This window comes from Caloenas nicobarica, chromosome 4, assembly GCF_036013445.1.
Source record: "Caloenas nicobarica isolate bCalNic1 chromosome 4, bCalNic1.hap1, whole genome shotgun sequence".
Taxonomy (NCBI): domain Eukaryota; kingdom Metazoa; phylum Chordata; class Aves; order Columbiformes; family Columbidae; genus Caloenas; species Caloenas nicobarica.
In genome coordinates, this window is record NC_088248.1 from 51,430,246 (window position 1) to 51,502,334 (window position 72,089).

The 72,089-nt window shown below is 38.6% G+C and overlaps 2 protein-coding genes across 7 annotated transcripts in view; both read right to left on the reverse strand.

Moving 5' to 3' along the window:
- Positions 1-1,092: 1,092 nt before the first annotated feature.
- On the reverse strand, positions 1,093-39,839 carry DCUN1D4 (defective in cullin neddylation 1 domain containing 4). 6 transcript variants are annotated; one of them, XM_065633771.1, is made up of 12 exons: positions 39,762-39,839; positions 30,018-30,088; positions 29,054-29,093; positions 23,128-23,157; positions 21,720-21,834; positions 11,803-11,894; positions 9,344-9,414; positions 7,685-7,776; positions 6,722-6,830; positions 2,722-2,826; positions 2,162-2,264; positions 1,093-2,051 (listed from the first exon to the last, which is right to left on the reverse strand). In XM_065633771.1, the coding sequence occupies exons 1-12, from the start codon at positions 39,784-39,786 to the stop codon at positions 1,996-1,998; spliced, it is 909 nt and encodes a 302-aa protein (XP_065489843.1). In that variant the 5' UTR covers positions 39,787-39,839; the 3' UTR covers positions 1,093-1,995. The 6 variants fall into 6 exon arrangements, with proteins under 6 accessions (XP_065489843.1, XP_065489841.1, XP_065489846.1 ...); XM_065633769.1 differs by having other exon boundaries at positions 2,162-2,267; XM_065633774.1 differs by lacking the exon at positions 39,762-39,839 and adding an exon at positions 39,567-39,745 and having other exon boundaries at positions 2,162-2,267.
- Positions 39,840-47,427: 7,588 nt separating this feature from the next.
- CWH43 (cell wall biogenesis 43 C-terminal homolog) overlaps positions 47,428-72,089 on the reverse strand; it is a 27,630-nt gene continuing 2,968 nt past the window's right edge. The window contains exons 3-16 of the mRNA XM_065634416.1: positions 70,536-70,656; positions 70,231-70,385; positions 68,697-68,898; positions 67,123-67,211; positions 65,022-65,276; positions 61,172-61,297; positions 58,626-58,705; positions 57,258-57,363; positions 54,806-54,941; positions 53,454-53,603; positions 51,022-51,166; positions 50,298-50,359; positions 49,093-49,248; positions 47,428-47,555 (exon numbers count right to left, since the gene is read on the reverse strand). Coding sequence (XP_065490488.1) covers positions 47,468-47,555; positions 49,093-49,248; positions 50,298-50,359; positions 51,022-51,166; positions 53,454-53,603; positions 54,806-54,941; positions 57,258-57,363; positions 58,626-58,705; positions 61,172-61,297; positions 65,022-65,276; positions 67,123-67,211; positions 68,697-68,898; positions 70,231-70,385; positions 70,536-70,656 — 1,871 coding nt within the window. The 3' untranslated portion in view covers positions 47,428-47,467. The remainder of the gene's footprint in view (positions 47,556-49,092; positions 49,249-50,297; positions 50,360-51,021; positions 51,167-53,453; positions 53,604-54,805; positions 54,942-57,257; positions 57,364-58,625; positions 58,706-61,171; positions 61,298-65,021; positions 65,277-67,122; positions 67,212-68,696; positions 68,899-70,230; positions 70,386-70,535; positions 70,657-72,089) is intronic.

The following is a 72,089-nucleotide window of genomic DNA, read 5'->3' on the forward strand; positions in this document are numbered from 1 at the left end:
ATTAATTTCTTGTGCAAACTGGCATCAAACATGGAATTAAGGTTATGCGTATTAGTACATGAAAAAGCAATGACTATGTATGCTTTACCACTGTTAACTTTAAAGAGCACTGTTTAGTGTCATGGAAATCCAAACATGACTGTTTCATGGGGAAAAAGGTAGTATTTTCTTCCTAGGTTTTGTATATGCATACATATTGTATATTTATGTATATACAAATATACACAAACACACATAATTTTTGTCTTTGGCAGCTGAGTTTGACAAACATAAACCACCAACAACAAACCAAATTTGAACACAAATTGAGCACTTGTAGCAACACAATTCCAGTTTCCCAGTCCAGGGCAGCAAACCACTGTGCTTTTGCTAAACTAGGCTTAATTGTGAAAGCAGTCAAGTTAATAACAGTTGTTCCTGACTTCAGTGATGGCAGAATATAGGACCTTCAATACAGCTGAAAATTTCACATTCAACCTAAAACGCTTCCTCCCTCCGCTTCCCCTGGATTGCATTCTAGAAAAATATCAAAACTGCCAATACCTCGTAAAATATTTCTACAGAAAAGTGATGTTATTCTTCATTCCAAAACAACCACTGGCCCTTTTTTGTTAAATGCTCCATGAATCAATATGGAACATTTTAACAAACCCTTAGGGATCAAAGTTTAATAGCACCGGATACTTCAAGGACCTAATTTATAAAAAAACAACACTAACATTACTTAATAAAGAAGGGTAAGGCAAAGACAACGTGACAAAATTACAGAACTTAAACATCATTCCATTCACTCATCTTCCCCAAAATAACCGCTAGAACTGTCCTATACAGATAAAGAAATGAGTGAAACAGGCAGTGGTCCCTACTAAAAAGTACCGTCATTTAATGCTGGTGTTTAACGTGCCCATTGCCTGCAATGGACATTCTGCGAGGAAATTCCAATCCCCAGCATGAACGAAAAAGTTATATTTTGACTATTCAACATAATATTTTTAATTACTTAGAAACACACCGTTAGAGACCTTGGGAAAGACTAACATTACAAACACACACCCCCCCCCCCCCCCCCCAATCTATATTGTCTGTGTGCTAGGAGTGAGCAGACTATTCCCCAAACCACTAAATTTAGCTACAAGTTTCAATTTCACTAGATCGCAGCATAGACCAAACACCCTTAGTTCACCAAAATGAAAAGGAGTATGCCAAAGGCAATTTACAGAAGTCTAAAACCCATTTTTTAAAGGGACTTTAATTTGTTCATTTTTACCTGTAATTACTACTGCAGTTTTAACATTAAAAAGTCAGTACTTTTTTCTTCAAATGGAAATCATCTGTGGCATGTACAAGTAATACAGTGTTTTAATATTTATATGTGTACTTTTTTTTTCTTAAGACATGAATGTTTTGCTCCTATTAAACAATAGGTCAGATTTGGCGAATTCCTGTGAAAAAAGTTACAGCATGTCTTCTCCCCTCATAAATTGGCATCTCAAACAGTAACATTAAAATTGACAATAGTTCTTCACATAACTATGTCCAAGCAGTCTGTTGATTTCATTTTGTGAAATGCTACATTTGAGACCAAAAGGAAAACAAAATAACTAGAGTTTCAAACAAACATGTAAGTGATGACTAGAAATATGCCACAAAATTATTTTTACAATACAGTTCTGCAGAAATAATCCCTAGGTGAAGCTTCTTTTTTTATACACATATACAAAATTTAGACAGCAATATACACATAATCACAGTGAAGACGCTGGCAAGTTCACCAATTCGTAGTGTAAATACAAAATGCAAAGCAGCCTTCAAAGAGAACAATGCTACACAGCAAGCATAGCTAGCTTGTTAAATAGCAAACATCAAAAGTCCCCTGCAAAAGGGATGCAGTGCAAGAAAAGCAGCATGCACTTTGATACAAATAGCAGTTTATGGCTAATGGTTGACATAACTGTGGTAACAGTGACTCTTGATTGGCTGTGCATAGTTAAACTCCTATGTCATCTGTTTTCCTTTATACCATTCCACAAACTCATCCAACAACACTGGCCCTGTAGAGAGATCAAATAACTGTATTTTACAAAATTTTGTAAAAGGACACTGAATGATTAAGCTCAAAGAAATAAATTATTATAGAACACCAACGTATGGTAGTACTTACAGGCTCCATCTTCATCATAATTACTGAGGTCAAGGTTAATTGTTCTGCTGAATTCCAGAACATTACACCATTGGTCCTTATTGATAACTTTGTATTTTGATTGCTGCTTAAGGCAAGAAACAGAAGTTAATAAAATACATTTTCGACTCCCTCACATTCAGATTTTCTTACAGAAGATTTAAACTTTGTGATGAATTACTATTTTAATCTGTGTGCCATCTAAAACTAAACAGGATTAAAGAAACCACTAAGTAGTCGAAATAATGCTGAAAAACTCAAGTTCCTGATTAAGACATATTTTACTGAACAAACGTACAGCAATAAAATGGAAGTCCAAAAGCAAATCAAAGATATTCTGTACTTTGTCCTGCATTAACTAAACCTTAACAGCATAGGGATTTGGGGAAAAGGAAGAAAGGAAAGATAACTAGTTACAGGTGCTGCTTTGGTGGTCAGTATGTTCTAAATCAGAATAAAAAATTCTTAGCTGTTCATTCTACCTCCAGTTAAAGTACCACAGAATACAGTTTAAAAAAATGTAACTCTTTCAAACTTCATACCTCTAGAAACTGGTGAAATACTGGAAAAAGGGACCATGTTTTTCCTAAAAGAAGGCCCAACATACACTTGGCAGTATTGATATCTAGGCTGCGCTGGTCCTTTTCCTGCATAAAAAAGAAAAGGTCAACAAGGAAAAAAAAGAGCATGATTTCAGGATTTTTCACTTCCCCCATTGCCTGTACTTACAGCTCATCCATACATACAATAAATTAACAAATAAATAACAAATAGCAGTAGCTAAGAGTGGTTTTTACTAACACACAACTTTCTAGTAAAATTTCCTTCCTTACAGCTAACGGCTCACTATACAGAGATGCTGCTTCCTACAGACTTCCTCAAAAAAATTGTCACCGCTATTGCAGACGAGGCATATGCTCCTGTTCGGGACTCCAGGCCTTCCTAAGGAAGCAATGGCCATTAGACCCACACCCATGTTTGCACGTATGCCTCTGCACAGCCGTACTTCTCTTTGAACAGTATCGCTGCACGTATTTACTGTGGTATTATTACAAGTACGTGACTGTCAGCTAAATAGCTACCAAGTAACACTGACTCTTCAAGAGTGAGCCAAGGAAGTTCTTAGTTCTGATATTGTACTGATTACATGAAATTCAGATGAAACGAATTATCAAATGAGCAGAGGGAACATAATACAGTAGCACATGGAGACCCCTCTCAGAACTGTCCCAGTTTTAGTTCAATGTAGCAGCAGTATATTGATGCTCTGGGGTGGATTTTTTGTTCCTGCTAAGCAGCAGCATCTGTACGTAGCAGATTCATTACATCTAATCGGTGGAAAAGTTAATATATTTGACAGCACAACTTCTGCACATCTCAAAAGTAACGCATATGTGTAAGATTCCACTCTGTTATTTTAAGTAGTTTATCCATCTACATTTTTGTCTTGAAATTAAACAAATTTTGGTGAGAGATGGCACATAAAATAGCACCTTTTTATGCCTTGGTTATAGCATAAAGCTACAAACTCAGAAATTAATTAAGTCACAAAAAATAAAGTTCCGTATTGGCTACTGTAGACCTGATCTCTCTATATGTACTCATGACTGCCGACCACAAAGTCTAAATGAAGAAAAACCAAGGATACAGGGGTATCCAGGATACAGGGAGTACCTACCGGAACAGCACAAGACAGCTACCCAAGACAAAGCGCATTAAGCCCTATGCCTCACTTGTGCAAGTGCAGTTGTATGTATTACGGAATGCACGTCGTTATTAAAAACAAAAAAAAAAGCTCAAAACATAACTGAATTGTCTTCTATTATCTAGGAAGAATGTGGCAGAGCAAGATCCCAGCTCCCAGACAACAACTGAATGCTTTAGCCACAAGGTTATCCTCTCTTCTTGAAACCCATTTCATACAAAATACACCTCACTTCTAAAATTGTGTAGACAGAATTAAATGCAGATTTGTTTTGGAAGGAAAGTGAGGAGACCAGCAACTCTGAAAACATCACCAGCTGTTCTACATTTTGGTCACTAAACACAAGAGGCACCTCAATCTGATCTAGAAGAAAAAAGTAAAGGCAGGATGAACAAAGTTTTTCAGTGAGTAATAAAGCTGAAAAACAAACCTGCAAAGGCATTATTCTATTAATATAATACAACTGTCTCACTTATTTCCAACATCAAATAGTTTTAACAACTAATCCTTTTTCCAAAGCCCATTCACACCTCTGGCACAAACACTTTTAAGCAGAAATCATACCACTGTGAAAATACATTTTATTTTCCGTGCTGTTTATCTTCTCAATTCTTCCCACACACTCGAGTGTTACTGAAATCAGGCTCTGTTGCCTTTACTCTGGCCATGTTGTTTTTACATTCCTTACATTGCTAAGTTGCTACATTCTCCCTCTCCAACTACTGTTCAGAACAAATTGTTCAGATAAGCCCTTTATAACCACCTCCAACTTCCCTAATGGCATATCTGCCATGGCAGATGCTCCAACTTCACTCTTAACATACATTCCAGACGCTTAATATATTCTTTCTTGGATACAATGGAAGGAAAATATTGACAAACTCTGATAAATTCCAGTATTTTCTTTACATTGATGACAGATAGCCTGAGATTTTTTTTCCAATATTTCAGATAAAAGACCTATTTAAAGCCATGAAATACATGCATCTGTATGTTCTCAGACTTGGCAGTGACAATGGCAAACAGGGAGTGAGGAATGTATTTGTGCTTAATACCAACATATGGCATTTTAAATTATTTCCTCAAACCCATGCCGACTTACATTGTGCATATCATATAAAACCTTGATGATACTTATTTTTATTGACAAATTAACTCTAAATATCAAATCACAACAGATGCTTTCAAAAAATCTCTTAAAACTTCAGAAGTTTAGACAAGTGTTTTTTGCCAAGGAGCACTTCCCTGAAATTACTACCCTTAGGATGAAAATTATACAATCTTCTGAATTAAAAATGAAAACTGCTCCCAACAGCTTTTTTCTATCAATCGCTTCAATTATTCTGATAAAAATTATGTACAGATTGATCTGCTGCACCTAGATAAATATACTGGCCTTCATCAGCATTCATTTCTATTCTTACTGAATGCCATTCTCCTATAGACTTCCCCTCGCTCCACGGTATTAGAAGTCCAATAATTTTATTAATCTAATATTGTTTTGACAATTCCCCTGTTGATATGCAGTTCTACAATCTTGGGGGTTTTGTCATAAATGATGTCACAATATCTGTGCTAAAATTATTTTAATTCTTTTTCAAGACCACTGTTCGTCACATCGCTTTGGTACCTCTTGAAAATACTTCACCCACTATCCTCTTTTTAACTTTTGACAGGCCATCGGCTGGCACAGATTTGCTACTGGTAAAACACTTTTAATCCATTCCAAATTCTTCATCACTATCTTGAACTTTGTTGGCAAAGTTAGTTATTTCTAGCCTTTGCATTTTACATTGAGCAAAGCTGGCAGAATAAATCTTCACAGAGCAAAGGAGGAATTAAGATGTCGATTTGGCTTTTTTTTCCTCTCATACTAATACCATGCATTCTGTCATATTCAGCTGTAGGTTTCCTTGGTTAAAGTGAACTACTGCGAATCTCTGCACACTGACATGCAGAAAGCATCGACGTAACACAAATCTGAGTTCCTTATAACAGACTTAACTACCAGAATTGCTATCAGTTCAATTTATTCTTACTATTTTTCTCATGTTACTTGTTTTTTCTTTTTTTTCTGCAAATTGTCTTGGTGCTTTTGGTTCTCTGGCACTGAGATCTGAGCTTCAGTTTTGCCTGTGATCATCTTTATGTCAAATCTTCTGTACATTCCATCACGTTAGCAAGATGGAAGTCCGAATTCTATGTCAAAATGTTAATTCAGAACACCAAAGTTCTTTTCTTGCTCCCTTTAAGTAGGAATAGTCTTATGCATATAATGGGTTCCGATAGCAAGTACAATTTTATCAATGTCTTTTATAGTAGGAAGACTAATATCAGGATGTTGTTTAATAAATGCTGAGGACATTATTAATGACCTTCCAACAGTCATCTGAATCAGTATTTATATCATATTCAGCTTTCATCATGTCAGTTATTTTTACCACCTGCAGAAGTGCCTGAAGTGCTTTCCTGTTTTAAAGATGTTTATTCTCACAAAACTCAAACTGTAAGAAGGAAAACCAGGGTAGCTATAAACCCAGTAGAAGTGCAAAGCTCCAATACAAAACAGAATAGGGTCTAAATTATTTCCTTGAAGCAAAGAGGTAACAAAACACATCGAAACACTAAACTACTGGACATCAAGCATCTTATACACTTTTCTTTTTCAGTTCTGGCGTTCTGTATATACTTTTTTAGAACAAGAATAGTTCCATTTGTTAGAAGCAATCTTGAGTGGTATCTCAAGAGAAACATACTTAGAAGCATGCAGCCTCTTTCAATTATTACTTATGAAAGCGAAGTTTTAATTTCAGATGGTAGTCTTCAACAGTACTTACCCGTGCAAAGTCAAATGCGTATCTATAAATAAGTTTAAAATTGGTAGGCTCATTTAACAAAGATCTCAAGTAATCCAGGGAATTTCTCAATTTTTCTGTAGTATCACATCTACAAGAAAAGCACAAAGTGAATTTAGAGTCTGCATTCTCATACAGATGTCTGATGTTTTAGAAAAGAATCTAACACATAACCCCATCACTCTGTTCAAAATACATCACTCCACACAAAGGCACATTTACGAGTATGTCTGCATAAGGCGCCTCAATTAAACCCACAATGTGAAACGGCTTTAAATAAAATAGCAAAGTCTTACACTGGTACTCTTATTAAAAATAGTTTGGCTTTGTAGAAAGTGCACTCTCCAACAGATGAAACTAAGAGCTTGTCTACACATGGCAAACAACCAGCAAACCACAGCAGTGAAACAATATTTCTCTAGTTTTGCTGAAACTATAGAACATCCTACACAATTTTAGTGATTCTATTCTGCAAGATAAGTCAAAACATGGTTCTTTCTATTAACAATACAACTCTCTATGACACATGTGATTATTCAACTACATTTATGTTAACTATGCCATGAAGATAAGCTCTCAAGTGTTAGAATACGACAACGCAGAGTCACAGAAAGAATTTGTATAATGTAGCATTTTGAACTAAATGTGCTCTAACAACATACCAATATCTCAGATTGGATAGAAACAATGTCCAATCTTATGACATTTTTTGTTTTCTTGAGACTGCAGACGTTTTAATCCAACTGCATTTAAATATGCACCTGTCAGGTTTCAAGTTGTCTCTAAGTGACTGTACCACCATAAACAGGACCAGAAATGTATGACTTCTCCTCCACAGTAGAGCTCTCTGCTTTAGGTGTTAAGAGTCAAAACATCAAAGTGCATTTTTTTCTAAAAAAATGGGTCTACGATAAGAAACTTAAGAGGTTTTTTCGAAGCACTTACTGTAGTGACGTCATTCCTTTTAACCATTCTTGTAATGTAAAGTAGCCCATATTTTGTGCATCCAACTTCCATGCTAGTACAAGCATAACTACCTGTTTTAAAGAGGAAAAAAAAAAAGACTGAAAAGAACAAAAATATCCACGCATTTTTTAAATAACTACTGTTTAGTAGGCTATGAATACTTTACACATATAAATGGGATGTTCAGATCTTTGCTACGCTATTTTGTAAGTTAAAAAATCTGAAAGTGACAAATCTGTACCAAACAAAGAGAAGATAACAGTGGAGAAATACAAAGTAAATATCCACTCAAGTTACCAGCAGCCACAGTACCTCAAGGGAGCACACACACTCATCTAGCCAGCACTGCAATGAGGAAGATGAGTTGGTGCAAAAGCTATGGAAACGTTTTCCCAAAACAACTACAAAATTTAAGTACTAATCTGACAACAAGTTATGTTTGACATTCGTTAAACTCTCATCTAGATGAAAATCAGTTGCAATCCATAAGCTTTGTGAAATCCAATTACTCTAATGCTAATAATGATCCCACCTGAATCCAGCTCCCCCAGGGTACCATCAGCCTACCTCATTTTGCAGCTCTGAACATTCAAGTAAATGTTCATGTAGCTTTACTTCGCATCAACACACATCAAAACAGAGGCTGATACATAAATACTTCAGTTTTGCCCAAAAGGCAACAGAATCCTTTTCACATCTCACACAGAAGACTGAAGCAATTCAGAATTTAGATGAAGTGATACCATAAGATGACTATCTTATTCAGGAACTTGAGAAAACACTTTCAAGATATACATGGAAAAACCCGCAGGACAACTGACCCTGCAGACTAGAAGAAGCAGCCGTTAAGAAGCTAATGTTAGTACAGCTCTAAACAGTTTTTAATGCAAAATCAGAATACCTATTTACATACGCTAATGTCTGCATCGATCTCCAGGGTTTATTATACTACTAAACTCTAAAATTAGCAAATTACATCTTATATTTCTAGTAAATCTTTCAAAACCGCAAATCTTATTTTACTTCGTCAGAGATGATGCTTTACAAATCTTTGCAAAAGATGGGACTTGCACATACATTTAAAGAGCATGAAATTAGGCGCTAGGAAAAAGCCTCTAAAAGGCAGAATTATTCCTTTTAAAATTTTGTTTACTTATATACATACAAAATATGTATGTAAATTATATATATTCCTTACTTGTGTTTTGAAATGGCATAATGGGAGTGCTAATATTGCTCACAATAATTGAAATCCCTTTCTCTCCTAGAAATCCCAAAGAAAACATTACTTTGTAGCTGCTACATATTAAACCTCCAGTGTTGTCACATTCTTTCAGAAAAGACAACCATAAGCTCCTTTTTTATTTTTTTTTTAATCTCTTTTTTTGGGCAGGTGGGATACTGAAAGAGAATGGATGGCAGCAAAAACACATTGAGGTTTTTCAAGTTAACAGTTTGAGGTTTAAAATAAAGGCAAGTTGTTTCCAAACGTGTATATAAACCTCCCTGGTTTATATTTCTTTAATTTAAAAAAAAAATCCAATAATTTTTTAATTGTTGATGGAACACTACGAGATATAAGACTGGCTCACATACATCATAATGGATTAGAGATTTTTGAATGGACCTTTAACTTACATTTTCTGGTTCAACTCCAATGTCTTCACAAAATTTCTCCATACCTTCTGGCCCTACAATGTCATCGGTCCCTGCAAACAAAATGCATTTTACTTATCTCTGAAAATTAAATCAGTCTGACCTTTACAGCACAAGAGAAATGCAATCATGCAGTACAACCTGAAATTCCATACAGGGGTTTTTTGTTTGTTTTGACATGCAATAAATATTTCCACACTTACTATCAGACCTGGATATGCTTAAATCTCTATCTCACATTTGGAAACAGAAAAACTGTAAAACAACTTTGCATTCCTGACAATATCCTTTATTCTACCCATTTACTGAGATAATCTCGGTAGAGTAAATGAATAAGATCTTTAGGAATGCATTTAAGAGTAGCAGAACATCCAAGTAATACTACCATGGTTAAATCAGTGGACGATGCTTAATGAAACTAATTTCTTGGCTTGAATCTCTACTGTTATCACAAGAACATTTCACATAAAAATGTGACACATAGCTATACAGGATGCAAGACATTACCATTCCCAGAATCTCATTCCTTATTGTCCCGTATACTATCTTTATATAACGTTATCTACAAAAAAATAGCCTAAAGTAAAAATCTTGTGCTTCTGTTTATTCATATTGTTATACTATAGCCACACATTATCTGAATTTTAGTAACTGCAGACAGAAGGAAGACATGAATTACAGCTATTTCTTTGCCAACTTAAAAGGAAAATAAGATTCCAAACGGATGCTATTAGAATGCACTATTATTGAAACATGCTGTTAAATCACGATATTTGTAAGTTTTAAAATACTCTATTGAAAAAACTATATAGGCATTACGAACTGTAGTGTGCAATTATATTTTTAAGTATATTTTAGGTATTTGGACTATTTTATTAGCATTATTTTACTCATGTTTGAAAGGGCTCATTTGGGAAAAAACCTTAGAGGTTGAAATGCCCACTTTCATCCAATATAAAGATTACATACAAGAAAGCGGTTTTATAAAGGGAAGACCAATCTATGATTATTAGTTGACCTACTATTCTAGAAATAACAAGGTTTAATTATATCTTTTCCCATCTCTCATGACATCCTCTCACAGCTGAGTGTACACAACAGTCTTTAAAAAGACTCACTCTGTAACGTAAAGACACCCTAGGGAAAACAAAACAAAACACAAACAAAAAACCCAACAACAAAAAAACACACAACAGTGTCAACTGTCTGCATATATAAAGGAGAAGGCTTATGAAGCAAGAACAAAAACGAGATTATTCTTTGAAAATTCATTTTTTAGGATGTTAATACTGTAAACAGTTATAGACTCTGCTTTTGTTTTATCTTGGTGTATGCATCCAATAGAAACCTGAAAGTTCTTTGAGATACAGCCTTCCTTTCATTCTCTCTTTCGCTTAAAGTCTTGACAAAAATGAGTTATTGCTGTTGCTAGAGTAAAAAAATAAATCAAGCTGGTCAGAAAGACAGAGAATCTAACAGGTTAGATTTGGCTTGAATTCGTCTGAATCTCCTCTCATAGACTGCCACAGACAAGCAAGATCTCAAAGTATTTAATTTAGTTGATATAATTTCATTAGAAGAAAAAAATATATTTTATTACATCAAATTAAGTCACTCTTCATTATGTGTAAGTAGACAAGACAGAACAAGCTGTGAGCAACGTTATCCAAGGCATCAGAAAACTGCAAGGTGACCTTATTTTCTCTGTCAATCACCTATTTCATTTCCTTTTGGTCTTTACAGTCATTAGATCATTTTTCTCCACACTTCAAGTTCTCCCATTCAGAAAAACACATGTAAAAAAGTGAACATAATGACCAACTTCACTATTAATGAATCATTTCTTGTGACTGCAGATCATAATTAACTATCCTAGAAGTAATGCCTGAAGAAAATTTTCATACGCAAGGGCAAGAATAAATGATACAGTCTATCTTCCCTATACCTTGTGATGGAAAACTATATAAAAGACAAGACTAGTATGGGATACTTGAATTTATTCACATCTTTTGAGACCATAAGCACCAGATTCATCAGGAACAAAACTAATATTACTACCCCCCCACCTTCTCTCTCTATTTCTTTTGTTTAATTAAAGACACAGTTCTCTTCTGTACTATTCAGGACTAACATGGCAGATGACAGAACTTCTAAAGCCAAAGAGGTTACAACATTCAGGACAGAAGGACAGCTTTGACTATAAATAGATTTGAATAGTAAAGTATACGTGTTCCAAAATAAGTTACACACCTTCTGTATTCTTTTTATAAAATAGAGACAAAGACAAAATTGCCCCTTGAACTCTTCAACTTCATGCTACACAGAACATAAGCAAAGCTTAAGACTTTTACGAAAAAGCCCCTATATTCAGTCTTGGAAAAGCTCAGTATTCCAGTGTAGGTTAAACTGTTATTAGGAGGAAATTTGCATTTCATCCTTACCTGCATATTCATAGAACCACTCTAAGCATCTCTTACTTGAAAAGACTTCTTCCTCTGCTTTTATTCTAGTCGAATCATATTTTCTATACATACTTAAAAAAAGAAAGAGAAACAAGTAATTAATTCATCGTTTTTTTAAAAGCAATCTTTTAGTCAACAGCCACTGTAAGCAGCAACATTTTTCCTTTCATGAACCAGTTAACCCATCATTTTGCCCACATATCCAGCCATTTGGGACACTGCTTAACAGCGTAAGAATCACTGAACCTAAATATTGTGTGTGCTCAGTCTGTCATACTTCAACTGATGTGTAGTTGTTATCCATGTACATGAACCTTCCTTAAAACAAATATAGACTAGTTCAAATTCAACCCCAAGCTGCTTTGTGTAAGTTCAGTTAAGACTTGTGCACACCATTAATTACCACAATCAACCAATGGGCTGCAACTTGGTCGTGGGTCTAAACCCAGAGCAATTCCACGTCACAGTCAACACAAGTCCTACCTGCAGGCACACAAATACTTCATACACTTTGAATTATTACCTAAGGAGATCTGCACATACTCTTTTTGCCTCCTTAAAAAAATCCTATAAAATGCATAAACACCAAAATAAACGTGACCCACACTTGAATTATTCTATAGCCAGTAAGCTGGTAACACAAAAGAAGCACAGAGAACAGGCTACAGGTCCTCACTCACAATAACTCAAGGAGCCTCATTCATCATGGGGTAAACAGTAATCTGAAAAGCTCAGTCGATAACACCTCTTCCCCCCAGAGATGACCAGCAAGGTAATGCTCTCCTTTGACAAGAAGTGTAAAGAATTTTAACTACAGTCAGGAAACAACACTTTAGTACCGCTCTCCTGAATTTGGTATCTGAAACATGTAAAGCACGGAAGGCACAGCAGAAGTTCACGAGTTACTCCACCCTGCCTAGACTTTTCTGAAACAGAGACTATCCCATTTGTGCCTGTTAGAGGAAAGACACTCGGCAGTCCAAGTAGCTGCTCACTGCTGCATTTGCATTCTCTGAGCCATTGGCACCACTGCAGCAGCTTGGGCTCACAGGCTGAGCAGAGCTGAGCAACACATGGCTGTGACTAAAGGAGGCAGCCAAGAATGGCTCCGTCAGCATTCCAAACACACAGTCCTTCCGATTGCAGGGTCAAAGCCTGCTGGGGGAGGACAACACAGTGGCTACTTGATTCAAGGAGAATGCTGAAACAACTTGACGAAATTAATTTCGAGTTGATTTCATCACCATTTTGTCTTTCTAGAAAGACATGTAGTAAAAGATGCCTGGACTTCGGAGCTTGGAGTGCACTGATCCCACTGTCCTCCACCTAGCCCAGCTATCAGTTATGAGGAGCTACAGAAGTTAACAGCACACAGATCATTCTGACAGTATTTCAGAGAACTACTTCATGTTTATTGTCATAGTCCCTTTAAAGCAGGGGTGTCAAACTCATTTTCATCAGGGCCACATCAACCTCGCGGTTGCCTTCAAAGGGCCAGATATAAATTTAAGACTGTATAAATGTAACTACTCCTACATTTATACAGTCCTATAATTACATCCGGCCCTTTGAAGGCAATCGTGAGGCTGATGTGGGCCCCAGTGAAAATGAGTTTGACACCCTTGCTTTAAAGTAACAAACCATTAGAAAAGTAATACCAGTGAGAGCCAAAAGATAAATTGCTAATTGGAAGACAAATACAAATGAGGGTCTTAAGAAATGTCAAGATGGAAAGGAATATTAACACTGTAATGAAACACACTGATCTGCAACAAACTGAAATACTGCACAAGAATGCCAGCCACACATCTCAGAAACATGGATAGTCATATACCTATAATGTGTAGGGTTGGTGTTTTCATTTTGAAAACGCTTTTTTCTATTTGAATTACCTACTTTGTATAAGCTTTACTGCAGTTGCAAAGGAACAGGCTGACAGCACTGCCCAGTAAGTAAACAACTAAGACAGAAGGTATAAGCCAGTTGGATCAATTTTATTAAAAAAAAAAAAAAAACGAAGTCTGATAACTTAACATTCTTATACTTGTAGAATTAACTGTGATTATGAAAGACCTATCCGATATTTTTTAGGCTATTCTGAATTCAGAGGAATCAAAACAATTTCTTGATACAAAGAAAGAAGGCATTCTGCCACTTTGGCAAAATTCTAATTATTCACTATCCTCTTTTTTGTAGCAAACAAATGTGACAAACACCAACTGGAATAACAAGTTGAAAACTGACTGTAGCAGAAGCTAGTCAACATCTCTTTCTATTCGTCTGTAAGAGCATTGCTGGGACCTAGGGCATGCAAAGCTAATGTGGTTCCCAAAGACAGACATTCATCACATGACTCAATGTTTTTTCTTACGAAGGGATGATTACCAAGTGCCCTACCCTGCTTGTGCAGGTAACTCATCAGCACATCAGCTGTCAGTATGTGAACAATGGATTTAGGAAGGAACCCTCAAGAAACAAGTTTCTTGACAGAGCTCTAAGTCATCCAGGTATATCAGAAAAAGGATTTCTGCATCTACAAGTTGCAGAGCTAAATTCCGTAGCCTGAACTAAGACACCAATGATAAGAGTATGTGTCAGAGGAAAGGGGAACAAGAACAGAAAAAAAACAGTCCTTTTTATACATTCACCTCATCTACTCATACCAAGTTTTCACAGAACTGATGCAGGACTGAAAGTCATTTGCTGTGCTTAAGGCTAAGGTAACTGTTTAGAAACCGCAGGAAACAAAATCATTAGCAAGTCCATGTGCCCAGCATATGGCCAAGTAACTCCAAGCAAAACTCTCTGGCCTCAAACTTACCCTTGTTCAAAAAGCTCAATATCTGACCACTAGAGTTCGATTTTTGAGAAACCAGAACTGATTACAGATCTTCCAACCTGTGATGCTAAGATAAATTACTTCGCAAATTCAGAAAATAAAATCAGAAAGGATATACTCTTGAGCTATCCCAGTCCCTGCTACAAGCTAATTAGCCAGACTTAGTGAAAGTGCAAGTGATATCATATCACATTTGTAATGAAAACAGACTACACACGGCCAGAAGTATAAAACCATTCAACAAAAATGGCTGGATGAATCTCGAGATGCCTTTTTCTCAACCTAAAGGAACTTATAGCAGATCACGTATTCTGCAAGACAAGGATCACTTGAAAAGGAATACAACAGAAACAAGTAACACCAACGCAGATCTGGTATTAGTGATCTCTCATGTACGTAGCTGAAGTCTGTTGTCTCTCTGCTTACTCCAAACACCAAATGAGTTTCTCCCCCCAGTCTAGCAAAACCAGTTAGTTCTATTAGCAAGAGACTCCTAATCCCTGAAGTGCTTGGTGAATCAAGATGAGCAGGGAGATCCATGCAAGTAAGTAGACAAGTGTCTGAGATTACGGCCTAGGACAACTTGGTTCAATTATCACAGCAAGCCCAACAAGGCAGCACAGGGTAAAGGTGATTCCAAAGATTGTGTCCTCTGAGCTACCATTAATACAGATTTTATTGTCTCAAGAACTGTATGTGCACAGGAGAAAAACAAAAACTGTCAGAGACACTGGGCATCAGATTATTTCTCATATCTTTGGAATTTCTCTGTACATACTGCAAGATGATGCATCTTGTCTTTGCACTAAGGACAGTATCTCTTGCTACCCAGACAAATACAAACCGTCAGAGTGCACAGGGTAGATATCTGAATACTTTGGGAGCACTGAACATCTAGTGAACAGGTCTGAGTTTTAAAGAGCAAGTCCTCAACAGCTCACAGCTTCCTCAAGATGATCAGTACCAGTAGCCTGAAATAGATGGACAACTGTTACATTGACCATGTTACAGTTTGGTAATTTGCTTGTGCATTGACGGTCCATAAGAGGAACCTGCAACATACCAGAATTGAAAGAACATACTGCTCAGAATCTAGAGGAGAAAAGAGGGAGAGAAAAAAAAAAAAAAAAGAAGGGCCAGTGAGTACACCTGGTACTTTTGGTACCAGAATTTGTACCACTGTCAGAGAAGGCTGACACTGGAACAGGATTGCTAAAGGATGTTTTTCACCATCATCAGAGCTAGAAAGGCATGTGCAGAACTTTCTCCCAGAATTTCTGCTATATCAGTTACTACTGGACAACAGCAAACTCCAAGCCTTTGTGTTTCAAATTACCCTTTCATTTCTGAACCTTGACATGCTGCTCATCAGGAACAGCAAGGGAAAAAAAAAAAAACCTATGGGCAAAGAGTATATATTTGTCTCTCAGATGAGACATACATGCAGGTACAATGACTCAGAAAAAAAATCTTCACTTGAAAAATAAAAGTTTTTATTAGTTTAGCATGGCACTGTCAATGTCAGGACAGTGACAGCAGACTTCAAAAATGTTTCTTCATATTATAATCAATATTCCCTTAAGGAGCATCTCTTTCTAACAAGCATTTTACTAACTAGAGAGAGGAAAGAATGTGGGACAGAGCAGGGAAAAAGCAACATGAGATCTATCTACCTAGATTTTGTAAAAGTGATATTAACTACTTAACCATACTTCAATGAAGTTTTTTTTCTCAGAAATACTTGTATCTCCATCATGACCTAAAAACTAATAATATCATCCATTTTTAAAATTATCTTTGAAATACTCTTATGAGCTAAGGGATTGTTATATCCCTGCAATAAAGATGAGATAATGTAGTTTATAATTGCAAGGTAGATGTAAACAAAATAATTTTAGATATAAATAAACTAATTTTAAAAATTGAGTGTCTAGGCCTTTCATGTTTCTTTAAATACGCAATCATCCATATCTTTTCCAGATTATTCTACTCTGTTTGTAACTGATTTGCTGAGAAAGCAAAAGCATGAAAATTCCACCCCGCTATTATGGGGTGACTAGACAAGTAATCCAAAGAGTACATGGTGACTTCCAGCAAAAAGAACAAGGTCACGGTAATTCTCTTCAAAACCGGGTATCTACTCCTGTCTGAGCATGCTTCAGCTCTGCTGGAATGTGCTAGAGCTCCACCTACCACAGCAGCAACTCTGGGCTGCATGGCTCCAGAATTTTCAAACTGAGACCAGTGAAAGCACAGTCTTTAGGTCATGCAAAACATTCTCTTGATTGTGGAAGCTCATAATAGCTCTCTCAAGGGGAGAAAAGAAAAAAAAAATGTACATAAGCCAAAAGTTAATCCCTCTCAAAGATCTACAGCCTGCTCATTTCACATGGTCAGTGTTTACTGAATGAAAACATTAAGAAATTTACCAACAGCAGCTTCGTTTCTATGCAACCAGAACTTATCCAAAACCTCTACCTAATTTTGTTTGAGCTTCCAACTGAGTAACTAATTGCTTTCAGATTACTTATATTTTGAAAGATGCAAACTTTTATTTGAAGATGTCCCCTACTACTTCTATTAATTCTAATCTATTAATTTAAAATTTTGGCTGAGAATTTTCATTGGTGAAGCACAATGAAAGTATTTTTATAAGGCCTTACCCATTCATTCACAATTATGATGTAAGCAATAGCTTCATCAATACTGTAGTAGAAACAAGTGGGGGGGCAGGAGAGAGATATTTTACAACTTGCAAGGCATGACAAAGACTGTCTAAAGCAAACCTCGGGACAAATTTACTTGACTGGTAGGTTTTATGAATGAATATGTCTTACTTCTCCCTATTTAAAGACTTACAATCATCTCTAAACTTTTAAATTAATGTTTTGAACTTTGCCTGGCTTACTTAAGGAGCAGTATGTATAACAGCATACATGCTGATAGTCACAAGTCCAGTTTAAGTTTCATCAGAACTGTTAAGTGAAGTTCACTGAAAACGTATAGAAACAGGGAAAATTATACCTGTGCATACTTAAAAATCTCTACTTCAAGGAACAAGGTCTAGGCATCTATGACGGTAACACAGGCTGTCTGCATGGGACACGGCCAAACCAGTTAATAAACAACAGAACAAACCTCTTAACAATGAAGGTTTTGAAAACTTCCAAGGTTAGAGCACTCCCATTTTACTTTCCCACGTTATTAATAGTGTGTTGACTACATTTCCAAAACTTAAATTTTTCCACTATATAGAGCTTATTACTGAATGAAGAAAACCTATTTTTCATGTTAATATGCCCTTATGTGGTCCATACACACATCCAGGATAAATGAGATTCTAGATCTAATTGCTTGAGAAAACTCCTAGTTTTCTTCTTTCTAAGGCCAAAATATCCACTAGTGTAAGATTTCTGCCTTCAGCATGAGTCTGGAATAAGGAACACTTTTTTTTTTTTTTTTAAATGAGACTATCAGAAAGAAGACATTACATTATACAGCTCATTTTTCCCTAAGGAAAAAGCCAATATTTGGCTGGAGATTGTGTAACAGATACACAGCATTAGATAATTACACAGTGAGGACTATACTCTTACCTAGCAAATATCTTTACATGAAACTTGCTTTACCTTTCCTAGGACTCTTAACACAGCAATGGATGAGCAATGTAAAGAAAATGCATTGTTAACTCAAATTTGAGAATACCCTACATTGTGAGAGTTCTAAGTACAATGAAGTCAAGACTGTGATATCGAGAGGAAAATACGAACTAAGTCTTCGAGTCATTATGTTTCAGTGAGTGTGTGCTAAACTGTATACTTCCAACAGCTGTTCTTCAAGACAAGATAAATCTTACTGTGATCCAGAAATGAATACACCAAGTTCTTTACATGATATATCATCTGGTATGAAGATTCTCTCCCACCAAAACATAGTATTCGTGGTTCAAGGTGATGTCATGAACATTAACAGAATTCAAGCTCTTTTTGTATAAGGGTGGAGGAATGTTAAAGAACATGTTTGGAATTTTTTTTTTTTCATAATCAGTCCATGCATGAGATCAGCATTTGCAGATAACTTCACTAACAACTAGATTTGTTTCTATAAATGTTTTTCCTCAATAGCCAGTTTCATTATTCCACTAATCCTTCCAAGATGAGGTTGTATCCCTCACGGCCTGGAACTGAGGGTGAAGACTATTACAAGCCTCCCGGTATCAGGTATGTTAAAACGTATGAGTTTAAGGGCCTTTACAAATCATCTTCTCTTTCAGCACAGAGTCCTGCTGAACTAAACTTTCTGGAAAGAATACATATCTTAACAATATTACTACCATAGTTGAAGAGATTATAGGAACACACCACAAATAGCAAAGACTGAAAATATCACCCAACAAAACTATCCACATAAGGATTAAAAAAAATAATTCCTTCATGTGGACAAACCAAGAGGAATCATCAACATTTAGCCTCAGCTGTGATAACATCATTAATGATGACACTCCTTTGGTCATCTTCAGACTACTACCTAGAATTTTTGCACTGCAAGCAAATAGGAAACTTGCAATTAGTGAATTTATTTGTTAATGTTGCTCCTGTAAGTTCGCCACTGTAACTGACAAACATACAAAACTTACATCATCCCATAAGTATTTGAAGTGGCAAATCACCTCTGTTAGGAAATTCAGCCTCTTCTGGAGAGCACACACCATATTTTTTCACTTAAAGTAGACACTCAAGAACAGACACTGACTACTCTTTTTTTCCTTAATACAGAATCCACAGAGGACAACGTCCCTTGGAAGCTTATCCTGAGTTACTCGTATGCAGCTTCTCGGAAGTCTGCCTCTAAAATGGAAGCAATGGTAAAAAACAGGGCCTAGAAGCCCCTTATTCCATAAATTGGCATTGATTGCACTATCCATACTGTTTTAATTGTATACAGCATTCTCTGCATCCAGTGTAAAATGAAATGGTGTTGCAAATAACTAGGTCTGCAAGAGCACACTGCTGTAGAGGTTCCTGATTTCAGACTGATTTCTGCTTGATGAACTGAGATGTCTGATCTCCAAAGCCCAAACGTGACGGGCATGAGCTCTGCCTGACAAACAAGCATGGAAGCAGGACACAGCCTGCTCTTTGTCCAACTTGTTCACAGAAGGTTACAGGGGCATAAACCAAATCAGAAGAAATCCTTCCTTGAAAGAAAATGGAGCTCCAAGACTGAGCTGAATGTTCAGCAAATGACTTCATATTGCCAGTCATGCTGAAATAAACACTGTTTTCTTGAGGACTAAAACAAAAGAAACTTACACACTGGGAAGCAGAGAAAGAAGGAAGACAGATACAAATTGGAACCACATCAGAGAAGGATATTTCCCTGTGGCCCATGACTGGCAGAGCTGGTTTCACCTCCACTTCTAAAAGCGGGCTGAGGTCTTCCTTTTAATAAAGTCTTACACAGCAGTAGAATGAAGACTAAAGCAATTCGTTATAAACTGAAAGCCAGAAATTTAAAAAAAAAATCCTTCAAACAATGTTTTCAAGAAACTCTTAAAAATTATTATATATATACTACTGATAGAATAAGAAATCAGTTTCTCATAATTTTCTTCTTTGAATTACACAAATCAGTATGCCTTACTTGCAGACAACCTAACTTTCTAGGGGTTTTGGGTTGTTTTGTTTTACTATCAGTGTCTTGCAAAGGGAGATAGAGTTGAATTTCCTGAACCTCCCTGTTTCGATTCTAGATTCTGTCCTCATTTTGCTTCCATCCTGTACGCATATCTTTGAATAAACTGTAATGTTCTCTATAAACTACTGAGCTGTTATATTTCATTATCCCTGAACAGCAACAAAAAATATTAAGAACATGTACCGCTTTTTTGTTCTTGCTAGTGTTACGTATGCAAAGCAATGAAAGGGAGAGTTTAAATCACTTTCTTCTTCTGCATCAACAGATCATTTAATAAATTCCAGTGCAGCTACAATTGTGCAACCCTATTAAACACAATGGAGTTAGAGAGGCATAACTGGAGGCTTAATTTGGCTACCAGCATTTTTCTTACTCATGCTAGAGAATAAAAAGGAAAGCGCCCAGCTTGATTTCAGGCTGACAGTTAGGAGAGAAATGCATCATTTTACCTTCCTGAAGATACTTCTTAAGGAAGCATGTGTTTTCTGAGTCACCGATTATACATGAATGTAATAGAGCTCAAATTCTACTGACTGACGCAGTAGCAACCAAATTTTCTGGCTCTATACACAACTTTTCAATGTGAGGACAGTCTTGCACCTATCATGCAGGAGTGTACAGTCCTGTACTCCCACAAGTTCTGAATTCAGTGCATGTAAATAGTGACCATCTTGCACACAAGGAGCACATTTGATGGTTTCTGAATGACTGAGACTGACTGAACATATACATACTGAAAATTCAACACTTGCAGAAGTCTCAGCTATGCAACACTCAGGCCAAAATAATACACTGCTCATGCACGCAGTTATAACCCACTTGCAGTTCTGTTGCCCAGAGGGAAGCTGAGCAGCACCGCCTCAATCACCGCTCCACCACTGGCTACCACTGTGCCTGGGCAATCTTCACCTTTCCCGTACGTGATCAGCATCAAATCACAACATGACAGGAAGAGACTAGCAGGACTTCAAGAGCTGAGTGGGCTACAACTACATTTACTTTTCTGACAGGCTGTAGATTGAGAATGCCCAATACAGATCTTACACATGTATACAGGAAGAGATCACTGTATTTCTTAGAAGTTGTTTTGGAACAAACAAATATGTCTATTTTGACAGCTGGCCAACTAGAACAAGAAGAAGTTCCCTACAAGCTTCTTGTATGACTAGAAAAAAGGTGAGACAAAAACTGAACCTAAATGTGCTTATCAATATCCCACAGTTCAATCACAGGCTATGGTTCCACACTGAGAAACCAAGCAAATTTGAATAACACTTCCATCAGTATTTAAAAACATGATCATATCAGCTATTCAACTTTAGATATTCCATCAATCTTAGCTCATGGTAAGATGACATACCCATCATGTCTACTTTTCTTAGCAGATAAATCATCTCCTGCTGCAGGTCTCCTCTTTTTCCTTGGAGGCATCACTTTACTAAAGCAGTCTGATGAACTGCAAGACCGGAGACTTCCTACAGAGGGAATTAAAAACACCAGTACAAGAAGTGAAACTGTTGCAGACCAGTTAAACTGTGTCCACTAATAGGCATATTACAAAGGGAAGGGAGGAAGTTAGTGGATTTAAAAATTACAAAAGAAATGGTCTCCTTTCAATAGCAAAAATCCATCTCACTTTACATGGTGTTCTATGACCAGATTTCAGTTAAGGCCAAAAGTACTATACCAAAATACACAGTAGTGCTAGTGCTACCTCAGTCTAACAAAAGGCAAGAACTGAGACTATCCTGAAGAAGTATTTAAGTCTTCAAAAAGGCATCCTCATTTTTAGTCACTTATTCAGATCAGAACTTCTAAGAGTTGTTCATTACTTTTATAAATACAGATGTGACTCAAAAACTAGAGCACCTACCTCTAGAAAACAAAACCTTTTTCTTTTTAAGCCCCAAATATTTTATGATACAGACAGCAAGAGGTAGGAAAGGTTTTGTTTGTTTCTTCATTTGTTTCTTTGTTTTCTTTCTTTTAGGAGCAGGGAGGAGAGACATTCAGCAACCACTATGGGAAAAAATAAGTGGCTGGCTATATCATTTGGACTGGAGAGTTCTTAAAGAATGAAGGTCTCCAAGCAGGAAACAACCAATTCTAGACACTGATGCCAATCAAGCGGCAGACTTTCCCTCCCATTCTCTCAGCCACATGCTCCTATGTCTCTATTTTGTCAGCACTGGTGACTCTTCAGTGTGCCAATCCAGCTCACCAAACCTGTAGGTAATTAACCCAAGCTAAAAAAAATACCAATTTTCTGTACATTAGCACAAGAAAGAGCAGAGGACCAGCCCTTCTGACGACAGCAAGCTGTTAAATTGCCTTCGCTGTCTCATGAAAACAGTAGGCCAACACTCCAGGCAAAATTTTGTCCTAGTTTCATATACTGAAGACCACATGGACAACTGAGAAAGGTGTGTGTAACAGCAGCTCAAAGAGCTATCAAAGCTCTAAGTTTTATGCAGAGAATTTTAAAAGGAAAGGAAGAGAAAGGTGAGGTATAAAAATCCAGACACAAAGCAATGCCAAAGAAACTTGCAAGAAAATATGAAAAACTCCAGCATGCCTACGCTACCTTCTCTTAGCTTCAACAGCATCCAAGTTTAGCTATGCTTTATTAAGATGCCTGCAAAATCTTTTATTTTAAAATCATAGCACAGAAGCAAGCAATAAAACTTTGACTACTTTTTGACACCAAGGGAGCAGACTGGAATCGGAGCCCAATTCCCAACAAACACTAACAGCAATCTTTTGCTTACCTATTCTTCGTATCTTTGAAAGTCTCTCTCCTGTTATAGGAGAAACACATGTAAGGAACCTTACAGCCTCATAGGCTTTGCTACATGTAAACATGCACTGAAACTATTAAGCATACGAAAGTATGGAGTTTTCTAGTATTAGGCAAGATGTTCAAACCAGTTTTTACATCAAGATGAACTGATTTGGTTTCAACTAATAAAGCTTTTGCACTTAGTAGGCCTTCTTTGGTCTTGCCTTGATACTCATTTCCATTAAGAAGAAAATTAATCTCTCTAGTTCAGGAAATAGTCTTTCCAGTTCAAAAATTCTTCCTATAATTTTTTTTTTTAACCCTGAAGATCCCCCACCCCAGCATCCTCCCAGGAAAGTATGGCCATAGCTACACTATCTTTTAGAAATAAAGTTTTTAAAGTATTGTAAATTCAAATTATAATTTAACTAGTTATCAAAAAACTTCCAAGCATTATACTCCATAAACAACTATCACATGAAAAAATCATAATGGCTCTTTCAGAAGAATATACTTCTAGAAGCACTGTTACAAACAGAAATTAACACTAAGAATATTTATCTACTTCTCACCAATATCAGATATATCTGAAACAGGTAAGCCAGAACCATCAAAAATTCGCAGTATGCCTGATGCATTTTACTACCCAGATTAAAGAAACTAAGGAGCCTGATCTGCTGAATGTCATTTGTTCCATCTGATTACGCTTGCAAATTAACGATACTGCAAAATTGTACTCCCATAAGTTATTGAAACTGTGATGCCTTATGGCTTTTTAGACCAGGTTTCTAAAGATTTTGCCAGTAAGTATTTTTTGAAAATTGACACAAACTAAAAACAGTTCAGATGACACCAGAACTTGACAGACAGGTAGAGGCAGCCAGATTCAGACACACACTAAACTTAATGAAAACATGTGCTAATAAACACCTTGTTTTAGAAAATATGTATGCACTTGAATACAACCTGTAGTTATCTCATGCCTTTGAGAGCAATTTGATTGTTTTTAAATGCCTTTCTATTACCAAAAAAAAAAAAATCTAATTATGATGGCCACAGCCATTGGATGCTGGTAGAATGCAAGAACATCCACCAACCCTGCCCCACCAGGGCTTGTCCAGTTTACTGGTTATTTGATTGGGAAAAAAAATTACGCAAGGCCTCTGTGAAAAGAGAAGCATAGCAAAAGATGAAAACAGAATAAATGAAAATACAACAGTTATAGAACAGGAAAATAATTTTGTCAGATCTGCAACCCCATACAAACCAAATAATCTAACCCAAGAATTTCTGCTTGAAGTCTTTTCCTCATTAAATGATAGGACATTTTTAGAAAGATCGCTGAACTTGTTTTAAAAGCTTAAACTTTCAATAGAATTCACCACAACCAAATTTCTCCAATGACTCATTTGAAAAACTTGTACCCCTTCTTGGTTTGGATGTATCTAGTTGCAGCTCTCAAACTGACAGAAAAAGGAAGAAAAGGTAGCTCAGAAATTGGTAAGTGGCTATTAAATGCACATGTACACCCCCCTCACACACAAACACACACACAGACACCAGGTAGACAAATATATTGTACATGCTTTCAGAGATTTAACATCTTAATGACTGATGTTTGGAGCAAGTCTTCACTATATTTTAACTGTTTAATGATCTCTAAACTACTAAAACACACTGTACAAGAATGCTACTTTAAAAGTATTTCCTTTTGTTACTAGAGTCAGCATATTGGATTTGTAGTGCAGTTATAATTTCCCTGTAACAAAATATGAAAGTTAAACCGGAAGAATATTTCTATCTTTTATTTCCATCTAAAGCTAAAAATTACCAGAGTTCGAGGTTTTTGTTTAAATTCCTGCAACTTCTTATTGTACAGTATAGCTCACTAAGTAGCATCAATATTAACCTTTCCTACACAGAGCTTTCTAATTCTAGATGTAACTTCCAGGTCTAGCCTTTCACAACTAATTTTACGTCTCAAAGGTCTGATCATCTGCAAATGAACATGCAGCTCCCTCTGACTTCATGCAAAGTTTGACAGGAACTTTACTTACCAAGTGCAACTTCTCTGATGTGATTATCTTCAAAGTTTCTTACTCCTGGGTCTCAACTCAAGATTGGCAGAACCCTCCTAGTTCTCACTGTTTTTTTGACACTTGAAGCTAGCATTTGCAAGGTAGAACCTCCAAATGGTTGCTGAATAGGCCACCATCAGCCAAAAGCCTGCCGAGCATAAATGTTGTTTGCCAAACATTCTATTCAGCACTTCCAAATTTGCAGGAGACAATTTGCAGAAGACAAAGCTACCAAAGGGAAATATCAACTCAAGAGCAGAGGTCAATAAATAAGAATTCTACAAGCTGTTTCCCTACAGAAGTGATTTACAGACATGTAATTTTCACCTTCTCTCTAGATAATGCCTGTGAATAATCCTGCTCTTCTGATGCTTAAATAGAGGAATGTTTCAAAAGGAAAATAATTAGAAACTGTGAATGCTGAAGCAATTGGAAAGATATAGGTGCTCACTTAATGATGCAACAAGACCACTACAAGCCCAGTTAATAATCACAATTTTTCAGATACAAGATGAGAAAACTAAGATACTCATCAAAACATCAAACAGCTTGCCATCTTGTTGTAAAAGGAAAAACCATCTTCTCTACCTTGAATTCCAAACTACAGAATTGCTTTGGGCTCAGGACGGTTTTCTTCTCTAAAACAACAAAAAAAATTGTAGAGGCAAAAGTAATTTCCCCCCATCACGCTTCAAGAACAGCAATAAAGCCTTGTTTTTGTTGAAGACATTACCTCGTTATTTTAAAGAAGTCGGGTGACAAAAGGAAGTGTACTTTTATTTTTAAAGACATTTTAGTCTGGGTAGGTAAATAAGTCACAATTTAATACACAAATCATGACTTTAAGCTATTAAAAAGTTGATAGATTTCCAGTTATGACATAGCAACAACTATTATTCCAAATTCTAGAGAGAGTTTTCCAATGTAATGCATATATATACCAGGAAAAAAAGAAATTGTTTATAGAATCTGAACAGCTGCTTTTCTTACCCCTACAACAGCTGAAAAGGCAAAGGCCGATGACACATTTACAGTCTACCTTCTTTTTCAGATATATAAACACACTGAATGGTAACATATTTTATGAGACTGTAATCATATAGGTGACCGGAATTTTGAAGTGAGCTCCATCTTAGCTCCCAAATCACTGAAGGCATTTTTAAACTGCCACCCTCTAGCTCTTAGATATTTAAGATCTGGTTCCAGAAAAGAAATCTGGCTAATACTTCAAAAACATACAATTTGCCTGAAGTAATTTAGATATCTAGTACATTTATTGTTAGATCAGAAAGAACTGCTTTGAAATAAATGCAATACGCATTAAAAGCTCATTATAAATATTAATCTAAAATTGAAATACTCAGTCTTTCTAAATAGCTTGTAGAGATCTCAACCAAATTTAGATATGCATTTATTACATCATCCCAAAAGCAGGGTCCACAATGTAATAACAATAACCAGGATAGTTACATCAGAAAATGAACAGTAATCTTTAAGGATAAGGTGTGCTCCAGAGAATTTGGAGAAAAAAAGGGAGAGAGAGAGGAAGGAGAGGGGGAGAGAAATCTCAAACTCAAAAATTCCTCTTCAGATGGGTTTGGCAACACTCAAAGAATCTTTGGTAACAGAGTTATTAACATGACTTTCAAATGAGTTCTGGATACAGAATCAAATTCACAGCATCTATGCAGTGCTTTAAATTGTGTAACAAAATGAAAAGGTGTTGATACTTCTTATTACGTGGTCAATAGTACTGGAAAATATAAGTTCCAAAAACGTCAGTACATCAAAATCAAACAATTTGCAAAAGTAATTAAAGATTTCCATAAGGCTCTCCAGTGATGATGTTTCAGAAGTGTGAAGTCTCATACGAAATGCACACAGGAGACTGCACTGTACTATATTCACAATGGCCAAAATAGCCCCTTGCATGTATATTTGTCCTCATATGAGGAAAACCAAGTACATATTTTGACTGAATTAGACTGGAAGTTACACAAACATTAGGGCTCCATCTTCCTCTACAACAGGGCAGAAGCGTAAGAAATACTGGAATTAAATCTGAAGAAGAGGAGCTTGCCAGTAGTGAGCTCTACTTTCAGTTCTCATTTCACACTTGTTCCTAGATTGAAAGGTTCTTTTACAACTATTGTAAAAAAAATTACATTATTTACTGAGATTTTATGCCCAAATTCATTCAATGGGCATGCTTAAGCTTTTGAAATAATTCAATTTAAACAACACAATGCAGGCAATAGGATAATCACGACTGCCAGAATAAAGCAGTTGATCGAAACCAACATGCTCAAACACCTTCCCATAGAGATAACGAGAGCTCTGAGGATAATTTCTTATACTGACCCTTATGACAGAAGTGCTAGGAGATATGACAAATTCCAAATACCTGAACCATGCCTACTCTTATTGATTGGTTAGTAACAGAAGGGGACTACCTCAATGCTTCACAACAGTTTTTTGTGATCAAAAGTAACCAAAGATTACGAAATGTATTTTCACACATGAAATCAGTACATATCTGTGTTTAGCTTGAACACCTGGATCACAAAGAAGAAAATTCCAGGCCTTCATTGAGAGATGGGAGAGGACATCACTTTTAACATATGGACGATAAAACCTTTGACTGTCTTGAACTACCTGCCTCAACCTCTTTTGCAGAGGTTTTTCATTTACATCATCAGCTTATTTCAAGTATCAAATGGCTGACCACACTGAAGAAAAATATCTGCTAGAAGCCTTTTGTGGCTAGGGTAAGATACTTAACTATGAAACAGCATGGCACAGTATGGAAGAGGGCACATGAGCCCTGAGTGAGCTCTGTCCGATCCCAAACAACGCAGTCCTCTGCATCTCTTCTCACTGCTCTAGGCTAAGAGTGTGCTAGATTTGTCAGTGTGTCCCAGAAATCTCCAGAAGGAGCTGACAGCTCTCTCCACTTCCTTAAGCACTCAGGTTAACATCAGCAAACATAGCCAGCACCTCAGGATAGAGAAAAACTTTGAGACAGATGGTAGGATAGATATGGTCAGTTTTAAAGAACTGTTCTCCTGAGTGACCAGGGCTTGAAGCCAGTAAGTTATTTTCCTTCCTCCTCAGGTATCATGCCTGAAACACAGAAAGGAAGGAAGAAAAAGCAATCAAGGAAGACGCCAGCTCATAAGTAACAAGTGCGAAAGGAGGTAACGAATATTGCAAGACATCAAGTCACAAAGCACAAATGCTGATGAATCAAGAACGGCAGCAAGCTAGTACCAGGCACCTGAGATGAAGGCCTCGAAAAATGATGTGTTATTGAACAGAAAACAGATTTGGAAATAATAAATAATCCTTAGGAACTGCCTGAAAATCTGCACAAGAAACAGGAACAACCTGCATCAAAACCACTCAAGAAAAGAGCTGGGTTGTTTGGAGCACAGCATTTAAACTCGGTCATAGGCATCACAATCGCGACAAGATTGGTCTTGCTTCTGCTCTGTTCTCACTCATGCTCTTCCAAGAGTCAAAACACTGTAAGAACGTGGATATTCTGCTAGTCTAATCAGTTGAGTCCAAGGAGTGAGAGAATTTTTTCTTGAAGTCTTTTACACTAAGAAATAGTAAAATGACAGATACAGCTGAAACCTGAGCAAGTCCTTCACAAGCAGATAAATTAAAAGCACAAACATCTATTTTGAAGAAAACTTGAAAAAATCCTCGCACTTGTTTTCTAAAACTCCTTTAGCTTTCTAAAATATATTTTTCAATTATGTTAGGGAGACTTCTTTGATGAAGCATGTTTAACTTGTTTCAATCGATTTCTACTACATCCCTATTAAATACCTGTCTGGTGATCGTCTTGACCAACGTCCTCTGTCAGATTCTGCAAGAGAGTAGGAATGATACAGTTAAACAAGATGGTGATCTTCATTGTTCAGTCATGTTTTTAACCTTTATTTGATATTAATATTCATCATAATTACTTAGAAAGCAACTAGCTAAGACTGCAGAGCCCTCTTGTTTTCAGATCATATTTATCTGAAAAGCTACCCTTGCAAATTTATCTAATAAGTTCAAGAATAATCTTCGGATAATTTGAAAAATATTTTTCATCTCAAACTACATTTCAAGAGTGGAAATAACTATCCTTTGAATGGGGAATTTTGTGTTGTTGGTTTGAACAATTCCATTAATAAATACAGTATTAGAAAGACTGAATTTACCATTTACCACATAAATGGCTCTGCTTAAGAATAAACACATATACATGTTCTAAAGAAAATTTATTTAAAAACAACTGAAAACTTGGAAACTAGTTAACCCCTTTTTTAGGCAGTGTGTTTTTAACTAGATTTGCAGTGTACAAAGCAAAAACAGCATTTCCATCTGCAATTGCCATAAAACAAATGTAAATGCACAGCAAACAAGCAAGGATAGTCTTCAAAAAAATCTTGTTTCACTCTTTGCATGGTTGCAAGAGGACAGCTTGCTCCTTCAACGTGCTTTCCACAAGAACTGTAAGAAATTGGATAATGATGATTACCATTATTTGATATACCTAGGAAAGCTTCTTACATGGAGACAACATCTAAATCCAGTGTTGCAGTGAACAGTGCTTAAACACCACTCTGACTAATCTTTCACCTTTTACTAATACTGTTTCTCTCTTAACAGATTCAAAACCAACAGTCTCTCATACAAAAAGCAGTCATAGTTTTAAAAGTGTAATCTCTTAATGATTTCAGACACAAACGATTCTGGACTAAAGCCCTAGCTATTCTGCTGAGAGAAAATGGCAAGTCATTACCAGCCTATTGAGGGTGTGGTAAATCTTGTGAATATTTGCCAGTGTTGATAGATGAGAATTCAGTTGAAAATCTAGAGGTGGGGGGGGAAAAAAAAAGTTTTAAATTCTCTGGTTTCCAGCTGTAGCAACAGAGATCTTCATATGTTCTAGTAGTTTATTAAAACCATCACATGACTATGAAATAAAAGCCATGTCAACACTTTTTCAGCATCAACATTTTCAACACCAAGTGGAATCAGTAAGTGAAATCTGCAAAACATATCCTACATATGCATTTTTCCTAAGGCATGGATGACCCCCTAGCAAAACAGAACTACAGCTAACAATAAGCTAAGTACAAAATTATATTAAAAAAAATATTTACAACTTTTTTAATTTAAACTAGGAATCATCATAGTTCCCATGCTACCCAGTCCTTCTGTTCCATCTATTCCAAAACCAATTTAAGTACCATGTAACATTCTAAAATCATTACCAAGAATGCTATTTTAAAAAAATAATTTTATTTATACACACATACTTGCCTTTATACTAATTTCCTTGCAAAACTAAGTGACTGGAATACACTTACACAGTTGAAACATGACTTTTGTATAATGAACCAAAGGTCGCAATACAGCAGCTGTTAAGACCAAAGCAAATAAAATCGAAAATAAAATACCCTGACACTTCATGAAAGAAGCCACAGTATAGATGTTACCTTTGTTTCTATGTTCCAATAATAAAACACTTGAGTTTGCTTCAGTTGTAAAAAGGTGACAAAGTGATTTTTCTCTATAATTTTAAACCCCCTGTTTCTGCTAGAAATGTGTCCAGGACAAAACTGAAAAATAAGTAATCTACCAAAAAAAACAAAATCAACGGTGATCCAGCCAGAGAGCATGGAAACCAACGAGAATCTCAGAAGCTGGACACAGAGCAGCTGACAGGGATCAAAGGAAGCCAACTACTACACAATATTTCCATTTAAACTAGAAGTAAACTAGCTACCCCACTAGAACTCGTGCGCAAAACCACTCTAATTAGAGACAAGTACTATATGACAAGCAAACTGTTTCAAGGACAATTCTTCCGTACCTTAAAAGCTGTATATGCCTAGCATTACCACCCAGTTAATGCATTAAAGCATTTCTACTGGGAGACATTTAATTTGGCTTTCCCCAGTAGCTGACACAAGATGCAAGTGAGGTCAAAACCAAAATTCCCATGTTCCCATCCCTAGCATTTCAAATGAATGCTCTCAAAATAGAATTAAGATGACCTAGAATCTAAGGATAAACAAAGTAATCTTTAAATAACAGATCCCCAGGTCAGTGAACCACACTGCTGTGAAGTTAAAAAGTGGATCCGAAGGAACCGCCTGCTTTAAGTGTATTTGTTACATACATCATTACGGAATTCCCTTGTTATGGTGAATTAAAAAAACAAACAAACAAACAAAAAAGAACCTTTAGGAATCATATGTTTCATTAATTATGTTAGCTAGAGAGTATAATTTCACTAATTGCTACCTATTTCTTAATGTATTTGTCCCCAACCCATCACTACAGCAATACAATTTCTGTAGGTCAGGAGTGCCGAAGATGGAGTTTCCAACTTTAGCTGTACTTATCTATATTAAGTCAAAAACACTCCATATCTGATTATTAAGGTACGACAGGAAGATCCTGCATCTTGAACAGGGTGCGAGATTTCTTCCTGCATTAAGTGCTCAATAAAGTTCCATTTTTGCTAGTCAAACAATACTAAGCAGAACGATTCTGGAAAAAAAAAAAAAAAGAAACAACACAACACCCAAGTTTCTTAGTCAACCTTCCATTTAAAGGATTTTTTTTTTAGAAAAGGGCAGTGGGGGATGACATAAAAGCCATTCTGAGAAGGGCAAGATTAAAAGGTTGTAATTATTTTGTTAACTGCTGGACCAGACTAAGCTTTCTGCAACATTAATTTTAACATTTTCCTTGTTGTTTGCCTAAAATCTACAAACATGAGTCTTTAGACAAACCAGTTATACCTGGAGGTAACAAGCTGAGAACACTGACCAAATATTTTATTCTAAAGTAATATTAAACAGTAATTTTAGATGGTACTCTTGAAAACAATAGAAAAATATTTTAAAGTTAGGATTGTATATATACTAGGTATTGCCTTTGAAATAAAACATTCCTAGGCACTTCAAAGTACATCATTCATCCCAATATGTTTCACACATCTACTGGAAATATCCTTACAATTTTAAACTGTTACTTCAAAAATAGGTTACACAATTATGATGGACTCAGAGGGTTTACACAAATGTATTTTACATCTCCTATAGAACAAGCTTCACACCTTAGTTCCACAAAGAATGGTTTATCCACACAAATACGGAGGGGACCAGAGTCTAAAGTTTCTTCCACAGGGGAAGCTTGCAAAATAGGGATATTATCCAAAACCAAGAACAGGCTTCTTCTACAGTAACTGTCATAAAAGCAAACACGAGCAGCAGCCAATGAATTAGGTACGTTAAATTACAGCTCTGGTCGCCTCCTGAACTGGTCAGAGTGTTTGCTATAACTACATTAACCATCCTATGCTATTGAAAAGCATATTTTGGGAAAAAAAAAAGTTTTTGAAGAAACAGAATCAAAAAAACCCCTCCAAAGCTCAAATAACACCATCTTGAAAATTAGCCAAGGGACAATGGCGTAGTCAACATGACAAGCCAGCGATGAGCAGCTGGCTGCAACTGTGCACTTCAGGGACGCGCTCTCTCCCCAAACCTCCCCAACTTCCTCACTGGCTGCCGCAGCCTCCCAGCTGTGCCCGCCCGATCCCCCATGAGACCCCTACCCCTGGAATCCTACCCCAAAATTACAAACTAATCCTGCCAGTTTCATGGTCAGAATGAGATCACCAAGTAGATGTAACACCAGATAAGCAGGGTTAAAGCAAGAGAAAGCAAAAGTCCTCCAAAGTGGGAGCAAAACAGTCTCTTGTGGCAGCAGAAACATGTTAAATCAGATCAAGTGTCCATCCAAGCCCCGCTGTGGGCAGAGCGGCTCATCACGTGAAGCTACACAGCCAACAGCTGGCTGTAGGAGCCTGACACAAAGAAAGCCATCTCGTGTGAAGCTGTTTTTCACCTGCATACAAGAGTTTCAAAGCACATTAACTGGTCCGAAAACATTTTGATTTTGGCCTGCAGAAAAATATTTTATAGCAAAGTGCCACACAGTTTATTGACCTGGAATCAGAAGAAGGAAACTTGCTCACTTCATTAATACTGAAAAGAGATGCGCTGAAATGTTTGCTACGACTTTAAGAGGTGTATGTCAAACAAGCATATATATTTTGTTGATTAAGTTATTCTTCATGCAGACATTAGCTTATCTTTAGCAAGGATTGAAGCAACAAAAATTCCAAATAGTATTAAATGCTTTGCAATAATTTGGAATGTAACAGCTAGAGAAAAATGTCTGAGTAAAAGAACTGCAAATCCAGAAGACATTCCAGAGCCAACCTAATATCATGGAATTTAAACCTTGTTTGCGGTTTCTCATTAACAGTTAACATCAAGTGTTAAATTCTGGGTTAGTCAATTATTCACAATCATATACAATTTAAATGTAAACCACAAACAGTTTAAAAAAAAACTTTTAAAATATTATAGATTATGGTTTACATTATGGACCTCAAAGTTACACAGAGGCAAAAGAAACAATAGCTAGCTGGGCCTGCTTCCCTGACAAACTAGACAAAAATTGTTCTGCACTCCCTCATTAAGACAAACATATGAAATACAATAAACAAACAAAAAACTCAGTATATCTTCGATATAAGCAAACAATTTGGATGAACTTGAATATTCTGCTTTGCTATCTGAAATGAAGAAACTTTAAAGGTCAAGTCATTTTTTTAATGGAGGGAACTATTCAAATGAAACCACAAATGAATACCTAAAAGAGAAAAAAAACCTCTATTTCTGCCTATGTGCCTACTTGCACATCAACACGTACCTGCCTGAACTAAAACCTTAACTTAGTTCCTGCTGGCAAAACTATCACTCTAAAGCTTGGACAAAACACAGCTACAGGGTGCAGCTAAAAACACTACTAAAAATCTAGCAAAAAATTAGCAATAGTACTACACCAGATATGCAGCTGACTCCAAGCTTCCTTTAAAAGCTTTTAGATTGTTTTTCTGAGCAAATAGAAAAATCTATACAAAATCTCACAGTAACAGAAGGCCTAAAAATGTTTATCCTAGACAGACATGCCATATAAACACTATAGATACAACTCTATTAAAAATTAAGTATGGAAATAGTCATAGTATATCTGACAAATATTGTGGGTAATTTTGTGTAACCTTCTCAGGAAAAAAAAAAATAGATAGAAAACACATACTAGGCACTGATTCCTGAAATTTAAAATGGTATGTTTATGCTTTTATTTTTATTTAATTGGTTTCCTTGGTTTCAAATAATAGAACTGGAAAAAACTTGTAGTAGTACTGGAAATAACAGTTCAAAGTACTGTCTTCTTAATTAGCTTTATAATAAATAAACTTCACTTATAAAAAAAATTATCATTTAATATTCTGTGAACTACGCCATTTCATGCTCTACAGTCTACTTACGTAATTATCCTAAGAGTAAGACAATTTCTATTGATTAATGAACTTGGAAGTTCAGGTCTGAAATGTACATTTGGTGAAAGCCTTCAATACTTATGTACAGGAAGCAGAAATTCTATATTCCTTACTAGGTGCAGAAAACAAAAGAAAAATGTGCATCAGTTTTTGTTTTCATTTACTCAAAAACATCACAACGCACCTAAAAACTGAGGTTCCCAAACTACAATACAGAGCAGCCAGGAGCCAATTCTGCATTCCTGCCAAAGACGGGATTAAGAATTCATTTCCAGTGTGCCTGTAGCTGAAGCCACACAGGCAGTGACACCCTTTAGCAGGAGCACCTGCAGAAGAGCCCTTCCCCGTCCGAGATGTGAGAGCAAGGTTGCAAGGGGCAAGGGCAGGCAGAGAAGAACAGGCTTGAAAAGCAGCATCTCCCTTCATTTGGTGGGGTTGAACACAGGGCATGATTCAGAAAGTAAGGAAAGCAAAAGTGAATTCCAGCCTGGAGGGCGAGGACATGCAATTAAATGGAGAAGTGGGATGATGCACCTAGCTTGTGGAGCAACAGGATCCAGCCGTTAGAGCTAGAGACACAGCGCCGCAGGACATTTCTCCTGCACACATGCATGCAGAGCCATGCCAGACTCAGAGCTACTGCTGACACCAGTAGTATCCTAACCCACAGTTGCAAATTTGTGTATATTTTGCAAACGTAACAGCCTAAAATGTTCTGAAGCAAAACACAACAGTGATTTAAGCTATTAAAAAAACCAAAACAAAACAAATATAACTACAAAAAATGCCAAACGCAAACAACAAAATGCAGTTGAAATGACAACACACTAAAAACCACATCATTTTAAGGTAATCCTTCAGAGTCAACTCTAACATTTGCTATTACCACATGTAGGCAGTCACCCACATTATCTGCAAAATAATATTTTAAAATTACTGCATGCTACGAAGACAGTGAAAAGCATTAATCTTCCCCCCTCCCCCTGGAACAAATCTTTATTCTACCTAGGTATCTAAAAATCACCCTGATCTGAAGGCTTGTTTACAAAAAGAGCTAGTGCAGTTTAAAGTTCACTGAGAATTTTAAAGGAATTTAAGCAGTGCAATAGTTGTGTAACTGTTACTTCAGTTTGAATGCATTTCCATTTACTTTATATTGACTTTGAACAAATAAGAGCTATGTTAACATATGCTATCCCAACTTATAGGTTAAAAAAATCCCACACACTGGCTCATGAAGGGTTTTAGGGTTTTGTGGGTTTGGGTTTTTTTGGTTGGGTGGCTTGTTTTGGGGGTAGGTTCAGTGGGCTTTTTTTATAGAAAAGACCTAACACTAATTGCATTTCTGGTGCAATACGGCTGTTTCTGTTGCTGCAAATACCATTTGTGTATTAGATAAGCATTTCTAATGCTTGCCAGAATATAATAAAGCTGGAGTGACCAGCCAGTTGGAAAAGAATGAGTAAAAGTAGTGGATAATCAGAGCTAATTTAAATCTATTTCTAAAGCATGTACTACCAAATCAAACAGCATTTCAGTGACTTCAAGTTACTCAAACTGTGAACTGACGCTCTTTCAGTCTACAATTCAAGAACACAGGAAATTGAGCTGCAAATCGTTTAGTACAGAACCAATTTTACATCCATTTGATGCAAAGTGTTGATCCAGTCTAACTCGTAACTCTACCATCAAATTCATTCCAAAAAGTGTCAGTGAATTAATTTTGCATCGTTGGCTAGTATGGCCTGACAGTTGTTTGCCAGCACTACTCTTAACTTCATGCCAGATTAGGTGTCATCTATCGTCCTACAAAGGGCATAAAGCTAATAAAAACTTCATATCTAGCTAATTCAGCAGAAATGCAACCCTGTCAAGTACGGACTACTAGGGTATCCAGCACCATGCAGATCTGGTACACATCACAATGGGCCTGCAACAGCCACTCACAAGCAATGCTGCCCCAGTATTTTCTTCCTTCTCTCTGCCAAAAGTTACAGACCCCACAGCTCTGCCAGGAGCACAGGTCACGGGCACATTCCCTAGTCCACTTCAGGCAAAAATCAGCCCTGTCAGTTTAGACAATGTAAGTAAGTGGCAAGAGCTAACCCAGACACATTGACTGAGTGGATTAGAGTGCTCCTACAACCTCCTTACCAGTAGAGCAAGGAAAGCGGTAACCTACAGCTAATGGGGAGAAAGGAGCAGCTGCAGCAGAGTCCCACAGTCTGTGCAACCACACATCTGCACCAAGGGACTCAAAAACACGTGCCACACCAGCTGGTTCCCAATGGCAACCTGAAGCCTTGTAGCTCTAACAACGATACACGTATACTTAGATATAGACACAACTATATACAAAACACTGAGCAAACTGGTAGTTATTTCTATCTCTTTATAAGCCCGAAGTAAAAATGCTGTTTAACCTCAGACCTATGATTTTAAATAAAACAACTTAATTAGACAGTGTAAGAAAAGTGCTGGCATGTTTAAAAATCAGGGTTCTGCTTGAAGTCCTCGTTAGTAGTCTTAGTTCCTGTAGAAGAAATAACCTCACTATTAAAGGCTCTGTATTTAAATCGGATACAAGAGTTGAACATTTTCATGGGATGTACTGTACTTCCTAGCGCGATGCTTTTTGGCAAGCACAGCACAGACAAATTAAGCGAGTTTTCCTCTTCTGCTTGAAGACACAAACAAAACTAGGAAATAATGCTTTGGAAAAAAAACAAAGTCTTTGTTTTCAGTATCTCCAAATTGAGGGGAAAAAGGTAAAGCAAATACAGGATAATAATTCCCTTAAAGTTTGCACAAAAACTACTTGGACAAAAACAAACCTAAATCAAGTGCTGAAATTACACAAATGAAATCTCATCCTGATAAAAATGAACAAAGAGAAGCAGTGAGAGGAAGACTGTTCACTCGTCTAACTCAACTCATTGTATGGCCTTGCCAGAAAAGACATTTTCAATTATAGTTACTGGCATTGCAAGAAGCTTTTAAGCAAATGTTTACAACAGAAAAAAGTAAAGTTGATGTCTCTCATATATGTAAAATTAACATGCAGCAAAAATGTATTAATGGAGTTTATATCACAAGAACAGATAAGAATCTAAGAAGGATCAAACAAAAAGTTGAAATGTTCAGTCAGAAAACAATCATAAGCCAGCTTCTGGATTTGTAAAGATATGCTATGAACACTTCTTGTCTCAAGCATTTAAATCGATGAGGAAAAAAAACGCAACTATCATGAAGCTACAGATAATGAAGTTAGTTAATTAAGGAAAACATTCCTATTTAAAATAACGCATATACAAGAACATGAACTACCCCAAAAATATATTCAGGTGGGTGATTCAATCATTCCAAGGGATATTTTTAAAGAAGCCAGTAACAGCTGAATGCTGAGAAACGGTAGTCTTGTTTTCTGCGTAGAAATTTAAAAAAAAAAAAAAAAACTAAATAGTCTTCAACATCCTATATGAGGGAGCATTGGAATATTTGTAACTGTAGCTTACATGTGTATAATGAAGACCTGCACCTTTTTTTGGACAGAGCACATAACAGAGCCTGAACAGAAGGCATTTTCTAGAAAAATTATCCTTCCATTTCCGACATGAGGCAGTTATTTGTGCTTTAATAGTAGCCTTAACCCCCAATATATAATGATCCGCAAATACAAAGGTAAAATAAGCCATAATCACTAAAGAAATTATATAACCTTATGAGGGAGTGCCTTTACCAAGCTGTTCCTGTCCAATTCCTCATTTTGAGAAACACAGAAAGATTCAAGAAAATCCAGGCCTTGGGCAGCATTTCTTTCCATAATTGCTTTCAGGACTTTGTCCAAAACTCAGACCATCATTCATTCACGTATGATCAAAGCTTTAGTTTTCATTATCTCTCCCCTAAGCAAGTTCTGCAGTAATGAAGTATCTCAGGGCTGCAGCTCCTTGCACAGTGAGAACACAGCCCTGGGAGATTTCACAGGAATCGGGAACATCCTTCTGCCGAGACACCTTTGTGCTCGGGACGTCAGCCTCATTTCTCCAGCGGACGGGGATGGAACCTATTCCCGAACCTCACAGTTACCCCACACCCACGCAAGTGTGTAATCCCCCCACACCAGGCAACCTGCCTACACCATACGGTCCCGCCTGCTCTGAAACCAGAGCCAGAAACTATACTGCAGAGACAAAGCCCTCCCTGCGCTCCCCCAGCACAGGCAGCGTGATCTCCCATTACCGCTGCCCCACCTTTCCCCTGCCCCGAGGCCAAACGGCCTTGCCCCAGGCCTCGCCGGGCCCCGGCCGCGGGCAGGGAGCGGCGGGTCCCGGGGCCCCGGCCCTCCCGGGGCTCCGCGCCGGCCGGGGGTGCCGGGCTGCAACTCGCACCCCCGCGCGGGGGCGGCGTGCCGCGCCGCCGCAGTGCCTGCTGGGAGTTGTAGTCGCCCAGCCTCCCGCCCAGCGCCCCGCCGCGCGGGGCAGCCGCAGCCGAGACTCCACCTCCCACAATGCGCCGCGCTCCCCATTCCCCTTCACAGCCCGTTTCTCCCGCACCGGCCCGGCGGAATCCGCTAAATTAACCGCCACCCACCCCCCGCACGCACACACCGCTCCCACGCAGCGAAGCCGCCGGGCAGCGCCGCAGGCCGCGCCCGCCGTCCCCTCGGCAGCCCCGGCTCCCTCGCGGCGAGCCACGAGGGCCGGCCGCGGCCTCGCCCGCTCGCAAGCCGGGTCGGGGAAACTGCGTCACACCCTCCAGGCGCCCCCAGCCCCCTCCGCTGCTGCGCCCGTCACCCGCCCCCGTCACCGCGCGGGCCGCCCGCGTCCAACCCCGGCCCCTCCTACCCCCCGGGGGAGCCCGCCGAGAGCCGCGGGTACCCGCCGGCCCGCGGGGCCCGTGGCCCCAGGTACGCACACCGCCTCTCTCCCCGACGGCCTCCCCTGTCACCGAGGGCCCCGGCGGTGTGTTCGGCCGAGCCTCCTCGGTGAGGGGCAGGAGCAGCTGCCCCCACGGGGCGGCAGCGCTCGCCGGCGGAAAGACCAGGCCGGTGGCGCCGGGTGCCGCCGGTGAGCGGGCGGGAGCGCGCGGCCCGGCCCCGCCGCTACTCACTGACAGCGGCGGCATCCGAGTGCATTTTCGTGCAGCGCTCGCACTGCCCTGCCCGGCCCGGCTCCCTCTGCCCCTCTCCCAATCACAGAGCCCAAGCACAGACACCTCCCGCCCCGCCCACCGGCGGCACCCATTGGCTCCGGCGGCCCTGAGAGGCCGCACGTCCTGCTCTTCTACTGCATGAGGCACCTGCCATTCTCCCTCTGCCTGCCCCGCACCGCCTGCCCGCCCTCTCCCGACACCCTATTGGGCTCAAGGCTGAGGCGACCCCGCCCCCTTCACTCTGACTGGGCTTTGCCGGTGCCAGTTTTTCCTGGCCTTGAAAGCGCGTGTAAAGAACACCACTTTGTGTCACCCGTGGCTCTGATTGGCTAGGGAGGCCAAGGGCCGCGCCCACGTCCTGATATGATTGGGTAAGCGGGGTAGAGGGCGGGGCCTCCGAGGCTGCCCCGCCCCGCAGAGGGCCGGCAGGGAGCGCTCCGCTGCCGGGGGTTGAGAGCGGCGGGCGGCTCCCTCGGCCTCGGCCGTGCTGGCTGCCCGCCCAGCCCGCAGCCTGGCGACCGTTACACGGCGCTCGGCCCTGAGGGCGCTCCGGCGGCAGCCCTGGGACCTGAGAGGACGGTAGGCAGCCGCGGCCCCAGCGCCGCCTCCTCGGTGCGATCCCCCGCCGTGGGGACCAGCCCGGGCCGCTGCGGGCCCGAAGGCTGGCCGGACCTCACCTGCCCCGCTGGGGCCAACGAACGCTCGCACACGTACGTCAGGCGCGGCCCGGGGGCTGGGGCCGTGTCCTCAGGACGGCGGCGGGTCGCTGCGCCGGGGAAGGAGGATTTCTGGGCTAGAAACCGCCCCCTTTGCTCTGCGATACCCACCCCCAGTGTAGCCAAGTCGCCGACTATTTTAGAAAGATTTATTTGTTTCTACTAAGGAGGAAAGTGGCAGCCTGCCCCCGCCAGCTGAACGCACGCAAGTGTCACAGGTCAGTGTCACAGCAGCAGCGGGCTGGGGCGTGGGGGACACGCGGGCCAAAGGCTGCTCCTTGCGGGCAGAGGAGATGAGACTGCATCACTCCCTCTAGTTCCTGTTCTGCTCCTAAAAATCCAGCGCATGGATCCACCCTCCTCTCCACTCCTTGCAGTGCAGAGGAGGAAGGCACCTTTCAGGTCATTGCTGCTTGGCAGGTGAGCTCAGCATCTTCCCTACATCCAGGGATAACAGCCTTTCCTTGCCCTACTCAGTGCTGAAACACAGGTGAGAAGAGACTGCTGCAGCATCACCTGTGCACAATGGAGGATTATTAAAACAGAAATTACCCATTAAAATAAAAAAACAAACAAAAAACCACAAAAAACCCCGAACAACAAAACAAACAAAACAAAACAAAAAACACTTCCTCTAAGAGGTTAAGTTAAAAGAAAGTCAAGGACTCAGAATCTAAGAAGTGCCACATTTAAGGTAATTGTCTCTTTGGAGCAATGTATTAGCATACAGTCCTGAATTAACTGATCACGCGCCTGTTATGGGGTTTTTTTAATGACACGTGCCTTATTTGGTGCACCAGTCAGAATGTGCAAGTGCAGCCAATTTATTTTGCAGAGCGACATCTTGTGTTTTCAACTGCCTGTTTTACAGAGGAGGAGATGGAGTCCATAAGAAAATTATTTCGTCCTTCAACAGTCATGTACAAAGGCCATGTCAGAGCAATGAAAGACCCCATTATTTGAAATTCTTGCTTGTTCACTAACTCCTTGAAATTATTTCTGTAGGACTTCCTGCTTCTGTCTCTGGTATTTTCCTATTTGCACCATCTTTTCTTTACTTTAGCAATTGTCGTGTATTTTACACTACCACGTTGAAAAATAATAATAAGCTATCTCAGAGTAAAGCAGTACAAGCTAGGTTTCACTTATTGGGTAGTTTTAACATCCCACATGCCAGACATTCACATCTGTGCGTGTCATCCCAAGCTCTTATACCCAATAGGGGCACCATTGAGTTGCCATTCATCTGATCTGTTCTAATTCTGGATTGAGAGGAACAATTCCTTTAGGGGTGCCTGTTTGTTCACATTGACCATAAAAAGCACATAGACCACTAGTTTAGAATAAAAATGTATTCAAAAAGAAATTTTATCCTATGCCTTAAGTAGCTGCAAACTGATACAGATCTAAAAAAGGTGGCATACATAAACCCTATATGGTTGTATCTGAAGCCACTTGGACCTAAGGAAAGGTTTGTAATTTTTTCCCCCATTTATATTAGTCTATAATGAAAGCTACTACGTGGCTTTACAAATCTTTCCTTAGACTATAGCTTCTGTAAGCACTGCTATCCGTAACCATAAAGCAAATAATACTCTAAGTTTGACAAACAAAATTCAAAATATTTTTGAATAGTTGAATGCACAAGTATAGTCTCTGACCCTTAAACACTAGATCTGCAAATAAATCCATACGGAAGCACAAAAGAGACTTTGTTTTCTGTTTCTGCCTGCTAAACAAGGAATGTATGCTTTGGCCAGAAAAGGCCTGCCCCACAAGAGCAAGGCCTATTGCAACACCCACCTTCGTTCCAACCTCGAGAAGGTATTATTACATCTCCTTTGTTACCACTAGTTGTAAATCACTATGCAAGTCTCCAGGCTGGCAGATGTTATGTATTCACACCCATATTTTCTTTCTGAAGCCTGAGTTTACAAAATGCAGAAATACTTAATTTACATAGAGCAGATCAATCAGGTTATGCTTGATCAAGCACTGTCTCAAGGACAGAGACAGTGTAAGCTGTTCCAGCATCAGTCTCTTAATCCTAGTCCTCCTGGCACCCTTTCTTTTGTGCCAACGCAATCATTTGGACAGCTAGATAGGAAGGCAGATCAAAGAGCAAGACTGCCCCTAACACCCCCAAAAAGCAAAAAAACCCTAAAAATCAGCATTTTGGGGGTTTGTTCATCTGTTCGCTCGTTTTCCCAGTGAGTTGAATATCCCGATTTGGCTCACATACCTGCAAATGCTCCTATCAACACACAGGAGAGGAATAATAAACCAAGAACTGGGGAGGGGCAGGAAACGCTTCAGCCAATTTACACACTGCTAGGTCAAACTTAAAACTGCAGACTTTTTTTTTTTTTTAAGGAGGAATACTTTGCGCTTTTTTTTAAATTGATAGCTAAAATGGCATCCACATTAAAAAAACACCATAGACTGTGAAAAATACTGTCTATCATGAGAAAGATGAGCCATTTACTTAGTTTTATCTTGTTCACTATCAGAAACGTGGTGTAGAGGGCATTTTAAGAAAGTGGATGCCCTCTGTTTCAAAAGGGTATCCAGACTCTAAATTGCTAAAGCCACTGCATCTCTCAAATGCCTTTGTTGGTCTTGCTTTGCTTAGAAACAAGGATGAAAGTTAACTTTAGGCACCCAAATCACAAACCATTTACATGTTTGACAAGTCAGAGGGGGAACTGTATCGAAACAAAAACATTTGCAAAGTAGAATTTGCTGAACATTAACAAAGCAGATAAAGCAGCAACAAAGCACAGTACAGGGCATTGTAAGAAAAGAAACAAATTATCTACAAGAAGCCCAGCAATTGCAGTTCTAAACCATTTGCAGATATGAAAAAGTAACTGATACCAAAGACTATACAAACAGCTTTATGTAATGCTTCTGAAAAGATTTTTCACCCCCAGTGTAAAATGAAACACCTCAATAGTGTTGCACGGCATCAGCAGAACAGTACTGATCGGCGATAATAGAGGACCTCAGGTGGCAGAAAGTAACAGCTGCAGATTATATAATTGCTTTCAAACCACTCGTCAAGTAAGTCAGATCATTTCAATTGCCCTGTCCTGTGGACTCATACTATGGTCCTTGTTTAAGTAAAAAACATTTGGTTTGTAACACTTGCTCCACAGGTGTATGACTTTGAGGGTCCTTTTGTAACACACTGCAAACAAATGTAATTTTACATACATGAGAAAAAAATGTTTCAGAGCTGTTGGTAGCTCATATTTAAATCCTTAAATTGGATTTATAGGTTGTTGCTTTTGTTTTTCAGCTTCAGCTTGAAATTAAAAAAAAAAAAGCTGCTTAATTCATAATTAGGAAGCTCTAAGCAGCCAAGCTTAAGAGAGCAGCTCAGAATTTCTGCCTGAACCCTGGAGGTGCATCAAAACAACCAGCACCCTTGTCTGGGGCCACTGAGTTCCCTCACTGCCAGCAGAGCACCCTGAACATTTTCGTGTTCTGCATTAGTGAGACATGTGGGAGCTGGGCACCTGCACGCTTAAGCTGCACCCAGCTTGTTTCAGTAACATCAACTCCAGTTCAAAACCAAAGGGTGCCCCCAACTGTTGTTCAATAAGCTTGTAGCTGTGACACTCTTTTTGAAAATGGGAAATAAAAATTTCAAGTCCTTCTTAGCCCCAGAGATTTGAACTGCAGCTCTCAGGTGTGAGTGTGTTCTGGGACAACACTGGAGCTACTGCTCCTGAAACTAAGCTTACAACACACATAGAAGTGCCTGCGCCAGGGCCCCAAAGCAGGAATACATGTAAGAGGAGACTTGAGTCTCCACCCTGCTGAAGAATCCGGTACAGTTACTCTCAGAAGTTGCTGTCTTACACCTAGAGTCCTTCCTTCTTATTCTGAGACATGCACTGATGGGCTCCTGATGGGCTGCCGTCTCCTCCTGTATCTTCCTAGAAACTTTAACTGACCTACACAGAATGGCAGAGAGGATGGAATTAGGAATACAACAGAATACATACTATGTATAAGTCAAACGCGTATCATCTAGACCTTTTACCACCAGGAAAAGTTCAAACTTTTAGAAAATAAAATGTGGGTTTTTAATACATTTTATCTCCTCATGCTGTCTCTGAATGCATAGTTAAAGACATCACAAACTTTTAATTTCATAACATACTATCTTATGAAAGCTGAGATGAAGAGAATAAGATTAGAGAACAGCAAGATTAGTCACACGCCCCTGCAGCAGGACCTGTTCTAGCACATTTCTTTCATAGTTTGAAATATAGTGATTGCAACTGAGAGATCTACTGCACATTTTTCTAAACCAGTCAGATCCAGGGAATTAGATCAATGTGCAGGTTCAAGGACAAATAAAGTGTAGTTTTAACTTCCCAATTCTAACCACAGTAGTAGAAGCAGTATACAAACAGTTCATGGTCATAGTTTCTCTTAGTCATTTTGATAAAATAATGCAAATGCCAACAAATACTTGCTATTCATTACATTTATTATACATCGAGTGTTTTCTGATATTAGGCATTATTGGGTATGGATCCACTGACATTAAATTACACAAGGTACTCAGAAGAAGAGAATATTTGAACTTCAGATTTTGTCAATGTCTATGTGAACGTTTCTAATGGGATGAAACTTTCTAAATCCTGTGAAAATGAATCCAAGTATGCTCACAGACTTCAAAGATTACACACAGGGATGACGTATAGTCTGATCTGTTACACAAGTCATGCTTTGGTGTCTGAATTCTTGAAAAATACCCTCATTCTATTATTAAATTGTTAGGAAAAAAGGTGCTTTCAAGCTTTTTATATTTATGAGTATCATTTCCTGCATCTCAGATGAATAAACTACTCACATTACAAGGTATTTGCAGAGTCAGCCTCTGGAGAACATTAAGTAATGTGGGAAGATAACGCCGTGTTTCGTACAGGCCATGGAAAGGCAAACCTGTGGCTGGATGTGCATCAGAGCTAGCACGAGTGTGCTGCAAGAAACTGAGGATACTCAGAGCCCTGTGCAATGTTGGCACTGTACCAGCAGCTCCTGCAGGCTGTGAGAAGGGAGAGACAGCAGCTACGGCTGTTAGCAGAAGAAAACTGCTCAAAGTGCAAGAAAGTTGCTTCCATCACTCTGAAACCTGATTTATCCTGTCCTGCTGGAGAGTCACACGGAGAACAAGTTCAGAGAATTTCGAATCCTTCCTAAGGGATGCCTAAACTGGAATGTGTAATTAGACTTCCTTGGGCTTATAAAGACAAACACCTCTAGGTGAGAAGTAAATTAGTTCAACAATGGATGGTTATTTATAACTAATGAAGTCAGGCTTTCTAATACCATCTGAGATGAAGTTGTGGTGGCTGTGTATTCCTCAAGTGCCTTTCAAATATCCTCTGCCCACAAAAGGCAGTGAAGTGTTTCATTCCCAGAAAAACAGTCTTAAAAACAAGGGAGAACCAGGATAAAGCGACAAGCTTGGTGATGGCAGGAATTACCTCACTCCACAGAAGAAGAAACCCTGGGTAAACACACATCCTGCCTTTGCTTATATAGAGAAACAATAAAATTGAGTATGCTCAAGCTGTTCTCAAAAGCACATAGTGGAGAATGAGAGAGAGGGGAAAAAACCAAAACTCACCACCACCTCTTTCCTGCTATGTGTCCCTTATCGTATGTTTAGGTATTGCTGGGAAGACATACAGTACTGAATGCAAACATCACAATTGTGGTTTCCAAGTTGAGAGGGTCACTTAAATAAACCAGCTAACGTTTTTCTCACAGGCACAAAACTTCCTTTGGCCAACACCAAAAGACGTCCTTGTTGTTTAAGGGAAGTTCTGCACATATACTGAAGGACCAGGACTTAAATATAAAAGACGATGCCAAGAGACCCTGAGAAAAAACGTTTTATGTTGTCTTATGTGTTTGTTACGTAGTAGGTAATTCACTGCCTAGGCCAAAAAAAAGCCCCACTTCTATTTGGTCCCACTAAAAAATGTAGTCCTAGCAGAGGAACAATGCATTTTTTGTTTGGTTTATTACAGTTTATTTTAAATAAAAATTTCAATCAACTTTTTGCCCTTCTGAGAACCCTTGTCATGTTGGGTGTGATTTTTTTTTAATTCTTCTGCAGTGTGTTCACTTAAGTGTCTCATAACTACTTGGAGGTACTTTACCCTTCGCTTTGTAAAAGCATTGCAGTGTCTAGCGTCTTGTAAAACAAGTGTCTGTAAAAGTCACAGCGTTTTCTCCCATATTACGAATATCAATCATCTGCAAATTGTTATAATAAAACTCACTTAAGAATACAATGTGGAATAGCAGCAGATGTAAATAATGTTTCAGTAAGTAAAAAACGCACACATTTCAAACACATAGTTACTGCATATCTCCCTATGAAGAAACACACTAGTCCCATCCCTATTTTGGAAAACCCAAGGCCAACCTTTTCATTGCAATAGCATCAGGACTACAAAGTGCAGCATGTATCACCAGGTTACCTACACTACCTTGTTATTTTGCTTTGCCTCAGTCATCAGAGGTGTGGAAGTCAGCTGAAACTCTTTGTTCATGATTGTTCTAGTGAGCTCCTAGGGGAGGAAAGGGCTTGTATCTGGACCCTAAAGAAAACTCTGAAACAGCACAATATAGGATACCTTCAAAAAAGTTGAAGAAGTTACCACCAAAGCAAGTTCCCACCCTTGCTTTGCTGTGGACAAAGCAGGTATCTGGCTCAGGTAGGCACTGGTTTATCAAAATGCAGATGTCTTCCCTCTCTCACAGTGATAACGACTCATTAAAGAAAAGAGTCACCAGCCATTACGCAGACATTCACAGCGTTACACATCCTTAAACAATGTCATCTTTTTGGCTGCCAGTGCAGTTTCAAGCAACAAACCTTTATTGTTGGTCCCAATTATATGTTGTTTTCTCATTCTAGTTTGTCTGTTGAAAATACTTAGGAGTGCTCATATGAAAGTGATGAATATGCTCATAATTATGTCCATCTTTATAAGATCCAAACCTAAGAAAAATATTCAACAAAGCAAAACCATTACAACATGATTTAACCCATGGAATTAAATAATACACTTGCTGCAGTATAATTAACACTTCTTCCCAATGTTCTACATGGTTTATTTCAGACACAGGCCACAACTCTACTTACATAAAAATCATAATCTATATACACTATCTGACTACAGGTCTTTGAGTATAATGGAGACATTTAATTCCACTGATTGTATTAATGCCGTAGACACTCTATAAATGGAACTCCACCTGACGAAGGTGAGCAGTGCATTTATCTAGTAAAATCCTATGACCTTGTAAGTTTTTTCTACTTATTTCAGTGGAGATAGAATTCAACCCCACGTAATACCAAATACTCAGCCCTATTGTTAATATTGCACATCTTTCTTTTGAAAATTATGGTAAAAATTGTAATTGTTCATGCCATATTAAAATCTGAAAGTTTTTACTACTGTCTATTACGGTAGATAGATTTGCAGAAGGAAAATATAGCACTTATTCAAAATACCAGTGCTAAATAGCATTTAAAAGCAGTGCCATTACACTTCAAAAGAACTACAGTTAATTGGAAAAAGTTAAACTTATTCATAAAGGGTATAATTTTCTTTCTGTTTCTAGGCAGACATGAAAGAAATTAGGACCACAAAAATGTTCTGTGCCGAAATCAATTGAGAAAAATCTGAATGTGAATGCTAACTTTAGGCAAGTTTCATCATGTGGAAAACAGTGTGCAAACTTTTGCTTAGAGAGGAAGCCAGTGACTGAGTGCCAAATAAAAAATGAATAAGTTCAACTGTTAAGTGTCTAGAAGAAATTAAGATATTCTGTATTATGCAAGTTAGAAGTAGTAAATACAGCATTGCTGGAAATTGTCCCTCTGTAGCAACATCTATCTCAAACTTCACGACTCTTCCACTGATATTCAATATAAAATAAATACCTTTCTCAATATTTATCTTCCTTGTGCAATGCCTGTGGAAAAATGGCCATGTTAAAGAAATAAATAACTTTTTATGTAAAAATCTAGTCCTTTTTTCTGCTGGACATATGTAACATACTGCCTCAGGCATTCTCCTTAATTTTTGCTCCAGTTACATAGTATGTTTTAAAATGCTTATGCAAAGAGTATTTAACGTATATATTGTATTTTATGTTCTAAATAATAATACATTAAGACCTCAATCTTCAAAAGTGCTGAGAAACATGGGAGATGTCTCATCATCTACAAAATTAGTCACCATACCACTTAGCAAATATCCCTATCAAACAATCTCAGAAATTAATCACTTGGGTGAAAGAAGCATTACCTTCGACTTATGCTATGACACAGGAGACTGATTTTCCCAAGGCGCATGCCAAGTCAGTGGAAAAAAATTTGAATTACAAATCAGAAGTTCTTACTTCTTAATCTTCTGCTTAGCCTGGTAATAACCAGCGTGTCCCACTTTAAGAACAATTTTTTTCCTAGACTTCTCTTTTACAAGATGTCATGGACCTCATCCCCTTAATTTCTTATGAGAAACACTGACCTGGGATTGAAATGGATGTCCTCGGGAACTTGGCTGGGATCAGTGACAATTCTATCATTATCAATATAGCTATCCAAGTCATCTGGGATCCTAAATTTGGCCATCTGGACTTCTGAATCACTTAAGCCAGCATGAGATATGCGGGCATAGCCCAACCTGTGGGATACAAGAAGAGTTAGTTTGAAGAAATAACTCAAGGCAATTTCAGCACATTCTTGATTCATGTATCTTTTTTTTCAGGAGTTACTATTTAACCTATCAGCCTAACTTTTCATTTCTGTGAATCTCACCTTCAAAAACCTTAAAGCGCTCTATAAACATGAGCATTGTAACAAAATGTCACGAGTAGAAAAACAGAGAAAATTTGACAACAAAAATAAATTCTAGATCTAGAAACTTATTTTTTAAATTAGTTTTAGAATATGCATACTGGTATAAGCTCACCAACTTTTTTCATTGAAGAGATTTTGAAATTCAAGAAAGGAACTCAGGCATCAGTGGAATGAATAATGAGAAAAATTAGATTGCAAATGGGGGTTTTGTTGTTGCTTTTTTTTTTTTCTACTCAGTACTGTTACTTAAGACAGCTATCTAGTTTACTGGGTTTACTCCTGTGAAGACTGCAGAATTTGCAGTTTATTCAGAAGAAACTGAATTCCATTTCGGTACATACATCACCAGGAGAATGATTTACAAGCAACTTGATATTAAAAGATCTGGAGTGCATAGGTCCCAGTAGAGGAAAGTGCTTCAGTGTGGGCTTACACAGTTAAAGTTTCCACTGAATCCAGCATAAAGCTTGGCTGGATTAGATCAGCATTTTGCTTCAACGAACCCTACAATCATGGTTCAAAATGTGTATCTTCTGTGTCACATACTAATCAGGGCTTAGCCTTCACATTTTAGAATGAAGCTGCAAAGACAGAGCTTTGGAAAAAAGTAGGTTTATGTTACCCAAGCAGATTAGATCTGAAGGCTCTTGACACAGAATGATGAAACCTCTAATACTGTCTTTGGGAATGATATTCAGAAATACACCAATTCATCCCGAGATGGATGTTTCCCATTATTTCATGATATATCTAACTGTCCATACATAATTGTTTACGCATGTAAGACTCTTCCACAATTACCTAAAGAAGAGTGTAAAACTGATTGTCATAAAGATGTTTAAAACTAATGAATAATGATCCACTTTAACATACCTTATAACTCCGCGATACATAATATAGCTGCACCATCTGTCATGATCTGTACTGTCAATATCCTATGAGTGAAAGCAGAAAAAAAAGATCAACAAAATAAGGCAAGCTTTCCTTATGGGTAGGCTTTAAATCAGTATCAGAACCAATGTGTAAACCTGCTATAGAAAAATATTTTGCTTAGAACATTGTAATAAGGTAGAAAGGTAAAACCCCACTGTCAGACAAATTAGACAACTTTTTTACATCTCCTGACAGAAAACCAAATTGCAGAACTCACTTTTAAAACAAAAGAATAACAGAATTGGAGGTTGGAAGGGACATCTGGAGGTCACCCACTACCAACCCCACACTTAGAGTAACTCCAAGAAGGTTTCTCAGGGTCTTATGCAGCCAATTTCTGAATATCTCCACAGATGGAGATTTCACAGCTTCTTTGGGCCTCTGTTCTAATGCTTGACAACCCTAACGGTGATTGTTTATTTTTTTCTTCTGCTATTCTAACTGACATTTCCTAGTGGCAACTGCTGTTCATTGCCTCTTGTCCTTTCACTGTGTAACTCCACCTTCTCTATAACAAGTCATGAGGTAGCTGAAGATTGTATTTGAAAATGTGCATGTATTTTCTTATATGTCTATTTCCAAGTTATCAATTTGAAATATTAAGCTTAATGTTTCGAATACACATTATCTTTAACAGCTAAAAGAAGCAGTATTTTTACATTACCTGGACATTTCCGTTTTCTATTAATTCAGTATAATCTCTGGATCCAGGAGCTGACGTGATGTATCCTAGAAATACAACTTGCTTAGAGCTAGTCTTCAATAGTTTTGAAACAGCTATAGCCTGGAGTTTTCTGTCCAAGTCCTCTCTGAAAGAAATGGTAAAGACTTTAACATACGTATGTTTTAGCTCAGAATCTTTTTGCTATAGCATATTAAACCACAAATGAATCTGACATCTTTTTTATGGCTCAGTATTAGAGAGTATGAAAGTTTATAGAAAGCTCACTGATTCAGAATGATCACTATGTTCGATAAAAGCCACATGGTCGTGCTAGATGTAATTAGGATTCTCTTTCTAACCATTATAGGTACAACTTTTTCTATTATGGTTTTGGTTTTAATACTGATCTCATCACTAGGAAATGTGCATATAAGTGTTTTGGTTATGTGAGGCTTTGTCTCTGCCTGCACTTGAAATGTGATTGTGCAAGCACAGAGTGGTGCATGACAAAGAGCTCCCATGCTAACAAAACTTTTAGGATGGACAGATCATGGTAAAACAAACAAACAAACAAACAAACAAAATCTTAAAGTCTGGGTCACATAATTGATGAAATATAACTTAAGAGCTACATCATCCCATTAACACTACTTAATGACATTTGGCAGGTATTCTGCATCTATTTAACAAGATTTACACAACAGTTCCAACAAGTCCAAAAGTCACAGCGTAAGTGGAGCCTGGTAAAATACTGCACTGGATCCCATTCCCTGTCCTTGGATTTGTCATAACATAATGTAAATACAGTTCTCTTTCTACGATTCTTCACGTTAATAACTTTAAACAGCTGTGCAGAGCATGTTTTCTTCTTTATGATAGACTGGGCTAAATACCATTGAGAGGGGGAGTTGATTTTGGAATCTGTAATCCCAAAAGAATACAAGAATTTAAATGCTACTGTGTTTTCTAAATAGCAGAACTTGACTGAAGCAAAGGCATTGGGGAGAAAAAGCACAGAGTCAGGAGACAAAAAACCTCAACCATTTAAACAGAAGTCTGACCTGGGTATAGGTGAACTTGCCTGCTCAGCTAGCTGCTCTTTCTAGAATCACAGAATCTAGAAGTTGCGTTCTTTTAAATGACACAGGCATGGTTACATTTTTTAAAGTCTTTTAAAAAATCCCTAGTTATGCAGCGCATATATAGTTTATCTCATCCTAAGCAGCAGATGAAAAAAAGATTAAAAACAAGCAGCTGTATGTGCCATTTAATTACAAATTCATTCATCTCAAAACACAATCTAATTTGTAATTGTTTCCCGTGTTTCTCCTCCTATTTTCTCCTTCATCTTTATCTCATCTCTCTGAGGGGGGAATACAGAGCTATTTTCTTCTACTTCAACAACCAGTTTATCAGAGAGACAAGTCTTAATCTGTGTGAGGTGCAGAATGAAATTCCTTTCTAGAGGTCAGCCTGGGAATGGTTTCTGACAACTATATATGTTTGGTAAAAGGGAAATCTGTGAACAATTTGCATACTTGGTGCACAGCTTCTGCACAGGGGAAGGAAACAGGGAAGCTCAGTATGGGATAATGAGAATTCCTACTGCTTTCTGAGCAGCTTCTTTGCATATTATATTCTGCACCTAATCCATAAATTTGCTTCTCCTTGAATTATAACAAATACAAAAATAAGTCCAAATCTTACTACATAATCACAAACATAATACTAGATATTGCAGCAAATGAAACAGAAAATACAGCCACATGAAGTATCGCAAAACTCTCCCTTATTAGTATTCATTACACACAAGTAATCAAGACATTGTCCTAAAGAACTGAAATATACACCATTATCTTTTCTGTCACATATTTGAGTTATTGGTATAATTCTTCCTTTCAAAATCCAAGGATCAATTTAGATATTTCCAGTTTAACCTAGTCAGAAGGACAGTGAATGGATATTTTTGTTGCTTTTTCAATACTATCCTTTCTTGGAGGTTTCAGAATTCTTACTTTTTATTTTAATAAGCATCTATTGTCCATTAATGCTATCTATCTGCAACTATAACTAGCTGCAGTCATGGAAAGTAATAGATCTGTTCCACATGCAGAAAGTCAGAAGCATGCTATCCTGCACTGAAATGTATCTGTAGCCCTATTATGTGTTGTGGTTTTGCAGAACTATATATCTCTAGTAACTCAGATATCAGGCTCAGCTGAGTGTTGGGGGACATATTTGTCCATTTAAAAGAATGCTTCAAAATTTTAAAACAGTAGGTATGTCATAGAATTTCCTCCAATGTGCCTTCTTAGAACCAGTATTACAGCAGCATATTTTAAAAGGTACAAAAGAAATCCCAGAAGTTCACAAATTACAGCTATGTTACACGGCTTTGCACGACATAATGTAACAACAAATAAAATACACACTCTTCATTTCCAAAGTGCGCAACAACAAAATCAACCAGTTTCCCTGTGAAGTTGACAGTCATGGAGATGGCGGGTGCAATCTCTCCCTCTGGAGACGGAAGGAGGTGATGGGCAGATTTTACAATTGGATACCTTGATAGCGCCATAATCCTACATGAGAAGAGGGAAACAGTTACATTTCGTAGTTCACAAGCCTCACAAGTGTGAACTAAGCAGATAAATATGAGCAGAAAACTAATGGTCACTGAACTCAAACCATCAGACCAGAATACAAACCATCTCTAGCAGACTATTCTGAATCTAGAAGGTTTTCCTCTAAAATATTACTTAAGTACATGTCTAAAAATGTATTATCAAGTTCATTCCTACACAAAGAAATACCATTCCAGATACATGAATTCTTACACTGAGCCTTTCAAAATCTGCATCTTCAGACAAAACAGAATTTTATACTACCAGTAATTAAAATGTATTTTATTAGAAGTAGGAGCAGGTAGAAATACACCTTTAAACCAGGAAATTTCTCAACCTTTCAGCTTCTGTTCGGAATCAACCTTAAAACAATTTTGGGTCAGGTTTTTCCAAAATATTTCATGAAGAAAATTTCAGAGAATGACTCTTCTGCCCCATTCTGCATCACTTAGAGACAAAGGCTCTGGAAGAGGAAAGTTACTAAATTCCCTTAATATACAGAAAAAATTAAATAGCCATTGCAACATCACTAGGAAGTTCCATTTGCCACAGAGATCTGCGTATCCTCCGGGAAAAAAAGCCACATCATAAGCCACTATTTTCTAGAGGGCAAAGACATGCAGCTGGTAGTTGGTCAAGCACTGAAGTAAAATCAGACACAAAAAGTCTGGTCAAATAGACATGCACCTTTCTATGCCCATTTCCCACTATACAGCCCAAGCTGGATTTAATTAATTAAAAATTTCTAATAACTCCAGGTGCAGCTACATTTTCCAACTGCTATCATGTTTTTAAGTCTGAAATCTAAACTTTTCGTAGGCTAAAACAAAATAATGAGAAAAGCGAATCAGATACAGTACTTGGAATGCCAGACATCCAACTCTGTACATCAAAGGGCAGGATGCCATTCTCTGCATCACCACAGCCAAAGCAGCGTATAAGGCCAGGCACCAAAAACTTATCATTTTTAACAATGAGAAAACTTAATCTGCATTGCACTGTAATGAGAGGGAATCAAGGTGCATTCTTAAAGACAAGTCCTAACAAGTGATTACGGTGATTATTATTCCAATTATTCTTTGCCCATGTTCTAGTGGAGTTAGTATTGGGTAGTGTATTTACATATATTTACTGTCACTGTGTATGTAAAGATGACTCACCCCCAAGTGTGATCTCTTGTGCTTGGACCAAAATCCGTGTAAAATCCTAGTCTTTCTCCTAGCCACATTGTTGGATCATTGTTCCCAATGAATGGTTTAGAGGCATCACTCTCTATAATAGTGATAAAATCTGCACCTAAAATGGGGAAGAAAAAAGAAAATATTTGTGAAACCATAGCTGTGACCTATACGTGTGATTTATAAATGACTACATAATGTCATAATTTCCCTTTTGATTACACAGGGATGGACACAAGCCCTTCAGGAGTCAATCACGGCAAATCTTACACTGGCAACAAAATCATGCCCAAACTTTCAGTCACTGCAGGCTACACAGCCTCAGGACAGACACTTCGTGTCTGGATGCCACAGTACCTTCCCGGTGCATAACCAGACACACGTGAGACGGCACAGTCCAGCTGGTCTGCACGAACCTAGTGCAGGCCATTTCAAAAGCATTAGACGTAATGTGCATACACAGATAAACAGCACAGCAGCGAGTCCACTGCTTTCAACTTGTTGAAAAAGCACTACACAGCACATCTGTGCTTACCTTTATCTACCAAATCCCATTCTGCTCCAAAGGGTCCCGTGCAAGAGGGAGCAGGTTGCTGCTGCCAAAACAATTAATCAGCCCATAGCAACCTAGCGTCAGCCACCAGGCACGGTAAGAAAAGGGTTCCCAGCTTTACTGAATTGTTGACACCTCACTTTCTCAGGCCACTGTGGTCCCTCCCTGTTCAGATGCTGAGGTATGGTTTTGTCAGGGGAACATGACAGGTCCTCCTGTATTTTAGCTGCAGGACACAGGAACAGCTACGTGGTCCCTCAAGGAACTGGCAGCTAAGGAAGACCTGCCCATGCCTGAGGGAAGGTGAGGGTCTGCAGGCTGGGCACAGGCTGGGCACAGGCTGGCTGAACCATCCAGGCTCCGCTTCAGCAGCAGGTCAGTGCGGCTGCAGCAGCAGCAAGTGCTCCCTTCTTGCGGTGATCATGCCTTCCTGGAGTGCTCTCCTACTCTAGAAGGCAGATCGAGTCACCGCTTCATCCGCAGCCCTTCTGTAAGGAATTACGACCACACCGAATTGTCTTATTTAGCACTATGAAAGCCATGTCAGCAGCGAAAATGGTAGCTCGGAGTACGTTTAAGTGGATTCCCAGATTTTTGCTTCTACATCATTAGCATATATGCTGGCCACGGAAACAATGACTGAAACCATCAAGAGGGCTTCATGTTGCCTCCCTTCAGGGCAGGCAGGAGTTCTAGTCACAAAAGCCATCACACGTTGCATCTTCACTGTTCCAGCAGAGAGAAGATGAGCCCAAGGAATGCACACTTCTGAAGATAACCCCTGTGCTGAAGAAGCTGGCCCCTCTTTTCTCTGTGGCTGTCAAAATCAGCTACTCTTCTTTAGCAAACAAACCGTTTCAGAAGCTCCAGCTGAACTCTGAATGCATTAATGCATTTCCTGGAAATTATAATGTGGTATTTTATGTAACAGCATACATGTAACATAAAACCCCAGAATACTGTTTCCAGCAATCAGGAATTAAGATTTATTCCTTTATATTTTGGAATTTGCTGCCTTTTTGACATACCAATTGCTTCTTTTAGAAGTGATACTTCATTTCCACAAATAAATCCTCAGCAGACATAACCAGGTAATCTCTTTTTCTAATATTCATGAATTTAAACTATAGGTACCAAAAATAAATGTATTCATTACAGTTAAAAAATAAATATGCGAAGATTAAATAAATACCCAGACATGGGTATTGACCACTGGTCAATCGCTTTCAATGCACCCTGCAGCAGCACTAGTCTTTGGTCCAAATTCTTCATTTCCTATAGCTAATTTTCCAACCAAAATCATATCCATGAGCAACAGGTTAGAGACTCTTCTTTACAGTACAATCCTGACAACTCAACTAGGCTACAGTCACTAATTTTCTTTTATACATTGCTCTGGCTCAGTGATTGGAGCAGACTTGTCTGTTTCTCCTCTGTACACCTTGGTTAGGGCATTTTAATTTCAGACCCTTTAGGAATTATATAATGCTTCACATCTGAAAAAAACAGACCAGTTATAAAACATTAAATTTGATCTAAAAGGATATTTATCACTATTTCATTTATGTAAAGAATTTCTCTATAGACAGGGAACTCAGCAGCAATATGAGAAAAAAATCCAAATAACAAACAAAACGTTTCCTCCGACCAGAAGATTCTTTAAAAATACATTAAAAATTATCACTGCAAATGGATTTTCAACAGAAGTGATTGTATTGGAACAGCTCACAAATTCAGGAGAAAGCCACTAAACACAAGTTTTTGTGTTAATGTGTTAATTTTTGTGTTAATGGGTACTCAGTTATCCAGCAGGTGTTCTTGTTTGTGTCTCTTCAGATGAACCCTCTCAAACATAAATGCAGTGGAAAAAAAAAATGTTACCTGTCTGATTAAGCAAATCAGCTGATCCTTCCAAATTAGACCATCCGTCATTGTCATATCCAAATCTAAAAGGCCAGATCATAGCAGAGAAGTCTCTTTTTGGAACCTCAGAAAAACGAATGGAAAAAAAAAGTACAATTTGACTTTCAGGTATTATACTTTCACAGTCAACAACACTAGATACATGGTGCCATAAAAGACACGCAAGAAGAGATGTTTAACCAGCATATTTTCCTAATGAAGCTGTCAGGATTACAAAAGACTTTTGGTATTTTTGAGAAAAATCTGCTATTAACAAGAGGAGAAGAGTCATCATAGTTGAAATGAATTTGTACAAGTAACAGTAAATAAGTGAATATGAAAGAGATTACTAATTTTTTCGTCTAAGAGGGACTACCCACTTTTTTCCACGTTATAAGGTATTACAAACCCGGATGAGTTCTGAAAAGAAAGCCAAATGTGTATGTCTGTGTGCATGTGTGAATACACACGTGCATGGGGGTGCGTACACACACACACACACAATTTCCACTTAGCTCTCGTCACCTTCTCTGCCTCTTTTCCTGCATTTGTCCTGAGTGATTTCTCTAACAAAAAAAAAATTACCAACAGGAATACATATCAAGAGCAAGTTTCAAAGGACTTTTTCAGAACTGCCACCAAAAGAAAAAAGTCTAATTCATAATTGCAACCAAGTGCATCAATTAAATTAAATCATTGAACAGAAAAAATGTTAATTTATATCTGATCAAAACAGATCTTATTTTAAATTTAAATTACTACATAAGCAAGCAACACACTTGGACAACTGGTAAGTAATCTAAATGCTAAACTTTGCAAGCATTAAGCATCTTAATCTTAATTGTTATCATTGTAATACCTAATTTTTTGCCGGACAGAAAACTGGAATCTTATGATATTTATCCAATTTCCATAACTAGTCTAAGTCAACCAAGTTTTCAGAGAGGTCAAATTCAGAGTTAAAAATACAAAAACATAGCATCCTTCAGCTGGAATGAACCTCAGGCTGCTAACAGCATTGTTCTGTCAAGTTTTGAATACAATTCAAGTAAACTCATTTATAAAAGTAACATTCAAATTGAATATATGAGGCAAGCATCTCGCAAGTTTTCAGATTTTTTTTTTCCTTCATAGCAGCACAATAAATCTCCAAAGACCCAGACATTTCCCATGTCCAATGTCAATTTACAAATTAAACTTTTTGCATCTCCATTTCTGCATTCGTTTTGCTGAATACTTGGATACTGGTACGAAGAGTTCTTCAGCACCAACCAACACACCTAGAATACCACACGCGCATTTTACTGCATATTTGAAAGTTATCACTTTCACAAACGCACTACTCACCCCTTGGCCTAACTTCTTCTGGTAAGTTTTATAACGTAGACCCAATCCTAGCAAACCAACACCAACAAACAGCCACAATACTTGAAACAGAAGCACACAGAAAAGTTGTTTTTAAAGCAAGAGAAAATAATGTTATTATTGCAGTTAAACAGAACTGGGTACACTGTCATTGTAACATGTGCTATTCATAGAATGGGAAACGAATACATTTCAATTTCCATGTATGCCAGTGATAACACCATTCCAGGGCAGTGTACTGAAGAGTATCTATACACATGCAGAATATCTACATGTATGCAGATACACTTGCATTCTCCAAAACATAACAGGCTGAGCAGATAAAATATACCAAAACTCCTCAGAATATTTATGTAAAAATGATGCCTCCTGAAGCATTCACTATAGGAGATGAGTAACAGCATCATGTAAACCCTCCAATGTTTTCCTCTCTGTGTTCCAGGTATGCATATGTAGTCTATAATTTTTATTTTGTATTAAAACAATGTGTGGAAGAAAATTTGGTTTACTTCACAAGCCTTTAGACATCAGAAAGACGTGATCCCTGCCAGACCTCCAGAGCAGTCCTTTGTTTGACACATTCTTGGAACGGCGCTGTAGCTTCACAGAATCCCAGTCCAGCTCTCCCATTGCTGCTGCAGCCTTCCAAATAACTACAGTGGACACCCGAGAGCTCTCAGGATTTGGCATTTTGTAATTTGATGATCAAACCCCTCTGCAGTTATTTCATTTACGAGGTGGCATAAGGTATCTACAATGATTTTAGGAACTCCAGTTTATTCTTTCGTAAAATCTTTAAACAGATATGTAATTACTTTTATGCAAGTTCTCTAGAATAATTTTGTGTAAACTTTAAATAAATTTTATCATGGATTACGTCAGAAGAGAAAACATGCTGTTTACGTTAGTGAATGTCAAGCAATTTCATACTCTGCAAGATGCAAAGGTGCTTGAAGGGGAAGCTGAGAAAATACAATTCTGGGCATGATGAAGAAATACAAGAGTTACTGTTGTAATGTCACAAAATCAGCTGAGCTTTGCTGTGCTTTCTGACAGACGGTATTTTGAAGTATTTACTCACTTCTATGAAATGTTTTTGAGTAGTAATATTTAAACCACTTGCACTGGTGCTCACATTGCCTCTAACATACAAACTCTCAGGGGCCAGTATGTAGGGTAAAGACCTTCCTAAAGATTTCAGAAATAGCCCTAAAAAGCAGTGAAGCACTATTGTCTTCAGTTTCCAAATGAGCCAAAATGAGATATGCAAATAAGTAATTTGATCCAGAGTCACAGGGAAAAAAAAGATGCAGGAATTTGAACCTTCAGCGTCCTGATCTCCATATAGTTAGTATGCCCTAACACCTAGCAATTTTTTCCTTTACCAAAATTCACAATACTGGCAGACTTTTTCCTTGGCAAAAGTAATCTAACAATGAAAACAAACCTGAAGCTCAAATATAAGAAAGATGGGAACAGGCCTTTTAGCAGGGCCTGTTGCAACAGGACAAGGGGTAATGGTTTTAAACTAAAGGAGGGGAGATTCAGACTAGGCATGAGGAAGACATTTTTTACAATGAGGGTGGTAAGTTACTGGCACAGGTTGCCCAGGGATGTGGTAGATGCCCCATCCCTGGAGACATCCCAGGCCAGGCTGGATGGGGCTCTGAGCAACCTGATCTAGTTGAAGATGTCCCGGCTCATTGCAGGGGGGTTGGACTAGAGGACCTTTGAAGGTCCCTTCCAACCCGAACTATTCTATGATTGTGTGACTGTATAGAAATACTTGAATTGGATGGATTCCAGAGGTTAAAAAGCCAAAAAGCAGTAAAACCTCAAACGTTTTAATTTCTCTTCAAAACCTAGGGAAAAAAGTATATATTACACATATCAGCAGGAAAGCTGAGATCCCTGGGCACAGTTCACAGGCAGGAGATGAAAAAGGCTTCCTGAGGACAGGCCTGGTCTGAACGTGTGGCAGGACTGTGCAGAGATGTCAGCACAGAAGGTTTTGCAGGACTGCCCCCTCACACAGGAGGAGTGTCACATCATACAGCAGCTCCTGGGCCAGCCAGCTGACACGGCCTGGTAAAGAGTGTCACACCGCATGGCTTCAAAATCAACATACCGAACGGGCTGAAAAATCATTCATATCTTTTGTATACACTTATAATAAACCCCAAGATCCAGAGAGGCCTCCCCCTCAACTGCCAAAATGAAATCACGAATGATGCCAAATCCATTTTTACGTTTTCTTTTTTCCCTGGTTCATTTTTTTGGTTTCCATTTAACTCATTCTGTGAGAAACAGCCTCTCTCTCAACTGTAATCATAATGAAGCTGCTCCTCAGTTAGTATATGTCATAATTAAAACCGGAACTAGGGCATTACCAACTACAAGTCCAGCTCTAAAACTAGCACCAAACAACCATTTCTAATATACCTGAGCAAAACACTCCACTGTGTTACTCTTTTTCCTCAGACACTATTGCTAGAGTCAGGGAAGAAAGGAAATAAAATTATACTTACATAGTTTAATATAGTTTTTACTCTTTTTGAATAGTGCCTTTTGATTGCTTTTCACTTCAAAGACAGAGCTAAGGTCCTTTTTGGGTCCTGTTAGAAAGTCTACCCCAATACATAACATGATAAACCCTGTAAAAATATAAGTCATTAGCTTTTCCAAAGAGCTTTAACATATTAAACATTGCTCAGAAATGCACCATTTATAAACTCCCGGCTGTTGTGTTATATTCAACCTTATGGCTCCAACAAAGACAATTCAAAGCACAAACACAGATAAATCCCATACTAAATGTAGTAAAGCAGGCAATATGAGATTTTTTGACAGAGAAATTTCTATTTATCATTGTCACAATATTCACCTCACCTATGTCTGCAGCACTTTAAAAAAATTTAATTTACATTGTTGTATTTGCTGACATAAGCATTGCTTCCAACAAAATGAGCTACTGACATTAAACATGCCACTAATGACAAATATTTCCAAAAAATTTCAAAATAGGAGTATTGCAATAAGAATTAAAAGCTAAAAGGTTAATTAGAATGCCACTGAATGCCTGCTTCACACAAAAATAATGAAGTTCAATATTATATTGTTTGTTGGGTTTTGGTTTGTTTTTTCAAATAAGCTGCTGCTAAGATTTAATACACCTGAAACAGCCTTATTAAGCCTGCTTTGTGCTGATGACTGAAGAGCAGACCTAATAGTCAAAGTATCCAGCCAAAGACCCCTTCACATTAGGTTCTCTACTCTGGACTGTGGTGAGCTCCAAAATACAGGCCACTTTTGGGTCTTTCACAATGGGGGCTGCTGCCACTAAGGCAACTTACAGCTGCTCTTGCTCTTCCCTTGCAACCCAGCAGCCGAAGGATCGTGATATTACCAGATACCTTTGTGGTCCCCAGCATCAGGCTGCCAATCAAGCAACCCTCAGAACCTGTCTCATTATTCTCTATGGAAACACAGAGATATGTCAACTCTGCTGGTGCTACTGGGCTCCACTACAGCACATTTTACCAGGTTTCTTCTGTCACTGAAATATTTGTTTAAAGCCATGTTTGCCCCTCCTCCATTCATGTACCGACTGGGAGAACAATAAAACCAAAAATATTTGGATCCTTTGATCTGGGGCGAAGTAGCAAATCTTGCAGCAGACCTCCTTGCCCCTGTGTATCCCAACACCAACTTCCACAGAACCTCGAGCACACTTAGCCAGCGCTCTCAAGCAAAGACTGATTTGCAGTGGAGTTTCAGGGTATTATGTCAAAAAGGCTTGCACACAGTAGGAAAACTATGCTAAAATGCTTCCAGGCTCCTATTGAGGGCTACGACTCTCAGCTCAGCCCAGTGCTTTCAAAGTTTACCGGAATTAATCTGGACAAGAGCAATTAAGTTACACCTACATATTACAGAACATTAAAATAACAGCTTGATGAAAAAATACATTGTTGATTGTAGACGTCTATGATCTTTGCGAATGACCTGCTCCGTCACCAAGATAGAAGTAACACATTTTTATGTAGGAACTACAAAAGTAATTGCTCAACAGTTTGTTTTAAAAACAGCATAAGCAGACTGCAGCAGGTTGGGAGGCTGGCTTAACACGGCAGCATCTGACACTCTTCTGCTCCAGAGCCAACAGAACCAGCCGTGCTTTTTAAGAACAGGCAACTAAGCACACCTGTGGGTAGATTTTAAAAGCTAGTCAGCACACTGTTGCACTGCACTGTGAGGGTATCTTTTCAATAGGTAGTTTGGACTAATAGTACAAGCTCTTTTCCCATCCCTTATGAGCTAAAAGATCCAACCACCCACAAAGAAAACATGGCAGCATAATGAATTGGATAAGAGCTCTGCTGGAGAAGGTATATGTCCTTAATATCTCTGTGGCATAGTCAATTAACTATAGAAGGCAAGCTTTATTTCAGAGTTATAGCTGAGGATAAAATAACTGTTGCTCAGTATTTTCTTATTGCCCTTACTTGTTAAACTAGTTGTAGTGAAGTTTTGCAAACCAGGAAGCTGGGTCTAGTGCAATGGAGAAAGGAGAACACACAAAACCCTTCTCAAAGGGAGACGGATTCAAAGCCATGAAAGCTGATGGAAGACCAGGGATCCGACCCCTCAGCATCACGTTACATCACAGGGAAGCAGCACAGAAGTTTTGAACATAATGATCTTACTTTCATTGTCACTTTTCCTGGTGCGGTTCCCTACCCAAACTGCGGCAAGAGAAAGGCAGGATATTGGACAGGAGGAGAAAGCAAGAAATAGCACTTGCACCTGAAAGAAACCAGAAGAAAACAAGCAGTTTGCCAGAAAGCCAAGCTGTAAGGGAAGAAGCGCAGCAACAAATACACAATCTCATGGTATAATCTGCAAATCTTTGATAAGCAATGGGGTGGCCATCAAAAAGAGAGAAGCCGGATTCTCAGATGGAATATAAACTCATGTAGCACCATCAGCTGAGATGGGTTCAGTTCACAGTTTTCTTTCTACCAAGGAGAAAGTCAGGGCCATCTCTGTGTTACTATCCAGTGATCATGCCTGGTGAATTAATCACACGCATGTATTTCAAAGGAAGTGAGAAAAGGATTTGATGTAACAGTTTGTCTTTTGCCAAAGCATTACTCAAGAAAGCAATTGACACTCCTCTACCACATGCTTTCTTCATATGACTTCAAAAAATAAAATTAAAATAACTAAGATTACTGTTTCTGCGGACCCCTCGAGTGTTTTCAGAACAAATAAAAGTGCAATAAATTACAGGAACTCTCCTCAAAACATAATAAACTGAAACCCTGCATGTGATTGTTGTAATATGTGAAACACATATGGAGACTAAGAAACTGGAGTGACAGAAACTGATTGCAAAGACATTTACGAAATCTAAAAACATTGGAGCAACAAGTCAAGCACTGCATTCATTAACCCTTTTCAAACAAAATAAAGGATAATGCCTCACATTTTAAAATGTGCCACACACTTGGCCCAAGACAATGTTTGGCATTGTTTAAATATAATTAGTGAAATATGCTATTGAAACACATTAGTACCTATTAAGAAAATAATTCTGGAGACAAAACCAGAAAGAGTTGTTTTCATTTCCACCTCTCTACCTTCATCAAGGGATCATTTTGCTAAAACCTCTGTATTTGCTCCCCTCAATTCTTCCTCATTGTCAAATACCTGACAATTTCTTATCTTCCTCTCCTGATTGCATGTTTTTGACACCATAGGCTTATCAACATTTCTCCCAACGCACTGGTGTGTCCACAAAGCAGAAGGCAGAGCCACATGGAACTGAAGCTCAGGTCTCAAGTGCAGGCTAGCTAGATCAGCAGGGTGCTGCGCTTTGCTCCTCAAAGCAGGGCTAAATAAAGCACTGAAGTGTGTTACAGTTGCAGTAACACAGCTTTCAGAAACTCCTGAGTTTCCAGAAACTACATTGCCACCTGAGGTACCATACTGTTATCTCAGGCAGCCAACACACAGGTGCAGTCACACCCTGGACCGCAGTGCAGCCGTATTCTTAGGGTGACTGATTAATAGATCTCTGATTAATAGATCTCTTTGATCTACACAGTTGTGTACTGAGTTATCAGACTTCTTCCCTTTGTCATTTTCCCTCAGATAACTCCATTTTCTGCCCATATTTTAAACTATTTCTAACAGTAATGAAACAAGTAGATTACTTTTTGGGTGTCTCACTAATTTTCTTGTAGAAACTCTTACCATAGGAAATCAAACAGGAGCTGAGCATTCAGAAAGACTATTTATAAACTAAGTATATTTTAAACATCTGGTTGAGGCTCAAGCAAACATATTTGTATTTGTTCATAGTCACAAACGTACCTAAAAGAAGATGAGAGCTTTCTCTAACGTAAATTCCTCCAGGTACAAATTTATAAGCTGTACACCAGACACAGAAGAATAATTCAAGAACGTAGGTAAACATGGCTGTACTCATGGCTTTCCCGGGATGCAGACAGCTGACAAAGCGTCCAGCCAGTTGAGGCCACACACACATAGTAAAGGCAGCGAGAATGTTGCCTGCAACAGCAGCACTCCAGGTGTGTAAATAAAGGAGCCCAGCCGAAGACGCTAAACCTGTGCAGGGATAGAAAAGAACAGGCTAAGTTACAGTCAAGTATATTATCCGTCACCTTCTTTTTCACATCGTGTCTAGGAAAAAAAAAAGAGAGTCTGGGAAATATAACTGTGCTTTGCAGCCCTGAGAACTGCATCACTAGAAGCACAGTTATTTCCAGTAGCCAAAGATTTACTTTTCCTAATATCTTATTCTCTTAAAGATTGCATATTCAGCTGAAAACACTGCAGCAAAAAGACAGCAAAGAAACATTATCAAGAGCCAAAACTGAACAGTTTTTCTTACACAGACTTCTCCCAGCACAACAGAGGAATGATGCGGTTTTTAAGAGGTTAACAGGTCTGCCTGTCGTGAACTTCCTTCAATATAATATAGAAAGAACCAAATACATTAATGTGAAGAGAAGATATTTTTCCCTGATCTTGTCTCCTTTAGATAACCATATGATGGGCACGAAAGCAACTATTAATCTTCTACTGACTGCAAGATCCTTGATTTACCACACTGTCTTTGACTGTGATGGGATTTGAACCCAAACAGAAAATTAACAACTACAGAAACTTTCTATAACAGGACAACTTTGTTTTAAAACTTTATAGCAGGTAAGGAAATGTTTATTAACTTTCACATCATGATAGCAAATGTATAGAAACATTTTTAATTACTCTTTTGCAGCAAGATTCTGAGCATTTTAGAATACAATGCTTGAATCAGCTGAAGAACCATTCTGTACTTGCTTCAAATTAGCAATGTGTGTACATCACCAATGAAATGCTCATACTCACATTACAATCTGCACACATGTGTCTTAAAACTAACATATGCAGCAAAAGGTAAATTATTTGGGCAACTGATGGTTTAAACATTGCCAACTCTTGTGCCTTTATTGTGACTTTCCTGATATTTGGTATTATATTTTGGTTCCTGACTAGGAGAAACTCAGTTTGCATTAAATATCTTGTCTTCAAGGTTGTGGAAAATGATTTGAAAGTGTTGGCTCTTAAGTGCTCCAAAAGAAAAAGTGAACAAGAATACAGACAAACATAACTCTCAATTTCCTTTGGTCTCTGCTTTGTCTTCTTGATACAAACATCTGTAAACAATTAGCTAAGGCAAAAAATTAAGCAGATTTATATTTTTATGAAACAGCATTTACACCACTAAATTTCACTCAGATGGGCCTACAAATTAAACCAAGCTACATCCATCCATTCTGAGAAGGTATGGAAAACACATCTCCACAGTTCAATAGTAGAATTATTTCCATCTCCTCCTACTTGCTCCACAGCATAGATATACCATTCTCCTGAAAATGGATGTCCAGATTGAGCATGTGAATCCCTCTTCCCAGCACCCAAGACCCACTGTATGCACATTGATTCACAGATATATTGATCCAGCAGAACTGCTTTGATGTTCATACTGTTTTACTGCCTGGAGGTTCTTGACACCTAAGCAGACAGGAGGCGAGCTTGCCTCCAGGTGAACCGCTCATTAAATTACAAGGTATTGTGCCTACTGCAGAATCAGGGAGCTTGTGTCATCTCAGCCCCGTAACCCCAGATGTAGCCTTACACAATGCAGATGGTGAGAACTGAGAGGCTACTCATGGGAAGAGAACCTCAACAGGGGCTTCTGAAGGGAGCAACGGTGCTCTGCAATGGCCTGGACATTTGGCCTGTAACCTTTAGTCAACCCGTCAGACATGTATACTACAGTCAGTGACAGAGAAAAGGATGCTTTGATTAGCAATTGAATTTTCTGAGATGTGGTGTAGGGTCACAGGGCTTGAGTAAAGGGAATAGGGTAACAGAAATGAAAATTCTGCTCAGGATTTGCACCTACCTACAAGAAACCAGGCAAAACTTGTGACAGAAGACCAGCTCCAAAATGAAAGCATCAGTCCATGAGCCAGACCCAACAGAACTGTACCTCTAATACGAGGAAAAACAAATCATACATTAACGCAATTTTTTAAACACCTGGCATTGAAAAAGAACCTTCTAGACATACAGACAAGGATGCTTGGCAATATTTTATATTCCTTTTATTTTAAACAGAGCTCAATTTGAGCACAAATTATCTTTATTTCACACTCTGCTAAATTTTCTCCCCTTTACTGGACATAACATCCAGTTGAAAATAATGGCAGTTCATCATAAGGAATGAGTGAGCTATGTTCACTCCACTGAAATACTAGGCACAAAAGGCAAAAGTAACTTAGAGAAAATGAGAAGGAGGAATCCATCCCAAACAGAAGTATTTTCTTCACATCAAATAGGGGATCCTACAGCATCTAACATTGCTATTGGTCTTGCGTAGCTCTTGTCTACACTAATTCCAAATTATTAACTGCCTCACCTGCTGCTACAGATAGCTGACTCAGAATAACTAACCTGGTCTCTTTCTAGATTTTTGGGTCCCAGGTGAGCAACACACAGCATTAAGACTGTGGGAAAGGCAGGATGTACGGCTCCAGCCACGCGGATGATAAAGGAAGATCAATACTAACATGACCATCCGGACGGTCAAAGAAGAAATAATACTAACATGATTAAATCACAGCAATTAGTCAAACATAAAGGGTCTGGGACAGGTTATACAGAAGTATGGGTTTTTTATGACTGCAAGGAGTGATAGCCCAGGTCAGTGAGAATGATATCTTGGGCTGGAAAACCGCCCCCATATGTATGATGTGTGAATGTTGCGCCTGGGCTTGTGAACGAGTGGGTCGGAACGCCACCCACAAGATATGCATGGGAACGTGACTGAAAACAGTCACAAGATGAGTATGGTGTGTTTGGAATAACATTTTTTGAAAAAAACATCCTGTTTAACCTCTTGGTCCAGGCCCGTATCTGCAAAGCTATAAATTGAGAAGTGCTAATTAAAGAGAGCTCAGCTCAGCTCAGCTCGGCTCTGCTCTCGCTGCTATCAAGAACTTTGTGTCTCCATCTTTGCGTACTTCTACAGAAGTATATCTTTTAATATTGCACACAGTTTACTATCTTATCTCCATGCATCTCTGATGTACACTACTACCTGCCATCTCATCTCTGAAGTCAACTGCTAGATTCATTTACTGCACAGTATAGACACTTCCTTTATAAGTCCTTAAACCTCAGTCCTAATTTAAAAATGGGTTTGCAATGTGGCAAATCAAGTTTTTCATTGCTGAAATAAAAATCAAGCTGCATTAGAAAATTTTAAGATTTATTGGTTTAGACACAATGCCCAGAGGTATCTGAAAGCAAGAATGAATCCACAAGTCCTCTGTGTGAAGTACCTTGTACCCACTTTTTTCTATGTAAAGGTCCTATACCATCGTCTGGTTGAGTTTTAATTTGTCATGGAAAGAGCAGTGGCTTTTGATTACTGTTGTGTTTAAATTATCATAATAATAATTTAAAAATACTTACCCATATGGATTAGGATCTGGACCAGCATGGGGATGACCACTTACTGCCCATCTAGAAATTAAAGAGACTTCCCCAAATATCCACAGGGTGAGGAACAGGAGGCTGCCAAAAGCAACCCCTGACGAAAGCCAGTGAGGGTGGGAAACAGTCTCTTTAACTGCATTACCAGTTTTGTTTGCTTCTTGTTTCCTCTTGTCTCCATCTAGAATAAGAATAGAAATATAGCTGAGAAAACTGTCAAATCCTATTAGAAAGGGTTAATGAGAAAAAGAAATAGCCAAGATCACTAAATTACCAGAATAAATTACTGGCTTAGACAAACGCTAGCTTATCTGATCATTTGTGGAACTTGATAAGACAAAAAAGTCTCTAATAACATTCCTATGTCTGTCAGGAAAAGCTACTCACCTTAAGTGTACAAAAATGGCAACCTGCCCATATGATTATTCTTCATACTACTGGAATTTAAATAATTAAATTTGCTTTGAAAAATCAGCAGAAAAGTTATTAGAATTTGTTCAGAGGATTCTGTTCTCTGAAACTCCAAACTCTGATAAGAACAAAACCCGACACTTTGAAAGAAGCCAAAAATAAACTCCCTTCCTTCTCCTTTTTCCATGCACTCTAGATCCTCTCTCGTCTAAGGAGAACGCAGTTCATTTAATTGCACAGACACATTGCTTTGTTACCTGGGAAGAAGACAGATTCCCTTCCTAATCTCCTGCAGTAGATTCCCTTTCCAAATTATGATGAAATTTTGAGTTTAATCTATGTCATGCAATGCAAGTCTACAAGCAATACACATGATGCCAATTTATACCCACTTACACACAGATAAGGTCTTATCTTTCAGTTAATTCATCCAGGTTATACTGAGAAGGAAGGAACTTCTGAGGATTTAACACGAGCTGCCTTAGCTAACCAAGCCAACCTTGTCGTCTTCCTTGGCAATACTACCCTCAGAGTTTCCCAGTGTGCTCAGCCTGTGCCTCCCCCACTGCTGTGTACTCTGTCCAGACTCTCCAAGAACTGGGACAAATTTTGACCAGGACAACTTGTCTACTCTTCCAATTTTTTCTGTTTATTTTGCCGCATCCCCAGTTTTGTCCGGTCGCCCCTTCTCTGTCAAAGAATATGCACTGGCAAAGAAACTCAAAGAGCAGGCTGAATTAAGAAAATAACAAATACCACAGACATTTCATGTTGGAATGAGGATAACCCAACCTGGTTTTATTGGTCTAGGTTATGCCTTTGTTGGGTTTACTGTCACATTATAGATACCGCAATTAGATGGCAGTTCCAACACCATCTTACTACAGCTTGTATGAATTGTGATATTGATGCTGCCACATTAGGGGCCGATGGAAGTACCCCATGGTTTCTAAAGTCTGCAATGCTCATGCATGAGGTCTAAAAACAGACTGTACCGGGGGGAGCGTAGGTGGGGTGGGGAAAGAATCAAAACCCAGTGACATATAGATAGGTATACCTTACTATGTTTTCCTAACTGCTATCTTTGCTGTAATATGCTTACCTGAATAAATTCGCTCCACTGCTACTATAAAACCAATTATCAGTATGACAGTATTGGCAGCTTGTGAGCTCCAGACTGGGTTTAGCGATGTGTACCAGATGCGAAGAACAAGGAGCATTATCTTGCCTAGCATGAGGCCCCATATCCTGATGAACCTGTAAGAATCAGGTTTAGAAATACTGGTGCATTTGAGAGAAAAAAAATAAATAATCTTAAATTCTTGGGAAGAAAAAAAAACAACAAAACACACAACTTTTTTAATATAAAGAAGTGCCGGTTGCCATCCTATCAGTATAAAAAAATACCTTTGTAAACTGTTTCCTGACCACCACGTTACTGTTTGAACCAGCAGTGAAGTAGAAACACCTGCAGCCAAGACGAATAGTCTGATTGAAGCATTTGGTGCCTGGTATGATGTTAAGCTTCCTACAAACAAACACACACGTACAGAGATCGCTTTAATGGGCAACAGAGATCAGGTAATAAGGATTTCCTGTGCATTAGTTCGATCTTGTCTGTAATTCGGATGGCTATACCATTCATCTGAAAACAGAGGACACTAGACATTTTTAAACAAACCAAAGAAATGTAGGTATGGATAGAAACTGGGTATATATGACATTATAGCAGTTACCATTTTTAGGAAAGACAATAACATGAAGCAATTATCCAAGATTCCAGTGATTGCCCCAATTTGAGTATTTATGGTCATTGACTCCATAAACAGGATATATGGATAAAATATCTAAGCATACAGATAGTCCTCAACAGCACACTTACATAACTCAAAAGCTGTCAAAGTGCTCTGGGGCAAAAGCCATACTGTTTTAGAAAGGAGCCATCACCATACATTGCACAAGGCATTTGCCTTGGCGTGTGTGAACAAGGTTTCCTCTGGCCCAGTATCGGGAGTCAGAGTGCTCATTAGCAGCCTGTGTCATCTTGTTACTGGAAACTGTCGCTCTCCCAGTCACTGGAAGAGACCGTGCACATGCATCTCTGTCATTTGCCAGGGCACAGTGACCTTGCCTTTATCACCAGTTTTAAACTCTGCTAGCAGGTTTGCAATTCAAGTGACTATGGGTCGCACACATTCTCGTAACTTCAGTCAGTGTAGCAAATTCTGATCCAGAACCAGGGACAAACAGCAGGAGAAGCAACATAATTTTGCTACCAGCCATTTGTAAGTGAGTGTGAGTCAAACCTGAAGAGACATCAAGCAGGGAGGCCAGAAATGGAGCTGCTGATTTTCGCAATGCATGCTAGGAATCCTCCAACTGTCTGTTTGCTCATTCTGCTCAGTGTAAAAGGTGCAAAACTTAGAGCAAAGATGGTAAAATGAAATCAAGATGTAGTGAAGATGTACAGGTAAGGACTTTAGCAGAGATTGCATGTACAACGCACACTGATTTCTATTGCTCAATTGTGCTGAAATCTGCAACTCTGCCTCTTCAAATCTTTCATCACTTGTGCTAGCCAGATTAAAGCTTGTGTGGGTTTGCCTGCTTACAAGCAGACACACCTTTTGCTGCTGCGCAAGTACACCCAAAACGTAAATGTATCTATCCAAATTTACTGTGTATTGTCTGAAAACATAGATTCGAATGGGCACTAACACAGGGGAAGTTCATTGTTATTGGTTTGGTGTTTGTTTGTGAATGGGAAGTCGTAAAGCCCAGTGCTGCCTGTGCAAGGGCATCTGGATAACTTGAGAACCTGCAGTAGGGGGGCAAGTAAAGAGTGAGGTTTACCACTGACTGCTAAACACCTTGCTGGAGACAAAGAGGGTGAGGAACATGCTCTTGCATCTTGCCCAGATGCTAACGTTCACTGTAGGGCAACAGATAAGGAGAATACAA

Excerpts from the sequence above, each read along its gene's own strand:
- DCUN1D4 (XM_065633769.1), bottom strand. The coding sequence starts at position 39,786 with ATGCACTCGGATGCCGCCGCTGTCA. Across the intron at positions 9,415-11,802 it reads GTGGTTCTATGAATATGCAG|GGACCGATGACATTGTAGGG; the intron begins GTAAGGATGAAA and ends TTTTGTTTGCAG. Across the intron at positions 2,268-2,721 it reads TATTTCACCAGTTTCTAGAG|CAGCAATCAAAATACAAAGT; the intron begins GTATGAAGTTTG and ends TCTTGCCTTAAG.